Raw genomic sequence first — 72,089 nt, forward strand, 5'->3', positions numbered from 1 at the left:
AGCTCTTGATGAGTGTCGTCATCTTGGGATATGCTCCGCAGGTTGGTTGGAGCGATTAAGAGATGGACAAGTTCTGGTGTGCAATAGAGAAGCTGATGGAAAACGTGAAAGATGAGGAAGTTGTTGTGGTAGGAGGAGACCTAAATGGACATGTGGGAAGGAGTATGGACGATTTTGAGGGAGTTCATGGGGGTTACGGATACGGTGTGAGGAATGGAGAAGGTGATGGAGCTGGTTTGTTGATTTGTAATACTCAGTTCCAGAAAGAGGATAATAAGCTTGTTACATACACGTCAGGTGGGTAGACGACAACCGTTGACTACCTGCTGGTGCGTAGGCGAGATAGGGGGCACCTCCGGGACACAAAGGTGATCCCTGGGGAGGAGGCTTTTTCACAGCACCACTTGGTTGTCATCCACCTAGTGGATGTTCACCGCCATCTCAGATCATGCCACTTCTACAAGCATGATCTTTTCTACCCCCATTAACCGTCCCTAAGCTGACCTCTTTCCAGTTTTTTCTTCCTGAAAATTTGCGGCTGTCTTCATCTTGTTCAAACACCCCTAAAATCCCCACAGTGCAGCCACTTCCCCCTCATTCATCTTCACACCTCTTATTTCCCCAAGTCTCACTCTATATTGTCCCTAAACCCTGTTATTGGTGTGATCCCCCTTTCCACTGTTCATTTTGTTCTGTTATGTCCTGATCCGTTTTATGTTCTATCTCCTCCACGTTGTACATGCAAAGAAGAGTCTCATGTTGTCTTTAATTCGTTGCTCACCCCACACCTCATGGTGTCTCCCATTTCTACCTGTTGTTGTTGTTGGACTCTGTGCCTCCTGTAAATCTGCTCTTCTACCAGTCTTGATATAACTATTGGAAGAAAAATTGGTAAATTCACTGATGTTGCATGCATTCGTTTAATACAAGGATGTAAATTGAACAAAATTCGTAACAATCAGATCTTGTAATTCTGGGTTGAAATGAATCATGTCTTGTGTTTCACATTGGATGCATTTTTAGAAAGACCACAAACATACATGCTGTCAAGTTTATAAATGAAGTCAACTTCGCCATAACTATATCAAACGATGATCTTTATTGCTTTCACACATTATTTATGATGAGATCTTGTAAAAAATAAAAAAAAAGTATAAGTATGCATGCAAGTTGTGTTCAACAAACAAAATGATTCAGCTTTTGCATAGACACATCATCAGAAGGAACATCCGGACAAAGTGGAAGCTTTAAAAAACTTGCCTATTAAAATGAACTTAGAAAAAATTACCAACACCAAGCAGATTAAGAAAATTCTATATTGTAATTAGCAATTGTACTCTCCCCATGATTCGACAACTCTTCCGTTACATGCATGAGTGAGCGAAATATTGGAATACACATTACATTTGTTTTTTAAAAGTATTTTTTAAAACAGGATAGCGTTATCCTTCTTTGAAGTAGCTGCTTCTTCCATTTCATTTGCAACTTTCTTTGCGAAACCAGCTTCGCAGACCTGAAAAGTACAAATCACCTGTGATTGAGCAATACGCAACTTTCAAAATGACGTATGAGTGTTAAATGAGACCTTTTGCACATGTGCGTGTTCACTGACTCAGTTTGGTGTGATGGGCACTTTTAACCTGCCATTACTAGCGCGAAATCTGTGATTCAAATAGTCTTTTAACATAATTTTCAGAATTTAGATGAAAAAGTGTCAATTTCTTATAATTCTTCTGTACCTGAATGAAAATCAGGCTCGCGGAAATATGACAAATATCAGTGGACGAGAGGTGTCAGGTTCGTACCATTTCCTGCTCGTACAAGCTAGCAGTGGCACACATATACACATGCTTCACCTTTTACCAATACATGCAAAAATCTACTATAATTTCTCTTGTAGCCCCAGAACCAAACAATATATATATATAATGGCAAGCGCAGCCCTTAAAGCTCCCACTCCAACCCCTGCCGCTCACTTCTCCCCAACATGAGTGATAGTAAATATCATGTTATACTTACTGTGTGCATTCACAAGCCCCAGATATGACCTTCCCATTGGTCTTAAGAAGCAACTCAACCAGATACGGTGTCTCCCTCTAGGAAATCTAACTAAGTGTTAGTAATGATGGCATCGGTTTTCTGATTGAAGACGTCCATTAAATAAATCACCAAGCTCACCACGTTCACACGTGGTAATCCCGCAAGGTTCAAAGTCCACTCACTGGCACGGATGATAGGGAAGACCGGGTAGAACGCGCCTGTACACAGGCCTTGCACAGGCCCACATAGTCTGGAGTTTTTGCAGTACGGGTTGCAAGATATCAACTTTTTTTGGCAAGTTCAGAGAGAAGCCAAACAGTTCAATCTTGGTTTCATCAGACCACAGAATCTTGTTTCTCACAGTCTGAGAGTCCTTCAGGTGCTTTTTTGCAAACTCCAAGCGGGCTTTCATGTGTCTTTCACTGAGAAGAGGCTTCCGTCTGGCCACTCTGCCATAAAGCCCAGATCGGTGGAGTGTTGCAGTGATGGTTGTCCTTCTGGAAGTTTCTCCCATCTCCACACAGGATCTCTGGAGCTCAGCCAGAGTGACCATCGGGTTCTTGGTCACCTCTATTACCGAGGCCCTTCTCCCCCGATTGCTCAGTTTGGCCGGGCGGCCAGCTCGAAGAAGAGTCCTGGTTGTTCCAAACTTCTTCCATTTAAGAATTATGGAGGCCACTGTGCTCTTGGGAACCTTCAATGCAGCAGAATTTTTTTTTGTAGGCTTCCCCAGATCTGTGCCTCGACACAATCCTGTCTCTGAGCTCTGCAGGCAGTTCCTTCGACATCATGGCTTGTTTTTTTGCTCTGATATGCATTGTCAGCTGTGAGACCTTATATAGACAGGTGTGTGCCTCTCCAAATCATGTCCAATCAATTGAATTTACCACAGGTGGACACCAATCAAGATGTAGAAACATCTCAAAGATGATCAAGAGAAATAGGAGGCACCTGAGCTAAATTTCAAGTGTCATAGCAAAGGGTTTGAATACTTATGTCAATGTGATATTTCACTTTTTTCTTTTTAATAAATTTGCAAATCTTTCAAAAATCCTGTTTTCTCTTTGTCATTATGGGGTATTGGGGTATTGAGTGTAGATTGATGAGGGAAAAAATGAATTTAAACGATTTCAGCACAACGCTGCAACATAATAAAATGTGAAAAAAGTGAAGCGGTCTGAATACTTTCTGAATGCACTGTACTCAATGCTGTTACGTGCATGGGGGGATTGAAGCACCCAGTCATGTAAAGTATATTAGCCTGGTCTGTAAGGGGAAAAATTGTGCAGATTTGTCTACAAGCATGACATTTGGCACACTTGTAGTTTTTGACATGCTGAATTCAAACCTGCCGGGAGCCAAAGCCAATTCTCAATGGGAGCGCCATATTTGACACTTCAAAATGGCCGCCACTCAAAAACTGACTTTTCCGTTACTAGCCAACCAAAAGTCACATAATTACAATTAAAAGCACTTTTCTAGGGTTTTGGACCTCACTGATTCTAAATCTGATGTCTGTTTGACAGCAGCCTTGACAGGAAATGTTACATTTTTTTTTTTTTTGTTTGCCAATTTTTTTTAATTTTAATTTTTTTTTTTAAATTTAATTTTATTTATTTTATTTCAGGTGCCTGTCGTTCTGCTGTGGGATTAGAAGAATAGAATAGAATAGAAGAATAGAGAATAGAAGTCCTAGCTGTACTGGTGGTGGATGGCAAGGATGGATGCCATCAACTGGGAGCTTTGCTGTGTCTGCCAAGAAGAAAAGGATGAACGGTTGCAGACGCCAACGGAAGAGGGCCTTGCTTCAATTGAGAAAGATCTGAATGGTTTTAAAGCCATTGGTGTCATGCCTTCTTGTTTGAAAGTGTCATGGGCTCAGCTTGATGAGGGCCAGGGCATTGCTAAGACGCTTCAGACACACAATGCCAAATATCACAAAGTTTGCAGAACCTACTGCAGTAACTCTCGCCTGAGAAGGTTCACTGAAAAAGAGGATTCTAGTGACCAAAACTCACCTAAGAAACTACGGCCCAGTTTTGCAGTGTCTTCTGCTCCTCAGAAGTCTCCTTGTTGCATAATATGTGAGGGACAGGACCAAAAGAATCTACGTTAAGTTGAAACATTTAATGTAGACACAAACTTAAAGACCTGGGCTCAGAGCACCAACAATTTCAATCTTCTGGGCAAACTGATTGCCCACGCAGCTGATGCCCACGCTGGTGACACTTACTATCATGTACAGTGTTACTTGCACCTGAGAGACTCAGCTCGTGCTGAGGATCGTAGATCATCTGCAGGTCCTCCTGCCCCTCACTTCAATCCAGTTGCCATTGCGCAGATTGTTGCTTTAGTCGAGGACTCTGACTCAGTCTTCAAACTGTCTGCTTTGCGACAGTTATATAGAACACTTGTGGAGCAACAGGGAATTCCCTGTTCTGATACCAGGGAACCACATGCCACACGGTTCAAGGAGTATCTTCTGAAGCTGCTTCCTGAGTCGACAGAGTTCTCCCAGGGCAAGGAAGTCTATATCTCTAGCAACCAGAACGTTGGAGATCTAATAGCTGAAGCCCATAAGTCCCAGATAGGTCAGGATGATGCTTTGTTGTTGATGCGAGCAGCAGTAATACTTAGGAACTGCTGTCTCCAGAGGCAAGAACCATTTACTGGTTCTTTTGCCTCTGATTCCCTGACATCTCCCATCCCTGGACAGCTGAGAAGCTTCCTCAACATCCTGCTCCAGGGCCCCTCAATCTTGCGTGAACAGAGCAATGAGGAGTTGCAGGCGCAGGTACAAGGCAGGGCAAGAGTTGCAAGCGCCATTGCCCAGCAGATTATTTATAATACCTGCAGTGGTTCACATCATGCCACAAAGTCCAGCAACATCCGTCACAACAAAGAACATGAGACCCCTTTCCCTTTGTACCAGGGCCTCAAGCTGCATGGTGAGGGTAGGCGGAAGAAAGAGATCAATAATGCCAATGCCTTTGGGGTTTCTGTGTCTTACAGTCGTGTCTTGGAGATCAGGCGATCCATGACACAAGCACACGTCAAACAGTTTGTCCAGGATGGAGTTGTGCTGCCCACAAACATCCGTAGTGGGGTCTTCGTGACCTTTGATGTAGACAACTTGGATAGCAGCAACCAAGGTAACTTCTCCCATGATGAGTTCCATGGGACAGCAATCAGCGTGACAAACCACCTGTCTTGGGACAACCAAGGAGTACAGCGACCCTCTATCGAGCTGGATCCTACAGACACTACTGTACCACAACTTCCTGAATCCTACACAGTGGTTCAGCCAGCTGAATTCTCAAGCAATGATTTGCATGTACCATGTACTCCAGATCTCAATTCTCGGCCATCTCATAATCTGCTACATGGAGCCAAATTCAAGGATGAGTCCTGGATGGCACATGTGTCCACAGTGCTGAAACAGGACACATTGCCAGAAGGTGAAGTCATCACCTGGTCAGGCTACAACTCCCGACTCATGAGTGATGACTCTGTGAAGCCTAAGGCATTGATAGGGGTTCTACCTCTGTTCCCTGACAAAGCAGCCACACCTTCTATGATGAAACATGCAATGCATCTCACAATGCAAGGCACAGAGGCCCTCAACCCTGGTCAAACTCCTGTGCTTGGTGGTGACCAGCCTCTGTATGCCATCGCTAAGCAGCTGCAGTGGTCATTCCCTGACACAATGGGGGAAGATAAGCTGGTCCTGATGATGGGCGCTCTACACATAGAGGACAAAATGCACCAGATGATTGGTAAGTTGCTGCGGGACTCTGGGTGGAGCAACATTCTTACTCAGGCCCAGGTCCTCACATCTGGCCGTGCCCAGTCTGTGCTTCATGAGCATCATATAAAGCGCACTCGCTATGCTCACCAGGTCTCTGTCATGGGTCTGTATCTCCTCAGACAGAAGTCATACTCCAATTACTGCTCTGGTGTTCAGGGACCACCTGAGTCTCTAGAGATCTGGGCTCAAAGGTCCAGAACTCACAATCCCATGTTCATTAAATAAAATAAAATTTAAATAAAAAAATTAAAATTTAAAAAAATTGTCAAACATAAAAAAAAAAAAAATGTAAAATTTCCTGTCAAGGCTACTGTCAAACAGACATCATGTTTAGAATCAGTGAGGTCCAAAACCCTAGAAAAGTGCTTTTAATTGTAATTATGTGACTTTTGGTTGGCTATTAACGGAAAAGTCAGTTTTTGAGTGGCGGCCATTTTGAAGTGTCAAATATGGCGCTCCCATTGAGAATTGGCTTTGGCTCCCGGCAGATTTGAATTCAGCAGGTCACAAACTACAAGTGTGCCAAGTTTCATGCTTGTAGACAAATTTGCACAATCCCCCCTTAAAAGCCCCCTAACAGACCAGACTATATGTGGAATGAAAACTGTGCTGTTGGTCCCACCTTTGTGGGCAGTGTAACCTGTCGATCATTAAGCCACATGTCCCACCCCACAAGCTTGCGTGAACATGTCTTTCTACCCCCTCATTTTTATGATTATAACATCCCTTCTCTCTCCAAACCCACTGTGCAGCTTGGGTCGGTGTGCCAGCACGGAGTTGGAAAACTATTTTCATCGTGTGCAGGAATATGATGTCATGGGTCATGCAAAACTCAGCCCCACATGCAGATTAATAAAGCCGAAGGTTTGACCGAGACTAGCAAATAAACACTGCCCAGAATCGGTAAGACAACCTGGAGCAACATTTGGACAAGATGAAATTGACCCGTCCCATGTCTTTTGCCTCAAGCTATGGTTGTTGTCCCCGGTCGCACCGCGGAGTGAAAGGGGGACTATGGTTTTCCCCTCCGTCCGTGTGTCCGTCCGTCCGTGCGTGCGTGTGTACGTGCGTGCGTAAGCGAAGGACCGCATTCGAATTTGGTGTGTGGGTGCAACCCACGTCCAAATCCAAGATGGCCGCCGCCATGTATGTCTGAACCTTGTGAGTGGTATGTCTTGAAAAATAAGCGAAGTACCAACTTCTCATCTGGTGTGTGGGTGTATCTAGGCATAAGGAAGAACGCTATTGAAAATTGGGTCGCCACGTCAAAATCCAAGATGGCCGCCGCCATGTATGTCTGAACCTTGTGAGCGGAATATCTTGAAAAATAAGCGAAGTACCAACTTCTAATCTGGTGTGTGGGTCTATATAGGCATGAGGAAGAAACCTATTGAAAATTGGGTCGCCACATCAAAATCCAAGATGGCCACCGCCATGTATGTCTGAACCTTGTGAGTGGAATATCTTGAAAAATAAGCAAAGTACCAACTTCTAATCCGGTGTGTGGGTTTATCTTGGCATAAGGAAGAACGCTATTGAAAATTGGGTCGCCACATCAAAATCCAAGATGGCCGCCACCATATATATGTCTGAACCTTGTGAGCGAAATATCTTGAAAAATAAGCGAAGTACCAACTTCTAATCTGGTGTGTGGGTGTATATAGGCATAAGGATGAACCTTATTGAAAATTTGGTCGCCACGTCAAAATCCAAGATGGCCGCCACCATATATATGTCTGAACCTTGTGAGCGAAATATCTTGAAAAATAAGCGAAGTACCAACTCCTAATCTGGTGTGTGGGTGTGTCTAGGCATAAGGAAGAACGCTATTGAAAATTGGGTCGCCACGTCGAAATCCAACATGGCCGCCGCCATGTATGTCTGAACCTTGTGAGCGGAATATCTTGAAAAATAAGTGAAGTACCAACTTCTAATCTGGTGTGTGGGTGTATCTAGGCATAAGGATGAACCCTATTGAAAATTTGGTCGCCACGTCAAAATCCAAGATGGCCGCCACCATATATATGTCTGAACCTTGTGAGTGAAATATCTTGAAAAATAAACGAACTACTAACTTCTCATCTGGTGTGGGTGTATCTATGCATAAGGAAGAATGCTTTTGAAAATTGGGTCGCCACGTCAAAATACAAGATGGCCGCCGCCATGTATGTCTGAACCTTGTGAGCGGAATATCATATCATAGCATGTTTTCTGCGTCTTCCACTTTGTCAACTCACATTACTTCCCCAACGGGGGACCTAGGCGTAACGCTTGTTTTATCTCGAAGCCCAGAAAACGATACAGTTCATAGAACACCCTTACCCAAGGTTGTCTTGAGAAAAAGGACATGGGAAGGGTTTTTTTCATCTCTTGCTTTGCTTTTCCACAATCTATATTTCCGATGAGCTACAATTTTGTCTGAATCTCGATATTCCTCAATACCGAGAGTGTGAGTGGCAAATTTGATTGGTCGAGATGGCATAAAAGGTGTAATATTGGAGGTTTTTGAAACAGCCAACAAGAATATTTGTGTTCTATCCAGTGCCAAATGTATCACTAAATTTAACTAAAATTAAAGTTTTGAAGGGTGTAGAAAAAAAAGCCTTTTTTGGAAGTTTTCCACCGTTGATGTAGTTGATGTACCGTCTTTTACATTTCCTTATTTATCACGTTACACTACAGTTATTCGTGCCTGTTTTTTGTGTCCTTTATGATGTCTCTAAAAACGAAGTTTCTTGTTTGGATTGATTTTCAATTTTGTTTGACTGCCAGACAGGCAGACAGAATAAATTAATTACCCTACTCCTCTGTGTGCATTCTCACTTGGGGCAAGATTCCTTGCAATTTGCCAAATTCAGAGCCAAACTACTGCTAAACTGCAAGTTTGTGTTCCAATTAATGTTGCGATTAGTGTTCTTCAGTATTCAAAATATGAAATTCAATTGAAACTAAGTTGTTGCTCAATCAAAAACTAATGTCTGTAGACAGACAAACAATGAATGAATGATCGTTTTAAGGCCATTTTCCCCGCTAGAGCGTTAGCCTTGCGGGCCCCATGACAATCATGGTTCCCTGTTTGAGGCAATGTTTTTATGGCCGGATGCCCTTCCTGACGCCAACCATTAGTCGCCTCTTACGATGCGAAGGGATACGATGTACCTATTCTAAACCGGGGTACACACCAGGATCATTCATCCCAGCAAGCTGGTACTCAATTTGCCGACCTCGGAAGGATGACAGGCTGAGTCAACCCCCCTGGTGTTAATTCAGCGATCGACTGGGATTCGAACCCAGGATCCTAGGATCCCAAGCCGGCACCCTAACCGCTAAGCCAACACCAGGCTTAGGACCATAGGCATAAGGCATAAACCATAGGCTTAACCATAGGCATAAATCCATAGGCATAAACAAACAGATGAAAATCACTCATGGAGCCACACTTGGCAAAAGAGAACAAAATAGAATGGCACTCAGTAGAGCATCCTTTTGACGTCACAAATAATTAATTAGTGGTTGAATTCAGTGACCTGATATGCAAATTGTCTTCAAATTTTAAGTTAATCAGATGAAAATAGACAATTTTAGAAATTTTAAAAGGTTGTTGACCTTTTGGCCTATGCTGATCTCAAAAATGGTGGTTGAAATCAGTTCACCGATATGTAAATCCCATTCAAATTTCAAGTCAATCGGATGAAAATTGAGGATTTTAGAAATTTGAAAAGTTTGTTGACCTTTGGCCTATTGACCTTTTGGCCTATGCTGATCTCAAAAATAGTTGGTGGTTGAATTCAGTGAACTGATATGAAAATCCTATTCAGTTTTCAAGTCAATCGGACGAAAATTGAGGGTTTTAGAAATGTGAAGAAATGTCGTTGACCTTTGGCCTATGTTGACCTTTTGACCTCAAAAATATATAGGGTTTTGTCAGACAGGAATTCTGCCATTTGGTGAGGTTTCGTGAAGATCGGTTTAAAATTGTGACCTGTAGGCAAGTATAAGTGAGCGGACAGAAACAAACAAACAAACACAAACCGGAGTGATCAACATACTTATCCAAATTTTTTTTTTGTCAACTAACAAAGTGAACCAATTTGCATAACCCCACCTTTCGCTTGAGCATGGGGTAATTAGAAACCTCTTATCAGTGCGTAGTGTGTAGCAGTGCTCGTCTTCTTACCCCTTCAAATCTACACCTCTTTTTCATGTTATGTACCCAGGCATCACTATTTTTCCACTCCGGAGGCTGGTCCTTCCTCCTTGCTTTTGATTGGGTTGCTGTGGGCAATAGCGAATGCGCATTAAACTTGGATTCAATACTGTATTCAGCTCGTTAGTTGCATCACTTACTGAGGCGAGCACTTACTTACTGACCTTCTTCCTCTTCCTGAGGTAACGGTTACCTCACCCTCCTCCTCTCCCCTCTGATCCTCCCTCTCCTACCCACTACCCTCCTCCTCCTTACAATCTCCTCCCTCCCTCCCCCGCCCCTCCACCCCACTTCTTTCTCTTCCTCCACCATCCCTCCTATCCTTCCCCAACAAAAAGGTTAATCTGCCCCCTTTGTAGCATGTGGTATTTTCTGTACTAGTACACCCGTTCACTACGGGAGAGGCAAAAAGGGCCATTCCTCTTTGGGGTATGTAGATTACAGTCGATCTATGGTCGGAGACTCGGATCTCAAGAACTTTGGGTGTTTGTTCATTTAGCAAGTTTCTTGTGGATAGATCGCCAAGTGGTTTAAGCATTCGAGCAAGCACTCCATTCAAAACAGTTAAGGAACGGCTGGCTCGGCAAGCGCTAGCTAGATGCTTGGTAAAGGAGCACAACCTGAGCTTCTCCCTTCATGCTACTTTCGGCCGCTGCGCGTTCGTTATAAAGATCTTGGACATTAAGCGCAGCGACCACTCCTGTGACATATATTGTGTGCATGTCTAGATTGGTACGTAGAATCGCTTTGCTCAGCGCTTGCTTGTGATTGGATGTTATACCCATTATTGATTCAGATGCATGCTGAGTACTGATGTTATACTTGTTGATTTCTTGTCTAGGTAATGCTAGGGATTGATTTGGATTAAACTCATGATCTGAGACATTGTTGTATCTTTGATTTCTACAACACTTAATCGAAATTATCTCTCGTCTGATCGAGATCACCATGGCTCACAAGATGTTACAACTACCTACCTTCGGAGGAGACTCTCAGGCGACGGACTCATCTGGCCAGCTCAAACACTGGTTGCGTCTGCTGACAAGCTACCTGCAATCTCATGCGGACCTCACGGAAGAGATCAGGCTCGCTGTTCTACATTCTCACATGACCCACACCGTCTACGAGTATATTTCTCATTGTGATACCTATGACGCCGCCGTAGCCGAGCTACATCGAATCTACATTGACTCAGAGTGCGATCTGCACTCGATACCAGCTCGCTTCTCGGCGACAGGACCCGTCGGAATCCATCGACCACTTTGTTCAGGAACTTCGTCGCTTAGCCAAAGACTGTACTATTGCAGTTCGAGCACCCGAGCAAGTGCGCGACGATCTCATGCAAGATTATTTTGTCTCGGGGATCTACTCGCCCATAATATGCCAAAGATTGTTGGAGACGCCGGATCTCACGCTGCAGACGGCCCATGATTTGGCACTCCTACTTCACGAGGCACAGACGCAATCTGATGCGTACGGTCAGCCGTACGTCATGGCAGCCGTAACCATGGAGAGACGCCCGGAGAGTGATGCTACTGCGGAGTGCATGGTTGCCGATCCTCCGCTGACATCGGACATAGCGGAAGCTCCCGAAGCTTCAAGCATGAGCTTGACAGCCGCTGCTGCCATGGCCCCTTCTGCCGGGAGTAACGCAAAGTGCTTTTTCTGTGGCAATAGGAATCATTTGAGGTCAGTTTGCCCGGCGCGGCAAGCGACGTGTCATCTGTATGCTCGGAAAGGCCATTTTGCAAAAGTATGCCGTGTGTCACGAGGCCGGCGTACTCGCTCGACACTGTCCATGATTCTCTCATCGCCCGGGGCACAATCGGCTCCACGCGCGGTGTTGACTCGGATCATCTCACTGCGCGGGCCTCGAACGGCACCACGCGCGACGTTGACTGGGATCGCCTCACTGCGCGGGCCTCGATTGGCTCCATGTGCGACGCTGGCTGGCATTGGGCCCACGTGAGTGGCTCAATCGTCCTTACTAGATGTCTCGACATCCTCCGGGCCGCCCGGACTGTCCAGCGCTGTTGTTCCGGTGCTGATTGAAGGGCAGATGGCAAACGCCTTGATCGACACGGGCTCGACGGAGGGCTATGTCGACATGAGATTCGTCCAGCAGCACGGCTGGCCGATTCTCGGGACATCGCACCGTATTTTCATGGCTTCCCAAGCACTTTGGATGCATACTAAAGTCGAATGCCGGGTGAAGTTAGTGATTAACGGCCAAATGTATCCGGATGGTCGTTTAATGGTCTTACCAACACTATGTGCAGAAGTATTGCTGGGACACGATTTCCTCCATTGTCATGGTCGGTTAGAAATGTCATTTGGCGGGGATAATACTCTTTCTGTGTGTGCTCTGGCCGGGATGGAAATAGAACCACTGTCGTTGTTTCCCATTCTGACTCCTGACTGTACCAATTGTAAAGCCATTAAATCACGACGATACTCCCGGGCTGATACGCAATTTATTGCTGAGGAGACTAGTCACCTTCTAAAAGAGAGTATAATCGAACCTAATCGGTCGCCCTGGAGAGCTCACGTTTTGGTTGTCCAGACCGAAAATCATCGCAAACGCTTGGTAATTGACTACTCGCAGACGATTAATCGGTTTATGGAATTGGACGCCTACCCGCTCCCGGGATTGGATTCCCTGGTCCGACAGGTGGCACAGTACCAGGTGTACAGTACGTTAGATCTCCGTAGTGGGTATCATCAAATTCCGATTGCTGCCGCCGATCGCATTTACACTGGCTTTGAATCCGGTCAGCGGTTGTCCCAGTTCCCTGTTGCCTTTCGGAGTCACAAATGGGGTCGCATGTTTCCAGAGGGCCAGAGATGACATAATTGCTAAGGAACACTTAACAGATGTCTTTGTTTACTTGGACAACTTAACGGTTTGTGGGTACGATCAAGCTCATCATGATGCTAATCTGCAGCGCTTCCTCAAAATTGCATGTGAGTACCGTCTGACGCTGAACGAGGCTAAATGTTGCTATTCGGCGTGGACAATAGACCTACTGGGGTACACCGTGACCCAGGGCACCATCATCCCACACAAAGAGCGGCTGCGACGCTTGCTCGACATTGCCCCTCCACATGACCGTGCTTCTTTGAAGCGTGTCCTCGGGCTGTTGGCACATTATTCAAAGTGGGTCCAAAATTTCTCCAAAAAGCTTCGTCCTCTTGTGTATTGTAAAGTGTTCCCCATGTATCACGCCACCAAGGTCGCCTTTCATGGCCTGAAGTCGGACATAGCTGGCGCCGCTGTGTCATCTAGAGATGAAAACATTCCCTTTGTTTTGGAAAGCAACGCGTCGGACCACGCAATAGCTGCCACACTCTCTCAAGGAGGGCAACCTGTGGCCTTCTTTTCAAGGACTCTCTCCCCCGCGGAGAGACGTCACTCATCTGTCGAAAAAGAGGCGTACGCCATTGTTGAGTCTATTAGGCGTTGGAGACAGTACTTGCTTGGCAAGCATTTTGAGGTCATCACTGATTAGCAAAGTGTCGCTTTCATGTACGATACACGCCATGCCCAGCACATTAAGAATGAGAAAATCACTCGGTGGCATATAGAATTAGCAGATTATTGCTTTCGCATCAAGTATCGCCCGGGGCGGGATAATCTCGCAGCGGACGCACTATCACGGCCAGCGGTGTGCGCGAGTCTCACCTCCTTTGAGGATCTGCATGTCCTTCATGAAACATTGTGCCATCCTGGGGTGACTCGTCTAGCTCATTATGTGCTGTCGCAATTTGTCCTACTCAGTTGAGGACATCCGTCGTCTATGTCGCACTTGTCCCGTTTGCGCTGAATTAAAACCACGTTTCTATAAGCCGCAGATGGGTACACTGATCCAGGCTACTAGGCCGTGGGAGAAATTGTCTATGGACGTCAAAGGGCCCCTACCGGCTTCGAGTCTACCTGCTTCTGCTAGTCTACCGGCTTCGGGTAGCTCTCGCTACCTTCTCATGATAGTGGACAAATTCAGCAGATTCCCTTTTGCTTTTCCATGCCATGACATGACTGCCGGGACGGTCATCCGGTGTCTGCAGATCTTGTTTTCCATGTTTGGGAATCCGGGCTATGTACATACCGATCGAGGTGCTGTGTTTTTGTCTCAAGATGTGCGAACCTTTTTGCTTCAGCGAAATATCGCTTCTAGTTATACCACTCCGTACAGACCCCAGGCGAATGGTCAGGTGGAAAGATTTAATGACATTATATGGAAAGCCATTACTCTCGGCTTTAATACCCACGGACTAGGACGAGACCGATGGACTTGGATGGTACACGGGGCATTAAACTCGATTCAGACTTTATTGTGTACCGCTACAAATCAAACTCCTCACGATTGTCTGTTTCGTTACTCGCGCAGTGCAGGTGCCATTCGGCCTTTGCCTGGCTGGCTTGCCGAGCCCGGACCGGCTTTTCTCAAACGCACGGTTCGCCCGAGAAAATATGACCCGCTTGTTGACAAGGTTCATATTCTCCAAGCCAATCCCGACCACGCGCGAGTGCTGCTGCCAGACGGACGCGAGTCTACTGTTTCGGTGCGTCATCTTGCTCCGTGCGGGGATGCCGCTAGGCCGGAGCTCAGTCCGGGGAATCCGATGATGGGGAATTCGCCGTCAACCACGCCCCCTCATGCGCCCAATCCGATCGACATTGAGGTTCCTCCGCCATCACCTGAGATAGGCGGTTATCCCGGCGAGGGTGAATTCGGACACGCGGTTGAAGCCCCTGACGTGTTTCGAACGCGCACCGGGAGAGAAATCCGCCGTCCCGATCGCTTCGGCTGGGATTCACATGGCTCGCTGCTTTACGTAATCATCTGCTCTCTAAAGTATTTTCCACACTGCGCTATAGCTTGCTAGCTTGATTCTAACCTCTGGGAGAAGTGTAGTTTTACCGCTGGGGTGAATGTCGTGAAATTGTGTGAGTTCAAAGCCCAGGTGTCATGCTACTTTCGGCCGCTGCACGTTCGTTATAAAGATCTTGGACATTAAGCGCAGCGACCACTCCTGTGACATATATTGTGTGCATGTCTAGATTGGTACGTAGAATCGCTTTGCTCAGCGCTTGCTTGTGATTGGATGTTATACCCATTCTTGATTCAGATGCATGCTGAGTACTGATGTTATACTTGTTCATTCTTCCCTAGGTATTGCTAGGGATTGATTTCGATTAAACTCATGATCTGAGACATTGTTGTATCTTTGATTTCTACAACAATTAGTATGAATATTGTTTTGTAATAACATTAACAAAATGGAGAAAATGGGCAAAATGGAGAAGATTGTCATGGGGACCGCAAGGCTAACCCCCGCTCTTGCAGGGAAAATGGCCTTAAAATGCATGTTGTTGTTGTTGTTGTTGTTGTTGTTGTTGTTGTTGTAATATTAACAATATGCGATTATCATTAATTTTGTTATTAAAAGCGTCTTTGGAAAAACACCACGATAAAGCTAATTTAACATTTCTGTACACCTCAACGTGCAACCCCATTGACGGCCATGGTGGCAAACTCGCTCGGGGGGAGAAAACCCCCTTGGGGAGGGGAGCAAATGAATGCGCTACAACCTTCATTATGTAACCCTTGGTCATCCTGTCAAGTTTGGTTGAGATTGGTTAAGTAAGGACAGAATGTATTGGCGTCAAAAATTCATCAGACAGACGGACACGAAATGGCGTATTTTAGTATGATATTTGGGTTCCGGTCGTCATCTATAATCTATGAAAGTAGGATGTCTATGAAAGCAAATGGGTCAGTACAGCCTTCACCTGCACCTAAATTCCCTTTAGTCCCCGTATCACCAAAGGTTGCGATCGCTGTTCAGAAACCGCACAAACATCCCTCATCCATTGTGACTTACATTTAGAAATAAGTTCTCTCTTTGCGACCTCGTCACCATAGTTCGGGCCAACCACTTTACTTGGGTGTTCGACTTTAAATGTCCATCCTCGTTCATTCTTTGCTTCATTCCCATTTGGATTTTCACAGGTAAAAGTCATTCGGCCTTGGGATGGTCGTAGTAGTTTCCTCACCTCCTCCGGTACATTCCGCCAACGTTGTTCCCTGGTTGCTTCTGCACTACTCGGAAATTCACATCTAAAGTGCCAATCTCGTTCTTTTGAGTTTGGTTGTACATTGTCTATGTTTTCCTCAAGCCATTGGCTATGTCGGACTGTGTTTGGTTGTTGTCCCTCATTTGGTTCTCCATAGCTCATGGAGTATCTGTTTGGGTTTCGTTGTGGCGTTCCACGTTGCGGAATTACTTCGTCGTCGTTGTCATTCTTCTTATAATAAACATCTGGAAAATCATGGCCAGGTTTCTCTTTCAAATGACTAGTTTCTGGCAAATTATGCGAATCCCATACTTTATTTTTGGCCTTCAAATATCTTTCAATGTCTGCAATCAGAGCGTCATCTTCTGGATCACTTTCTCTCATGCTCTCGAACCTGCGTTTGTCTGGGGATTCTTCTTCTTCTGAAACAAAAGCAGAGCAAACAAAATTATAAAGTTGTAACTGATAAGAAGCTCTCGATTTATTATGTATAAAAACTTGGTGAAAATTCTCACCGCCCCCCTAGGTTCCCAATTCTAGGAGTAGCGACAAGGTACGTCCCCAAAATATCTGGTCACATAGGTTGTGGCCGCCATTTTGTTTCCATCGATAGCTTATTGAATGAGTACACAATAGCTTATCATTCTTTTTTTTTAAATGACAGGATGCTGCGACATGGATGCAACAATCGCTCAGAGAAAGGTTTCAAAATGTATAGATTCCCTGCAGATCCCGGAAGGGAAAATTTTGGGGTAATCAAAGTTAATCGGCTGAGATGAAAATGGATTTTGAGGTGAAAATTTTTCATTTCAAGTATATTGGTCGGTTCCGTTTTCGGTCTGTGCTAGGTAAGTGTAATCCAGTGTGTGTACACTGAAGTGTGGTGCTGTAATCATTATTTGCAAAATCAAAGATTTTTCAAGTATATTGGTCGGTTCCGTTTGTGGTTCTGTTTGTCTGTTTGTCTGTTTGTTTGTCACCGGCCAACAGGTCACAATTCTAAACCGATCGTCACGAAACTTCACCAAATGGTAGAGTTGGTCATAAGCAAGAAGCCTATTGTTTTTGTCGTCAAAAGGTCAAAAGGTCAACATAGGCCAAAGGTCACCAAATTTGCCAAATTTCTAAAATCCTCAATTTTTATCTGATTGACTTGAAATTTGAAGAGGGCTTGCATATCTTGTCACTGAATTCAACCACCAAGCATTTTTTAGGTCAACATAGGCCAAAAGTTCAACATAGGCCGAATTTCTAAAATCCTCTTTTCATCCAATTGACTTGAAATTTGAAGAGGATTTGCATATCTGGTCACTGAATTCAACCACCAAGTATTTTTTAGGTCAACATAGGCCAAAAGATCAACTTAGACCAAAATTCTAAAATCCTCAATTTTTATCTGATTGACTTGAAATTTGAAGAGGACTTGCATATCTGGTCACTGAATTCAACCACCAAGTATTTTTTAGGTCAACATAGGCCAAAAGATCAACTTAGACCAAAATTCTAAAATCCTCAATTTTCATCCAATTGACTTGAAATTTGAAGAGGACTTGCATATCTGGTCACTGAATTCAACCACCAAGTATATTTGAAGTCAACATAGGCTGAATTTCTAAAATCCTCAATTTTCATCCAATTGACTGGAAATTTGAAGAGCATTTGCATATCTGGTCACTGAATTCAACCACAAATTATATTTTCGGTGAACATAGGCCAAAATGTCAACATAGGCCAAATTTCTAAAATCCTCAATTTTCATCTGATTGACTGGAAATTTGAAGAGCATTTGCATATCTGGTCATTAAATTCAACCACCAAGTATTTTTTGAGGTCAACATTGGCCAAAAGGTCAACAACATAGGCCGAATTTCTAAAATCATCAATTTTCATCCGATTGACTTGAAATTCTAAGAGGATTTGCATATATGGTCACTGAATTCAACCACCAGCTATTTTTGAGGTCAAAGGTCAACTGAAGGTCAACCTCCCAAAATCATTTTTCAACTGAAAAAAAAATCGTCACTTTTCATTGACCCGAGCTTTGATCAAGATTGTCAATTTTAATCTTGATGAAATGGACAATTTGCTGTATCAATGGAATTTTTTTTCTTGGGGTTGGGGGGCGGATTTTGCAAGTATCATGCTCCGCATGACGTCTTCTTGTTTGTCTGTTTGTTTGTCACCGGCCTACAGGTCACAATTCTAAACCGATTGTCACGAAACTTCACCAAATGTTAGAGTTGGTCATAAGCAAGAAGTCTATTGTTTTTGGGGTCAAAAGGTCAAAAGGTCAACATAGGCCAAAGGTCACCAAATTAGCCAAATTTCTAAAATCCTCAATTTTTATCTGATTGACTTGAAATTTGAAGAGGATTTGCATATCTGGTCACTGAATTCAACCACCAAGTATTTTTGAGGTTAACATAGGCCAAAAGTTCAACATAGGCCGAATTTCTAAAATCCTCAATTTTCATCCAATTGACTTGAAATTTGAAGAGGACTTGCATATCTGGTCACTGAATTCAACCACCAAGTATTTTTGAGGTCAACATAGGCCATATTTCTAAAATCCTCAATTTTCATCCAAGACTTGAAATTTGAAGAGGACTTGCATATCTGGTCACTGAATTCAACCACCAAGTATTTTTGAGGTCAACATAGGCCAAATTTCTAAAATCCTCAATTTTCATCCAATTGACTGGAAATTTGAAGAGCATTTGCACATCTGGTCACTAAATTCAAACACCAAGTTTTTTTGAGGTCTACATTGGCGAAAAGGTCAACATAGGCCGAATTTCTAAAATCATCAATTTTCATCCGATTGACTTGAAATTCGAAGAGGATTTGTATATATGGTCACTGAATTCAACCACCAGCTATTTTTGAGGTCAACATAGGCCAAAAGGTCAACATAGGCCAATCTTCAAAAATCCTCAATTTTCATCCGATTAACTTGAAAGTTGAACAGCATTTGCACATTGAGACACTAAATAGGGAAACTAACTATTTTTGAGGTCAAAATGTCAAAGGTCAACTGAAGGTCAACCTTCCAAAATCATCATTTTTCATCTGAAAAATCGTCACTTTTCTTCCTATTGACCTGAGCTTTGATCAAGATTGTCAATTTTAATCTTGATGAAATGGACAATTTGCTGTATCAATGGAATTTTTTTCCTTGGTGGGAGGGGGGTGGGGGGTGGATTTTGCAAGTATCGTGCTCCGCATGACGTCTTCTTGTTTGTCACCGGCCTACAGGTCACAATTCTAAACCGATCGTTACGAAACTTCACCTAGTTGTATAGGTCTTCCCAATTGAGAAGTCTTTTCATTTTGAGGTCAAAGATCAAAGGTCATCTGGAGGTCAAATTTCTAAAATCGCCATTTTAAATCCGATTGACTTGAAAATTGAATAGCATTTGTATTTTGTCACTAAATTTGGGAAATGAACTATTTTTGAGGTCAAAGGTCAACTCAAGGTCAAACTTCCAAAATCATGAATTTTCATCTGAAAACCCATTAATTTTCGTCCAATTGATTTGAAAATTGAACAGCATTTGTATATTGCCTCACTGAATTGGGAAACCAACTATTTTTGAGGTCAAAAGGTCAAAGGTCAACTCAAAGTCAAACTTCTAGAATCATCACTTTATATCCTATTAACCCGAGTTTTGATCAAGATCGTCAATTTTAATCTTGATGAAATGGACAATTTGATGGATCAATGGCAACCTTTTTTTTGGGGGGGGGGGGGGGGGGAGGGAATTTTGCAAGTATCATGCTCTGCATGACGTCTTCTTGTTTTGTAGTTGGTCGTTGGGTATAACTCGTAAAAAGGCGTAAATCATCAAAACATCGAAATCGTCAAAGTACAGTCACGTGAAAAAGTAAGTACACCCCATGTAAAGTTTTGACTTTTTCAACATATTTCTACATACAGCTATTTGATCTTCATTTCAACAATATTGATAGATAAAGGTGATATAATATAACAAATATCATGAAACATTTACATTTTGTAGTCCATTGTATAATTTAAATAAACATAAATGCAAATTTCGCATGTGGAAAAAGTAAGTACACCCCTACATTTATTACTGCTTCAAATACCTAAAATTAGAATCAGGTGCACCAGCTCAGGTGCAACTGACTAGAACATCGTTAGAGAGGATCTTGGAGGAACCTGTCTTAGTTAAACCTCAGACATTTAGTTTGGTTTGCTCTTTGTTGTTGAAGTGTGTGGCGTCACCATGCCGAGATCAAAAGAGCTCTCTGAGGCTTTCAGAAAGAAGGTTGTAGATGCCTATGAGTCTGGGAAGGGATTTAAAAAGATCTCCAAACAATTTAAAATCAATCGTTCGACTGTCCGGAAGATCATCTACAAGTGGAGAAGATTCCAAACAACTGCCAACTTGTTCAGGCCAGGCCGCCCCAGCATGTTCAGCCCGAGAGCAGACCGCAAGATGCTGAAAGAAGTCTCGAAGAACCCCAGAAAGTCATCACGGGACATACAGGTAGCTCTTGTCACTGTTGATGTCAAAGTGCACGAGTCTACCATTAGAAAAAGGCTGCACAAATTTGATCTACATGGGAGGTGTGCCAGGAGGAAACTTTTGCTGTCCAGAACGAACATCAGGGCAAGACTAAAGTTTGCCAATGAACACCTCGGCAAAGACCAGCACTTCTGGAACAATGTGCTCTGGACAGATGAGTCAAAGGTAGAGCTATTTGGCCACAGTACCAGAAGACATGTTTCGTGAAAACCAAAGACAGCATTTGACCACAAGAACCTGATACCAACTGTAAAGCATGGTGGTGGAAATATTATGGTTTGGGGCAGCTTTGCTGCATCATGGCCTGGGCAGCTCACCATAGAATCCACTGAATTCTTCATTGTGCCAGAGGGTGCTTGAGGATAATGTGAGGCCATCTGTCGGAAAGTTGAAGCTCAACCAAAGGTAGACCTTGCAACATGACAATGACCCTAAACATACCAGAAAATCCACCAAGGAATGGCTGAAAAGAAAGAAATGGAGGGTTCTGGAATGGCCAAGTCAAAGCCCGGATCTAAATCCCATCGAGATGTTGTGGGGGGATTTGAAACGAGCTGTGCATGCAAGAAACCCCTCAAACATCGCACAGCTGAAAGAATTCTGCATGGAGGAGTGGGCAAAAATTTCTCCCAGTCGACGTCAGAGACTGGTAGACAGCTATAAGAAACGCCTACTTGAGGTTGTTTCTGCCAAAGGGGGCAATACCACCTATTGCAGCCAAGGGTGTACTTACTTTTTCCACTTGTGAAATTTGCATTTATGTTTATTTAAATTATACAATGGACTACAAAATGTAAATGTTTCATGATATTTGTTATGTTATATCACCTTTATCTTTCACTATTGTTGAAATGAAGATCAAATAGCTGTATGTTGAAATATGTTGAAAAAGCCAAAACTTTACATGGGGTATACTTACTTTTTCACGTGACTGTAAGTAAACACGTCGCTTGAGTGACGGTAAAGTAACATTGTTTATTTATTTTTTTGAATTATTAGTCTAAGTGTTGCAGTTAACATTGGTTAACAACATGTCATGGACTCATGGTCCATGAAATGGATAATCCTGTATACGAGAACCATGGTGTCTGTCCGTGCAATAATTTGTCTCCCGTTTATGGCAGCCGCTTCCCACGCTGCGTTTTAAAATCTGTCCATGCACTCAAACGTCAATATTCACTTTTTATTGTCCCTTCCAGTAATCTTTAAGATAAATATGAACATCTGGATTAACCTCGATTTAATACAGATCTTAATGGAGTAACACAATTTAAAATAGCTACACTGTATTTTGCATTCTTTTTAACCTCCGCCGCCCAATGTTTGCGCTGGCAATATAATTAGCTCAAATATTTGGCTCTCAGTGAAACCAAGAGTGCAACACAATTAACCTTTTTAAAAAATGCAACAATTTAAATTGATAAATTAACTTAAACTTTTCCCGTCATGGGGATGGGTACTTTTGCTAGTTCCAAAATAATTCAGGATCCATTGCCTTCGACCCCACCCTGTAGCAAAACCGTATACAGCACTGTGTATTGTAATAGTATGTATTGACGAACTGTGGGAAAAGGGAAACTATGGAAGATGAGATATTTAATGGGAATATAAAATAACGAAGGATTACATACACATGCATGTTTTCAGTGGTACAGTACCTATGTTAAAATAAATGGAAAGTTGGAAAATATACAGTGCCTTCAGAAAGTATTTACACCCATTGACCTTTTTCACATTTTGTTGTTACAGCCTGAATTAAAAATGGATTAAATTGAGATTTTTTGTCACTGTTCTACACAAAATACACCATAATGACAAAGTAGAATTTTTTTATTTTATTTTACAAAGTAATTAAAAATCAAAAGCTAAAAATGTCTCGAGTCAATAAGTATTCAACCCCTTTGCTATGATACTCCAACTTGAGCTCAGATGCATCCAGTTTCCTTCGATCATCCTTGAGATGTCTCTACAACTTGATTAGAGTCCACCTGTGGCCAATTCAATTGATTGGACATAATTCAGGAAGAAACACACCTTTCTCAATAAAGTCCCACAGTTGACAGTGCATGTTAGAGCAGAAACTCTACCATGATGTCCAAGGAACTGTCGGTAGAACTCTGAGATATAAATTTGAGGAGGAATGGATCTGGGGAAGGGTATAAACAATTTTTAGAGTGATGAAAGTTCCCAGGAGCACAGTGAACTCCATCATTAGGGATTGGAAATAATATGGAACTCCCCAGACTTTCCTCGAGCTGGCCGACCGACCAAGCTGAGCAACTGGGCAAGAAGGGCATTGGTCAGGGAGGTGACCAAGAATCCAATAACAGAGTTCCTTGACTGAGATGGGAGAACCTGCCGGAAGGACAACAGTCTCTGCAGCATTCCGCAAATCTAGGCTTTATGGGAGATTGGCCAGACTGAAGCCACTCCTGAGAAAAAGACCTGACGGCACGTCTGAAGTTTGCAAAAAGGCATGCGAAAGACTCTGAGAGCATGAGGCAAAATATTCTGTGGTCTAGCTGACGAGACGAAAATTGAACTCTTTGGCCTGAATGCAAGGTGCTACGTCTGGCAGAAACCGAGCACAGCTCATCACCCATCTAACACCTGATGGTGGTGTGTCATCTCTTTCGACTAATCTCTTCCCTTCGTTGGCGTGCTCACTACGCATTTGCGTTGTGTGATAACTGTATCGGTAAATGAGTATTTAATGTAAGGTAAATTACTCTCCCACTCTCTATCCCTATGAGCATCGTTGGCTGCAGGTGCAGCAAATGCAACGTGAAGTCTGATGCACATATGCGCAGGAGACTGGCAATGTCGTCGGTATGATGACGGTTGCCCTTGATATCCAAAGTGGACACAGCTGTCTGCAGATGCTGCGCAGTGATGCCTAAATTTGTGCCACCACCGACTATCATTGGCACATTTATCCATGATGTAGCGCTGCCCAGGTTGACCTATAGGTACAGTTTGATATCTGAGTGTCCTCATAGCCTTAGCCTAATGAGGCTTCCCCCACAAGGCAATGGGGATCCATTACCCTGGACAAGAGGCCCATAGATGGTACTGTCAGCTGGAGCCAGCTGAGCCTGGGACTCACTTAGGGCAGGGACGTCACTCCCTGAGGTAGCTGAAAAACCAATACCCTGCTACCTGTATTTGGCTATCTAACACCATTCCTACCATGAGGCACGGTGTACCATGCTTTTCAGCAGCAGGGATTGGGAGACTTGTAAGGATAGAGGGAACAATGAATGGAGCCAAATACAGGCAAATCCTTGACGATAATCGGCTTCAGAGTGTAAAAGACCTTAGACTGTGGCAAAGATTTCCATCCCAACAGGACAATAACCCCAAGCATCCAGCCAAAGCAACACTGGAATGGCTTCAGAACAAGAACATGAAAGTCCTTGAATGGCTCATCCAAATCCCAGACTTGAATCCCATTGAGAATCTGTGGAAAGACTTGAAGATTGATGTTTCCTGACGCTCCCCCATCCAACCTGATAGAGCTTGAGCAAATCTGCAAGGAAGAATGGAAGAAACTGTCCAAATCCAGATGTGCAAAGCTGATACAGCCCTCCCCGAGAAGAATCAAAGCTGTAATCACTGCCAAAGGCACTTCAACAAAGTATTGACTCAGGGGGGTTGAATACTTGTGTAAATTAGATATTTCTGTATTTCATTTTTTATTATTTTGTAAACATGTCTTAAAAAAAATTCCACTTTAACATTATGGGGTATTATGTGTAGATCAGTAACGAAAATCTCAATTTAACCCATTTTAAATTCAGGCTTTAAACACAAAAAAAAAATGTCAAAAAGTGAAGGGATGTGAATACTTTCTGTATATAATAAATAAAGCAGCACTGTATATAATAAAGCAGCACTGTCTGTCTGTCCATCATCAAATTACTCCCTCAGTTTTTGGGCTCGCCACGCCAAACTTTTTGTGGAATGCTTTTGGGTCCCACCGGGTGTTCTAAGGTGGGTGGGAGGTTTCATAAATTTGTTAACACAATTGTGATTTTGAGTTTCCACCCTTACAAAACTGCTCTATCTCTGTCTCTCTCTCTATCCCTCCATGTAAACTCATTCGCAGGATCGGCATTAGCAGTTTTGCTATTTACTGCATGTGGAAACATTCGCTGGCTCGGTAATATCTCAATACAATTGTAATTTTAGGGTCCCTGAATGTGTCCAAAAGTGGGGGGAGAATTTGATAGAATTTCTCAATTTTTTTTTTTGAGATATCAGGCTCCCACCAGTGCGTAGCATGGGTATCTTGCTAGTATATCTATATATACTAGTATATGTATATGTATATGCTAGTATATGTAATATACAGACTTGGCATTTAATATGGAATATATTTTTTTCTTGACTTGGGTTTACTTTCTTAACTCAGCATATCAATCTGGTGAGTTTCTTTTACACTTTGGTGATTTATTTGTTAAAAGAACCATGTCACTGTCTGTCGCAGCAAGACGTCAACAACAGGATTATATCACAGGTGGCGTGGCAAAATGTACGGACAGGTGCATTTGATGATTGGCTTCACAGTCGGGTATACAAGGGTTGTTGCGTTCTGTATTAGTGGAAAACAACTGCTGCACGTCTCCAAAAGTTATTGCCGCTTCCTCTGGAGATGGTCCGTCAACTCGACAATGCTGTTTGTCATGGAGTGGTGGCGTTACGAAATTACGGCATGTAACAGCGTGCTATTGCTCGGCAGTATGGCATCACTCAAGGTCAGGTGTCAAAGATCCTGAAACGAAATGCTCAGAGGGGTGTCCCTACTCCAATACCGAGGCCCGGACGTCCCCGCAGAACCACAAGGAGGGATGATCGCCAGCTGCACCGGTTAGTCTGCAATGGCCGTACCAAGTCAGCTAATCGGCTTAGGGCTGAGTGGCAGCAACTGACAAATGTGCCTGTATCCAGAAAGCTAGTCAACCAACGACTGGTTCAAGTAGGCTATCGTGCCAGGCGTCCCCTGAGAAAGCCACGCCTGACCAGACAACACCGCCAGCGCCGATTGCAGTGGGCCAGAGAGCACCGTCAATGGCAGCCAGGACACTGGAATCACGTGATCTTCAGTGACGAGTCTAGATTTCTGGTCTATCATCAAGATGGCCGCGTCCGAGTACGCAGACAAGTGCATGAAGCCTACAACAACGATTGTGTAGTGCCAAGAGTCCAAGCTGGAGGTGGTGGGGTGACCGTTTGGGCTGCTTTTCATGCAGGGGGCAAAACTGACCTGGTTGTTCTGAATGAAAACCTGAACCAGTTCAAGTACAGGGCCATTCTGGAAGAAACATTGCTTCCATTTGCTCGTGCATCCTTTCGAGGAAACTTTGTCTTCCAAGATGACAATGCACGGCCTCATCATGCTCGCACGATCCAACACTTTCTTGCTGACCGTGGTGTGGAGCATATGGAGTGGCCTGCCATGTCCCCGGATATGAATCCGATAGAGAACTTGTGGGCAGAATTAACGCGTCAAATCGACCACTTGGACCAGCAGCCGACCTCTGCGCGTGAATTGCAGCAGGCTATTGTCACTGCATGTCAAGCGATTCCTGTCCAAACCTTGGCAAATCTCATGAACAGCATGCCTCAGCGTGTACGTGCTCTCCTGAATGCTCGTGGGGGTTACAAGAAGTACTGAACTGTAATTTTACTGTCCGTAATCCCAGTCGTAATTTAACTTTTGTTTTTGTTAAAACATTTTTTGGCTAATGTGCAAAATAAAGAGATACTTCTGGAAAACGTACAGAAGTTTAACACTACTGTCCATGAATTGAGTTCGATATCAGTTTACATCACTTTCAAGGATCAATTTATTTGTTTTGAAATGTCAAATGTGGTTTTTGTTTCTTTTAAAGGTCACATTAACAAAATCTAGAATAATTTCAACATAATTCCAATGAACTTTTGGTTCTAAGACATCTTGAAAAGTAAGTTCACCCCCACAAAAAAAAAATTCCATATTAAATGCCAGTCTGTATATATATATATATATATATATATATATATATATATATATATATATATATATATATATATATATATATATATATATATATATATATATACATATATATATATATATATATATATATATATATATATATATATATATTAAACAATGTAAATGTGTAATTTGCATGTATGTAATATATAGATTTACCCTGGCAAGTCAAATCGATTTAAAAAAGGAGGCACAGGGTCGAATATTGTATAGGGTGGCCACAATGTCCTGTCACCCCCTTGTAGAAATTGTGACTACTTCATATCACAACATACCGAAGGCTGTTGCCTTGTTGCTTAGAAAGCAGTTGAACAGTAGAACCGTGCAAAGCACCAACGTCTTCATCTCCATTATTCTTCACTCTGGAAATATCAACAAATATCAACAACACCAGATATAGTTTTAGGGTTTATGCATCTCACGCAAATAATCATCTTGTTTTTGCCCCCATAGGTGAATGCAACGATTTTTTTTAGTTGTGTGTGTGTGTGTGTGTGTGTGTGTGTGTGTGTGTGTGTGTGTGTGTGTTTGTGTGTGTGTGTGTGCGTGTCCGTCCGTGCGTGGTAGATTTTAGTTACCATGATAACTCGTGAACAGCTGAATGGATTTTGACCATACTCGGCATAAGTATGGACTATGATAAAAAGAAGGAACAGATTTTATTTTGGGTTCAAAAGATCAAAGGTCCAGGGGCATGTGCCCTTGAATTGAAAATATAATTTTGTTACCGCAATAACTTGTGAAATACTGAAGGATTATAATCAAACTTAGCACAAGTATGAACTGTAATACAGAAATGAACATGAACGGATTCAATTTTGGGTGAAAACGGGTCAAATGTCATGTGCCCTATTAATTTTTTTTGTATACAGAGTCAAGGTTCGTGTAAGAGCGAGAACAAAGAACGCATCAGGACATAACGTAACAAAAGGAACAGCAGAAGGAGAAGGTGAGATGCTGGCAGCGGAACCGAAGGAGAAAATACATGGATGAAGATGGAGAAGGGCAAACAAAGGATGCAGGTAATGATGATGGGTATGGGAGAATGCAGGGGGTGGTCAAGATGGATACAGAAGTATCATAAATAAAAATGGGTGGGGAGGAGGGAGTTGTTGGGTGGTTTAACAGGAGTATAAACAATCATGGTTTTGGATGGTTCGATATGTTCGGCCTGAACGGCAAAGGAATCAAATGACGGTGTGTGGGGTCAGCCGTTGTACACCGTGATGACATCAGAGACGTAATCACATCACATCACCCCTGTCATTTGACCAGATCCTCAGCTCTGATTGGTGTACGTTTGTGAGGGACATATATGCATGCATACATACATACATACATACATACATACATACATACATACATACATACATACATACATACATACAGTCATGTGAAAAAGTAAGTGCACCCCACGCAAAGTTTTGACTTTTTCAACATATTTCAACATACAGCTATTTGATCTTCATTTCAACAATATTGATAGATAAAGGTGCTATAATATAACAAATATGAAACATTCACATTTTGTCGTCCATTGTATAATTTAAATAAACATAAATGCAAATTTCGCATGTGGAAAAAGTAAGTACACCCCTACATTTATCACTACTTCAAATACCTAAAATTCGAATCAGGTGCACCAGCTCAGGTGCAAATGATTAGAACATCGTTAGAGAGGATCTTGTAGGAACCTGTCTTATTTAAACCTCAAACATTTAGTTCAGTTTGCTCTTTGTTGTTGAAGTGTGCGGCGTCACCATGCCTAGATCAAAAGAGCTTTCTGAGGCCTTCAGAAAGAAGGTTATAGATGCCTACGAGTATGGAAAGGGATTTAAAAAGATCTCCAAACAATTTGAAATCAATCATTTGACTGTCCGGAAGATCATCTACAAGTGGAGAAGATTCCAAACAACTGCCAACTTGTTCAGGCCAGGCCGCCCCAGCAAGTTCAGCCCGAGAGCAGACCGCAAGATGCTGAAAGAAGTCTCGAAGAACTCCAGAATGTCATCACGGGACCTACAGGTAGCTCTTGCCACTGTTGATGTCAAAGTGCACGAGTCCACCATTAGAAAGAGGTTGCACAGATTTGATCGACATGGGAGGTGTGCCAGGAGGAAACCTTCGCTGTCCATAAAGAACATCAGGGCAAGACTAAAGTTTGCCAATGAACACCAAGGCAAAGACCAGCACTTCTGGAACAATGTGCTCTGGACAGATGAGTCAAAGGTAGAGCTATTTAGCCACAGTACCAGAAGACATGTTTGGCGAAAACCAAAGACAGCATTTGACCACAAGAACCTGATACCAACTCGAAAGCATGGTGGTGGAAATATTATGGTTTGGGGCAGCTTTGCTGCATCAGGGCCTGGGCAGCTCACCATCATATAATCCACTATGAATTCTTCATTGTACCAGAGGGTGCTTGAGGATAATGTGAGGCCATCTGTCGGAAAGTTGAAGCTCAACCGAAGGTGGACCTTGCAACATGACAATGACCCTAAACATACCAGTAAATCCACCATGGAATGGCTGAAAAGAAAGAAATGGAGGGTTCTGGAATGGCCAAGTCAAATCCCGGATCTAAATCCCATCGAGATGTTGTGGGGGGATTTGAAATGAGCTGGGCATGCAAGAAACCACACAAACATCGCACAGCTGAAAGAATTCTGCATGGAGGAGTGGGCAAATATTTCTCCCAGTCGATGTCAGAGAATGGTAGACAGTTATAAGAAACGCCTACTTGAGGTTGTTTCTGCCAAAGGGGGAAATACCACCTATTAGAGCCAAGGGTGTACTTATTTTTTGCACATGCAAAATTTGCATTTATGTTTATTTAATTTATACAATGGAATACAAAATGTAAATGTTTCATGATATTTGTTATATTATATCACCTTTATCTATCAATATTGTTGAAATGAAGATCAAATAGCTGCATGTTGAAATATGTTGAAAAAGTCAAAACTTTACATGGGGTGTACTTACTTTTTCACGTGATTGTACATACATACATACATACATACATACATACATACATACATACATATATACATATGGACAGGGGACAGACAAACACTGTTCTAGATGGCTTTGCCCTTGAGGCTGCGCCATAAAAATTGTCACCGATCTACAAAAGATACCCCATAATGACAAAGTGAAAACATGTTTTTGGAAATCTTTACAAATGTATTGAAAATAAAATACAGAAGTATCTAATTTACAAATGTATTCAGCCCCCTGAGGCAATACGTTGTAGAAGAGCCTATGGCAGCTTCGATTCTTCTTGAGTGTGTCCACAGTATCAGTTTTGCACATCTGGATTTGGGGAGTTTCTCCAATTCTTCCTTGCAGATTTAGTCAAGCTCTGTCAAGTTGGACCGGGAACGTCGCTGAACAGCAATCTTCAAGTCTTTCCACAGATTTTCAATGCGAATCAAGTCTGGGCTTTGGCTGGGCCACTCAAGGAATTTCACATTCTTGTTCTGAAGCCATTCCAGTGTTGCTTTCACTGTATGCTTGGGGTCATTGTCCTGTTGAATGTAAATCTTCATCACAGTCTAGGGTCTTTTACACTCTGAAGCAAGTTCTTCTCAAGGATTTGCCTGTATTTGGCTCCATTCATGGTTCCCTCTATCCTCACAAGTCTTCCAATCCCTGCTGCTCAAAATCATCCCCATAGCATGATGCTGCCACCACCATGCTTCACAGTAGAGATGGCTTTCGATGGGTGATAAGCTGTGCTCGGTAGCCACCAGACATAGCGCTTTGCATCGAGGCCAAAGAGTTCAATTTTTGTCTCATCAGACCACAAAATATTTTGCCTCATGCTTTTGGACTCTTTCATATGTCTTTTTGCATACTCCAGGCATGCTGTCATGTGCCTTTTGGCAAAGTCCAGGCATGCTATCTTTTTTCTAAGGAGTGGCTTCCGTCTGGCCACTCACCCATGAAGCCTAAATTTATGGAGTGCTGCAGAGACTGTTGTCCTTCCGGAAGGTTCTCCCATATCTGCCAAGGAACTCTAGTTCTGTAAGATTGGTCATTGGGTTCTTCATAACCTCCCTGACCAAGGTTCTTCTTGCCCGGTTGCTCAGTGTGGTCAGTCGGCCAGCTCTAGAAAGAGTCTGGGTGGTTCCATATTCTTTCCAATCTGTAATGATGGAGCTCACTGTGCTTCTGATAACTTTCATCACTCTAAAAACATCACTCTAAACTGTTTTATACCCTTCCCCAGATCCATTCCTCCTCACAATTCTATCTCAGATTTCTACGGACAGTTGCTTGGACTTCATGCTAGAGTTTCTGTTCTGACATGCACTGTCAACTGCAGTACCTTATATAGAAAGGTGTGTTTCTTCCTGAATCATGTCCAATCAATTGAATTGCCCACAGGTGGACTCCAATTAAGTTGTAGAGATATCTCAATGATGATCAAAGGAAATTGGATGTACCTGAGCTCAAGTTGGAGTGCCATAGCAAAGGGGTTGAATACTTATTTACTCAAGACATTTCAGTTTTTCATTTTTAATTAATTTGAAGAAAAATTTAAAAACAAAATTCCACTTTGACATTATGGTGTATTATGTGTAGATCAGTGACAAAAAAAAATCTCAATTTAACCCCTTTATATTCAGGCTGTAACACAAAAAAATGTGAAAAAGTCAAGGGGGCGTGAATGCTTTGTGAAGGCACTGTATCTCACTCACGTTGCAAAAAAACTTCCAAAAATTGATGCGATTAGAAGATGTCATGCACCAAACCGAAACAGCACCAAATAGAGCCCCAACAATTGCAAAAAAGACAAAAGAAAAATACAAGATGAAATACCGGCAGATATATAGTGACAACCGGGAGAAAGACAAAAGAGCAGGGAAATAGAAAAAAAAAGAGTTGGACAGATTAGGAATAGACAAAGAAGGATCACTGGAATGGCTAAAAAGATGTTAGCTCAACTGGGACGGTGTAAAAAAATCATTATTAATGACCAAGACCAAGGACTTCCACACGCATGGCTTTAAGAAGATGGCAGGACTGAGTCAATCAGACAAGTGTAGGTAGGTTCTGCAAGGTAGAAACGGAAAGCACGAATCACCCATCAGAATGTAAAAAAAACTCATGTCAGAGCAGCTGTACACCCAAAGGCACAACAAGGTAGGCACTATCGTGGTAGGCACTGTACACCCAAACCTTCAACACAAGTAGGGGGCCAAATCTTCCTCATTCTTTCCTGCTGCCCACATTTGTCAGGGCAGCATGGTCATGGTCAGAGTGCCGATCGGTCCCCATGGGCCAGCCCTTTGCCTTTTATCTTTGTCTCTTTTCTCTCTCTCCTTTCTTTCTTTCTTTCCTTCTTTCTTTCTTTCTTTCTTTCTCTCTCTCTCTCTCCCTCTCTCTCTCTCCCCCTCCCTCTCTCCCCCTCTCTCTCTCCCCTTCTCTCTCTCCCCCCCTCTCTTTCCCTTTCTCAATTTTTCACCTTATTTAATCAAACGCTTAATTTGCTCTTGATGTGTTCATAGCCCTTGTGTGAGCATTTCCTTTAAAATTGTTTGTGGTTTCTGTTTGTGTCCTCACCTTTGGTTGGTAAAATTTTTATACTTGCTGATTTCTTTTGAATATCCTTTGTTCTTTATTGGTGTGTTTATGATCCTTATACAATGTTTCTTTGAACTCGTTGCTTGGTTTAACACTGCTTTGTGGAATGGTTTTATACTTTTATAATAAAAAGATACAAAAGTCAAAAGTCTCTCTTTCTCTTTCTCTCTCTCTCTCTCTCTCTCTCTCTCTCTCTCTCTCTCTCTCTCTCTCTCTCTCACTCTCTCACTCTCTCACTCTCTCACTCTCTCACTCTCTCACTCTCTCACTCTCTCACTCTCTCACTCTCTCACTCTCTCTCACACTCTCTCACACTCTCTCTCTGGGACGACCAGACACCACTCTCTCTCTCTCTCTACTCTACTCTACTCTACTCTACTCTACTCTCCTCTACTCTCTCTACTCTCTCTACTCTCTCACTCTCTCACACTCTCTCTCACTCTCTTGTGGCCCTGACTTTGTCAAGGTGAAGGTACACCATGCTGGATGTGGGGGATCTCTGGGTCGCTCCTGCGAGATCGATCAGCTGTTTCCATGCCGTGAGCTTGTTCAAGAGAACTGACCGAGGCTAGACAACAACAACAACAACTAGAACGGCACTCAGTAGAGAGCATACCTCCACTGAGTTGGCCATATCACTCAATGGTGAAGAATCACTTAAAAAATTCGACTAGCTGGATCCGGATCCAGATCTTCACCAAACTGGATTAGATTTTTTTTTCTTTTTCTGTATACAAGATCGAGGCTCGTGAAAGAGCAAACATTATTCACACAAAAAGTCAAACCGACACATAAAACACAAAAAATAAGGGGAGCGGTAGACAAGTTGGGGAGAGAGGGGGAAGGACACAAACACAACATTTGAGAGCATGGACAATGGACATCGGGAGAAATGTGGGAGGGGGAGGGCTTGGGGGGAGGTGCGAGAGGTATAAAACACATGAACACTGCAAGGACTTCCAGGAAAGAAGTTGGAATTTCAAAAAAAAGTGTATCTGGGGTGAATTAGCGGGGGTAGAAAAGATCAAGGTTTTGGATGGGGGAAGATAAGAGATGGTGGTGAACAGCTGTTTTAAAAACCTGGAGGAGTGGGATTGAAGGGAGTGGGGGAGTTTGTTCCAGAGGCAGGAGAAAAGGGGAATGAAAGAGTGAAGGTGAGCAGAGAGCCTAGGTCTTGGCAGTTTAACCATAAGAGGGTTGCAGGCAGATCTTGTGCGACCTGAAGGAATATTGGGGGGACAGAGCACAAAGAGAGCTGGGGGAGCAAGGCCAAAGAGGAGTCGGTAAAAGACAGAAAGACCACCAACCTGCCTGCGGTGAGTGAGTGAAAGGCCCTCGGAGTTAGCTTCATCGCATGAGATTCCAATGATTCTGAAAGCTTTGGTTTCAACAGCGTGAAGCCGAGCTAGGTGTGAGGCAGGAGCACCGGCCCAGACGGGGGAACAGTATTCCATTGAGCTGCGGATGAAAGCCTTGTATGTGGTGAGGAGCTCAGGTGTGCCAAGGAAGGACTTCGCACGATGGAGGATGCCCAGTCGGCGACTGGCTTTGGAGGCCAGCTTGGAAATGTGGTTTTCCCAAGAAAGATCATGGCAGATAGTGAGACCCAAAAGCTTGAGCAACAGAACTTCTTGGAGAGGATTGTTGAGAAAGTAGATGGGAGGGTTTTCCAGTCGGTCTTTTCGGAGAGACATAGGAAGAGTGTGAGATTTGTCAGGATTGAAAGACATGTTCCACTTGTTTGACCAGTCTGTGATTTTGTCCAGGTCTGCAGAGAGTGAGGAGGCTGCAGACTGCCAATCTGAGGGATGAGGAATGGAGCGGCAGATAGTGGAGTCATCAGCAAAGAGATAGAGAGGATTTTCCAGAGAGTCGGAGAGATCATTTGATGAAGACCAGAAATAGCACAGGGCCCAGAACACTACCTTGGGGAACTCCAGCCAGAACAGGAAGGGGAGATGAGAGAAATCCATTCAGGGCCACACGTTGCCTGCGACCAGAGAGGAAGTCCGCAAGACATGAGTGGAGATTTCCATGGATACCATAGGATGAGAGTTTGGTGAGCAGAGCTGGGTGCCAGACCATATCGAAGGCACGTGATATGTCAAGTGAGACAGCTCTGATTTCCTGTTTGGCATTGAGGACCTCCATCCATTGTTGAGACAGCAGAAGCAACATGTCCAGAGTAGATTGACCTGGTCTGAATCCAAATTGATGATCAGAGATCGAGCCATTAGAGAAGAGGAAGGATTTGATATCTGAAGCAATGATGGATTCCATGACTTTGTTGATAATTGGAAGCAGGCTGATTGGTCTGTAGTTGCAAGGATCTGTTTTTGCACCTTCTTTGTGTAAAGTGGTAATGTTTGCTGATTTCCAAGATGCTGGCAGATGACCTTGAGCAAAAGAGAGGGTGAAAAGAACAAAGAGAGGGTGAGATAGAGCGGCAGATCAGGATTTTAGGACCCGTGAGCTGATGCCGTCTGGTCCAGTTGCAGAATCAGAGTCGAGGTTTGATAAAAACTTCTCCACCTTGTCAGGAGAGAAAGACACAGAGTCCAGGAGCAGTTGGGTTCGACTGGGAAAGGTGGGAACAGAGAGAGATGGGTTTGAGACACAAGATATTGAGGCAAACACAGAGTTGAGGCATTCGGCTTTGTCACGTGCGGTGTCAACTGTGTAGCCATTTGAGGCAAGGGAGGGGATGGAGGTGGAACAAACATCAGAAACGGATTTGACCAGACGCCACCAGGATTTGGAGGAAGGAGACAGGTTTGAGAGTTCAATCTTGAGTGTGGAGAGATAGTGCTTCCTGGCACTCCTGAGGGTGGACACACACTTGTTCCGAGCTTGGTGGAAGGAACTGAGATTGCCTTCAGTTGGATTTGCCTTCCAAGAGGAAAAGGCAAGTTGTTTCAGGGCAACTGCCTCACCACAAGATTCAGTGTACCATGGATGGGAGAAAGGGTAAGACAACTGAAGACGAGATGGGATACATCTGTGCATGAGAGAGAGAGAGAGCAGTTTGCTTTGGAAGAATTCCCAGGAAGAATTGATGTCAGAGGCAGTAGAGATGGGAGACCAGTCCAGATGATTGATGGCTGCTTGCAGACCGTGCCAGTCAGCCTGAGTGAAATGCCAGACTCGTCGGCGCTGAGGAGGCTCTCTGAGAATGGCCAGAGAGATGTCCACTTTAACAAGCACATGATCAGAAGAACCGATTGGAGCAGAAGAAGAGCAGCAGACATTTGCAGGGAAGTTTGTCATAACCAAGTCCAAAAGAGAAGATACTCCATTGACTGCGATCTGGGTCGGGAAATTGACAGATTGTGTCAGTCCCAATGAGTCGCAGAAGTCCTTTGCTGAGGTGCCATGGCTGGTGAGAGAGGATCCCACACCCAGCCAGCTCGCATGATGACAGTTGAAGTCGCCATATATGAGGAAGAGAGCGTTTGGATGAGTTTGTAGAAGTTGGTCCATGTTGTCCGACAGCGAAATGTAAATGGAGTCATCACTGTTTGGAGGACGGTACAGAACACATATGAACAAAAGGTGGGAGCGGAGAAGAAGCCGTAGCCAGAGGTACTCCTGGGGGTGGGGTGGAGAGAGGGCAGTGCAAGGAGAGTGAGGAAGATAATTTTTGATAAAAATGGCCACCCCACCACCAGGACGAGGCTCAGGTCTATCATACCGGAGGAGGGAGTAACCAGGAAGAGATATTAAGGAATCAGAGACATCTTGAAGGAGGAAAGTTTCTGTTAAGCAGATCAAGTCTGGATTGTCAGAAGCAACCTGAATGGAGAGATCAATCAGGTTGGAGCGAAGGCCCCGGATGTTTGAGGTCCATACCGTTAATGAGGTGAGAGGGGGAGCATCGGGTGCAGGACAGGGGAGGGGAAGGGTAGGGTCAAATGAAGGATGAGAGGGGGAGGTAGGGAGAGCAGTTGATCGTGTGTCAGAGATTACAGAAGAGTTAAAAGAAAGGGAAGGATGAGGAGGACGAAAGGTTTGATGGTGATGGGATGAGGCACAGTGAGGGGTTGTTTGAGGGGGGCAGAGGAAAGTAGAAGGTTGGGGGAGGTGGAGGTATGAGATAGAAGGGAGACGAAGTGGGGAGGAGGCAGCTTTGAGAAGGAGGTGGGAGGAGGGAGAATTTGGGAGGGATGGTTGGGGGGGAGATTTGAAGGGGAGGGTTTGGGGGGGAGTTTCGGAGGGGAGGGGCAAGGGGGGAGTTTCGGAGGGGAGGGGCAAGGGGGGAGTTTCGGAGGGGAGGGGCAAGGGGGGAGTTTCGGAGGGGAGGGGCAAGGGGGGAGTTTCGGAGGGGAGGGGCAAGGTGGGAGTTTCGGAGGGGAGGGGCAAGGGGGGAGATTTGGAGGGGAGGGGCAAGGGGGGAGTTTAGAAAGTGGATGATTAATGAAAGATGAACATTTATAACAAATTGGGTTTATTGTGATTTTCAAGTTAGCGATCCGTTTGAGAATGATGGAGGAGGGGTGGAATGAATGAGAATTTAGAGCATGTAGTGAGAAAGAATTATTAGAGATTGAATATTTTTTTGAAATGGAATGAGTTGAAGAGGAAATTGAAAGGAGCCTTTTAAATAGGAAGAAAAACAGCGTGTTGTAATAAACCACTGAATAAAACAATGCAGGGGAAAGTTTAAACATATTTAAACAGAACCGTAAAGAACAGTCTTATATTCACAAAGACACCAACGGGGAGAGGGCCTTGAGGGACAACCACGAGTCACGTGAACAGGGGAAAAGGTGGAAGGCAAGGGGATAATGGGGGCGGGGCGAACAGCACACGTGGACAGAGGTGCACAATGGGACAAAAGCACACGAGGAGAAAGGGAAATAAAAGTTTTTGGGGGGGGGGGGGGGGGGGTTCAACGTTAGACAAAGAGTAGATGTTCGGGGATGGTTGGGCGAGATGGTACCTACTACACCTACTACACCTACTACACCTACTGCACCTACTACACCTACCGACTACCAACTACCTAACCTACTGATGCCATAGTGATGGGTAAAATAGTGGCAAGAGGCTTTGGCTTCGCCGGCTCATTGCGGCTTTGCAGTCGGGTACTAGTAGCAAAATACTAGTACCGGACTGCAAAGCCGCAATGAGCTGGCGAAGCCAAAGCCTCTTGCCACTATTTTACCCATCACTATGGCATTAGTAGGTTAGGTAGTTGGTAGTAGGTAGGTGTAGTAGGTACCGTACCTCATTCAAAATGACACCATTTGCATTCTGGATGAGATTAAAATTTATAAACTTTCCTTCTTGATTAATTCGGTGAATTCCGTCTCAACTTCGGATATTTCCGGGCGTGAAAAACTATCCCCTATGGCCGCGAGATTTCTAAAAAACAATTCTTCGTCAATTTTAGAATATTTGACACCGTTTTCAGCTTCCGAAATGTGGTAAAAAGCTTTTTTGAAATATTTTTTCAAAAGCTCGAATCTCATTGGTTCCGGTAATTGGTGACGATTTTCGTTGAAGATAACCAGGGCCCATGCGGGGAGGGGGAACGAGGTTGGTCTTAAAGTATTTTAATTACAAATTAGAGGTGCATTAGATTGTGAATCAAACAAAGACGGGTGAAACAAACTCCTATTGAACTTTTTCACAATTTTTTATGCATACTTCCGCATCCAGAAGATGGTGGCCTCCATTGAGCGATTTGGTTTTTGAAATATTTTTTCAAATGCTCGAATCTCATTGGTTCCGGTGTTTGGTGACGATTTTTGTTGAAGATAACCAGGCCCGTGTGGGCCGAGGTTGGTCTTAAAGTATTTTAATTACAAATTAGAGGTGTATCAGATTGTGAATCAAAAAAAGAAGGGTGAAACAAACTATTATTCAACTTTTTTCAATTTGTGATGCATACTTCCGCATCCGCAAGATGGCGGCCTCCATTGAGCGATTTGGTGCGTCAAAGCTTCGAAATTCTCAAGGGATCCAGCAAAATCTGGCTTTTCAACATAATACGTACGCGTTCATTCACAACACCGGCTTCGCCGGCTACTAGTACCCGACTGCAAAGCCGCAATGAGCCGGCGAAGCCAAAGCCTCTTGCCACTATTTTACACATCACTATGGCATCCGTAGGTTAGGTAGTTGGTAGTAGGTAGGTGTAGTAGGTACCGTACCTGGTAAGACTTGGTAAAAGAGAAGAGCAGACAGTCCTCCCCAATACCGACATACAATAAATGTCACAAGAAGCTTAAGGAAGTAACTATACGATGTGCTAGCTTAGGGCCTATTTTAAGAAGTTTTAACTCGGCTTAATATACGTTTTCACAGTATAATAATAATAATAATAATTCATTTATTTTGTATAGCGCTTTTCAAGAAGCCCAAAGGCGCTTTGACAGAGTGGAAAACATAATGCATAACAATACATGAAAACAACAATTGCAAAAAGACAAGAATCAATAGGGAAATATTTAAAGCAAAAGGAGGGAGAAGGAGAAGAGATAGTCAGGGGTTAAATGCTGTGGGTTGAATGTTGAATGCAGTGTTGAACAGGTGGGTCTTTAGTGATGTTTTGAATGTGGTGAGTGAGGAGGAGTCTCTGATGGTGTGAGGTAGTGAGTTCCAGAGGGTGGGAGCAGCGATGGAGAAGGCCCTGTCCCCCCAGGATCTGAATTTGGTCTGGATGGACAACTTTGAAAACGTGGAGATCGTGTACAGCTTCGAAAATCCGTGACGTCGTCTCCAAGATCTCGCGAGGAGACCACCAATTCTACCTTGATTCTACCTTGTCACACACACAACCTGTCCAACAAGTTTCGTCCAAAACCATCCATAACTTTTTGAGATATCCTGCTATGTATCGTTTTTGGCCCCATCTCCCAATGGTGAAGAATCACTTGAAAAATTAAATAATTCTCATATCCGAATCCATATTCAGATCTTCACCAAAATCGAATCTATTTGTCCTTGTCAGAAACCCAACCGGTCCACTAAGTTTAGTCCAAGTCCGTCCACAACGTTTTGAGATATCCTGCTTTGTATCAGTTTTGGTCCTATTTTCCAATGGTGAAGAATCGCTTATAAAATTGTAGTATCCGAATCCGGATCTTCACCAAAATCGGATCACTTCGTCCTTGTGACACACGCTACATCTCTGCCAAATTTCGTCCGAATCCGTCCACAACTTTTTTAGATATTTTGTTCACAAACAAACGGACAAACAGACACCTTTGGTGGCGGAGGTAACAACAAGGTATGCAGAGTAATCCACTGGCACATGTGAACATTTGAACACGTGAACCAATTGAGTGACCCAATATTTAAATTCTTAAAATTTCAGGTTGATAGGATAAAAATTGACGATTTTATGTGACGCTGACCTTTGACGTTTGGCCATTTTATGTGACTTTGACGTTTCACCGAAGCGGGGGTGGATACTTCGAGTCCTGGGGGGACTCCGTTCCACCTTCGAAAACCCAAATTACGGATATAACAACCAACGACACACCGACACATACAGACACACAGAGACACACACACACACGCACGCACACACGCACGCACGCACGCACTATATGGTGTTACCAAAATATTTATGGAGAGGTAGATTAATGATAGCACAATGGTTCTGTTTGGATAAACTAACAGGTGTAACTCACCCGATAAGGTGTAACTCACCCGATATCGAATCCTGTCTTGCAGTAAAACGGCAAACCCCTCTCATTCCTCCTTATATGGCAAGGCTGGGGGTTCTTTCACCTTTTACTTACTTTCACCAAAACTTGCTCAGCGACTTTACATTCCAAAGACTCTTGTTCAGGATTTGTTCAAACATGAAAATTCCATGTAGGGAAAAACACTGCCCCAAAAATCACTGCAGGGAGCAATGTGCAAACAGGTGGAGACTGAACACAAACTCAGGAGCAAAGTTTCGTATTCGTTGATATTTTCCTGCTTTCAATGTCTGGTGGTCTCTGAAGGGGGTAGCGTATTTGTAATCCTAACTGTGGTACCGCCACATGGACCTGTGTTTCAGACTATTTTGTATAATGAAAAGAGTTTTTTTATTTTCCGACAGAATGGCGCAGAGGTAGAACACTTGCTTTTGACCTGGCTAGTCTGGGTTAGATCCTGAACCCGATTTTCATCTGTCGGTTTGAGGCTTCTCAGGCAAGATCACATTATAATGCAAGTTACCTTTCCTGATACTTACTGTACGGCCCTTTAAAATAATGAGTCCTAAATATATCATGCATGCACACAACTTCTACACAAATTAGATGACGAGGACTTGTTAAGAAGATCCATCAAGGTAGTTTAGCACTGTGCACCTGACTATCTGCGTGACCATTTCCACCAAGAAAATACAAAAACATGCTAGGAAGCATCCGAAAATGCAAAGCTTTGTATTTGCCGTCTTCTTCTTCAATATGCTAAAAATGACAAAAACAGTTAAAATATATAAAGTTAAAATTGATTATTTTATGTGGTCTTGACATTTGACCTTTTGATCTAAAAAAAACAATCGGCTTCTAGCTTTTGTTTGGTGAAACAATTCAGTGACCCAAATGCAAATTCTTAAAATTGCAGGTCAATTGGATGGAAATTGACCTTTTGGATTGAATTGGATGGATTGATTGGTGAACCAATTCAGTGACCCAAAATGCAAATTCTTAAAATTGCAGGTCAATTAGATGGAAATTGACGATTGTATGCAAACTTGACCTTTGACCTTTTGATCTAAAAAAAAAACAACAATCTGCTTCTAGCTTTTGATTGGTGAACCAATTGAGTGCCCCAATATGCAAATTCTTAAAATTTTAGGTTAATAGGATAAAAATTGACGATTTTATGTGACGCTGACCTTTGACCTTTAGACAAAATTATTAATTTGCCTTTTCCATATTATCATTATAAATCTTTGGTGAAAATGTGATGACAGCGCAAATGGTAAACATGTTATGGCCCGGACAGACACACACACACACAGCCACACAGGCAGACAGACACGCAGGAGTATTTGGAGTGATTTTTTAAATTTCTTATTGCTGGTGCAGCATTTTTCGTTAGCTAAAGCTTGTGTCATACCTTTACTGCAAAATGTAGTATTAATTGGGTTGCTGGCAAAAAAAAAGTGTTCGCCGAAGCATTCACTACAAGGTATGGCGTGTTGGCCAGGTCTTTTGAAGTACACGTGTGTGAGTCTGTCTTACTTGCCCAGCCCATTCAACCGCTCAAATGTTTGACCTTTTGGATTGAATTTACTTTTGGAAAAGACCTTGCAGTAACTTTTAAAAGCTTTTCACAATTGACTGTTGTACTTTAAGTGCTCAGGCCTCAGGGCAATGCATCATTTTGGCATGATTACATTTGAACTGTTTAACGCCCATCAGACGGTGACAGACAGCATGTTATTGTTTATATAGATTTCACAAAAGATTCTGTCGGATAAGTCCACCCACACACATGCTTGGCTCCACCTATTGTCACACGCAAGGCATTGATGAATAGCGACGACGTTTGGAGTCACTATCTGTAGATTTGAGTAGTCACGTGACCCGTGGGAAGGTATACTTTACGTTTGGAAAACTAGTGAGATACCCGTGCTAGGTGCTACGCACGGGTGGGAGGCCAGAAGCAAACGGGCAATGCAGATACGGCGAATGCTAAAGCATGAAACCAATAAATTCCACATTTCTGTTGCACCTTCAGTCGCCCATCAGACGTGGACAGAAAGTTCGTGAAGGACTTCCATGAAAAACGTACCTGTTCGCAAACAAACGGTTACGTTCACGCACGTATAGACTTTAGGCATATGACGTCACACACACTCAGAAATGGAAGTGCGCCCCCTCTCAGAGGGCAAGCAATACTGCTACTGCAGCAATACTGCCAGAACTACACAATGCAAATCCTGAGCAGTGCCCCATTCATGAGCAGATTCCACCTGTTGGAGGGACTGAAACCCAAACGGTACTGTCTTTCAGAGACATTCGTGCACTGGAAAAAAAACGTGGAGGAACTACAGAAGGACAATATTGCCCTCAGAACTCAAGTGTGTGACCTGGAAGAAAAGGTAAGAGCAACAGGTCTGCACGAAGAACACTTTCAGAACAACGATGCAAAAGTCCGATTTTACACGGGACTTCCTTCTTGGGTAATTTTTTTGCCATTCTTCACGTTTACATCATGTGCTCTCCCAACGTGTAAAAAACTCACAAAGTTTGGTCAAGTGCTAATGTTCCTCATGAAGTTGCGATTGAACATTTTTGACGAGGACCGAGCTTACAGATTCGGAGTCAGCCAGTCACCTGTTTCACGAAACTTCCACCGCGTTATTGATGTAATGTTTGTAAAGACTCAGTCGCTGATACACTGGCCCAGTCATGATGCTCTACGTCTCAGTATGCCGTCCGTCATCGTTCAGGAAATTTTTCAGGAAATGTGCAGTTATTATTTACTGCACTGAAGTGTTTATAGAGCAGCCGTCCGATTTACTGGCAAGGGCACAAGTGTGGAGCAACTCCAAGCACCATTCAACTGTAAAGTTTCTAATTGGTATAACACCACAGGACTCAATATGCTTCCTAAGCAAGTGTTGGGGAGGAAGGGCAACAGACACTGAGATAACGGAAAACAGTGACCTCATGAATAAACTGATGCCAGGGGATCTTGTGCTTGCCGATCGTGGTTTTTTTGTTGATGAATACTGTGGAATTGGCCATGGCCGAGGTGAAGGTGCCCCCATTCACCAAGGGAAAGAAGCAACTTGAAAAAGTAGAAGTTGACTGGAGCAGAGAACTTTCTTGTGTTCGGATCCATGTTGAACGGGTAATTGGAATGGTGAAATAAAAATATACTGTACTCCAAAATCGCATTCCCATCACACTGATAAATGATGGGACACAACCAGAAGCAACTGTGAACAAAATCGTACAAATTGCGTGTGCTCTCGTAAATCTTTGTCCAGGAGTAGATCCTATGCACGGAGGTATATAGAGATAACTATTTATAACTCCGTGTTCCTATGGACTGATTATCATGGAAGTGTTATTTTATGGATCAACAGTATTGCCTTATTAGTGATACACATTGTTAAATACGCACATGAAACAAAACAAAATGACAAGTAATATAAAGTTGCAGCAGTTTTATTGTCACAGTTGTGTCAGCTTCAAAACATATGTACACATATCATGAGCAGCTTCATTTATTGTTCACAGAAAATATGTAGTGTATAAATTTCTACAGAAACATTTCAAACATTACTATATCCATTGTTACTTCACCAAAAAATAATTTTTATGATTCATTCACCATGTGGAATTAGTTGACGCAGTTAGTTGCGATCGCAGTTGACTCACACATGAACGTGTCGTCAGTGCCTTTGTTTGCCCTCTAAGATGGCGTCGCGTTTGGTTGTTAGGTGCTTTGTGACGTCAATGCATAAGGTCCATAGAAACATCGATCGTGGGTCCGTGGGGAATCTGCATATGGAGATCCGCGAAGTTCACGTTTAGAAAGTAGAAACCATCACGGCATGTCGTCATTCACTTGAACTCGATATCCCGTTTTTCATTCCAATCACAAAATAAACTTTTAACAACATTGTTAATGTTTCCTTCATTGTAGAAACTAACAAGTCAACAGTTAAAAGGATTTTGAGCCGATAGGTGTTATGGCCTTGGCAAGACCGATGAAGACAGCGATCTGTTAGCTTATACACCACCCAAATAGCTATGTGGAATTCTCTCATGCAGAGATTAAACCCATGTCGTTTGAACTTTGGCCGGGGTCATTATTTACTTTTAATGATGTTTATATACAAATCAAAAAGAAGATAATTGGTTTTGGGTCGTCCTTTCCATATATCTCGTGGGATTGTGAGTTGGAGAGACGACCGTGATGGCGGGGAGGGTGTTGGCATTCTCTCAAGCCGGGATTCAACCCATGTCCTTATAAAAGGTCTTTGTCCGAGGTCACCGAGTCCGATCGGTGCAGCCGGTTGTGTGGCACCCGGGAAAATAACGTTAAGCGGGAGTCCGCCCCCTGAAAATGCTGGAGGCCAAAGCTGAAATTGGGGAAACTAAATAGCCTATTTTACTCTAGGGCCGTAGTTCTTAACCTGGGTTCGACCGAATCCCAGGGGTTCAGTGAGCCCGTCTCAGGGGTTCGGCAGAGGTCCTCCGAAACGCATTGCAATTTAAAAAAAAAAAGTTTTGTATCAATTTTGAATCTATGTGTAATTACGCTTATTATTAATATTATTATTATTTTGCGATGTATGTTACGAACAAATGGAAATGTTATTTGTAATTGTATTCCCAACCCATTCATGGTTTCTCTGGTCTGTGTTTAAGATAAGTTGTTTCACACTGACTGTAGTAAGTTGAAGCAATGAGCAACTTGCTAATTATTCTGTTGATGGTGCTTACTTGCTTACTTACTTACTTGATTTTGGACTTTGCAGGTGTTCGGAAATTCCAGTGAATAGCCTCGATTAGCTTGCCGTGTGCCATGCGTCATTGGTCACGCCTTACTTTGGAGTTAATGATTAATTGAAAAGTAAGTTGGAAATGTTTGTGGATATGCAGGGTGGGTTCAGAGTTATATTAAAGTCAAAAGTGGATGGTGATTATAAAATATGATTGAATTACTCAGAAAATTAGGTGGAGATGATATAACTCCTTTGGTCGCAATTCAAAACTAACAATTCACAGTTTTCGATGTAATATTATAATGGGATTTGAGGTGACATAGAGTTGAGTAGATAATAAATCCCGTCATTGTAACTATAAGTTATGTTTTCTTCGTTAAAATTTCTCAGTTTTCAGAGGGGTACTGATTATATTTAAGCATGTTCCTTTTTAAAAATTTTGTCATATAATTATTTGCCCGAACTCAATTAAGATCAGTTTGTTACTTTTTTTTGTTGTTGTTGCAGTATGTCGAGCAAAAAAAGGAAGTGGTCAGAGGATTACGTGCGGTACGGGTTCACGTGTTTGACGGAACGGGACAGAAGTCAGCGTCCTCAATGCATGCTTTGCAATGTCAAGTTGAGCAACTCCAGCCTAGCACCAACAAAACTCCGGGAACACTTCAAAAAACTGCACGGCGAGGGGCAGTACAAAGACGCAACGCTGGATGAATTCAAATTGAAGAGAGTCCGATTCGACGCAAGTGCTACCTTGCCCACTCTCGGCTTCATTCCAATTGACAAACTGATCCTATGAAGTTGCGTACCTGATCGCAAAACAGGGCAAACTGCACACCGTTGGTGAGAAACTCATCAAACCGGCCGCATTGAAGATGGCCAACATCATGCTGGGAAAAGCTGCTGAAAACAAGTTGTCTCTCGTTCCACTCTCAAATGACACCATCAGATGCAGAATCGACGACATGAGCGACGACATCCTCGCCCAGGTAGTTGCAGATTTAGTCGCGATCCCGACGAAATTGAGCCTTCAACTCAACGAGACCACCGACGTTTCGAATTTGAGCCAGCTCATCTTATTTGTGCGTTATGTCAAAGGAGACGAGATCAAGGAAGACTTTCTGTTCGGCAAACCTCTCACAACAACGACAAAGGCAGCTGACGTGAAGAAGCTTGTGGACGACTTCTTCAGAAGCAACGGCCTCTCCTGGAACATGGTGTCTGCAGTTTGCTCGGACGGAGCTCCAGCCATGCTGGGATGCAACTCAGGTTTTGGAGCGCTGGTGAAGACCGATGCACCACACATCATCATCACGCACTGCGTCCTGCAGAGATACGCGCTGGCATCAAAAACCCTGCCTTCAAAACTGGCCAATGTTCTGAAAATCGTCGTTGAAACTGTGAATTACATGCGAAGCCGTGCTCTGAATCAACGCATCTTCAAAGAGCTGTGCAATGAAATCGGCTTTGAATTCGAAGTCCTTCTCTACCACTCTAACGTTCGATGGTTATCACGAGGGAAGGTAGTGAGGCGTGTTTTTGCCTTGCGTGTAGAATTAGCCCTGTTTTTGCGAGAACACCAGCATTGCCATGCAACCCACTTCCAAGAGTCAAACGCACGTCCAAGAGTCCATGCAACGCACTTCCAAGGGTCCAATCTTCCAGATTCCAATGCACTTCCAACGCACTTCCAAGAGTTCATCCTCGCCTTGGCGTACTTGGCTGACAACTTCGACGCACTCAATCATCTCAATTGCCAGATGCAGGGCGGTGGAGTGAATGTCATCGAATCTGAAGAAAAGGTGAGCGCTTTCCAAAAGAAGTTACCGTTGTGGAGGCGGCGAACAGAGAATGACAATTTCGCGAACTTTTCGCTACTGGACGAGTGCGTGAGCGGGATCGAAGATGAGTCTGAAGTTGGAGGCACTGCTGTACCGGGGGAGCTGAAGCAAGCGATTGCCACGCACTTGAATGAGCTGGGAAAGTCATTCGACGGCTACTTCCCCGACCAAGAGCAATACCCAGCATGGGTGCGGCAGCCGTATACTTTCGATGTTGCAATGGCAGATGTCAACGACCAATACGTCGAGGACCTCATCGAACTTCAGCAGAGCCAGACTCAACAACAACTCTTCGGCACAACAACGCTCTCAACGTTTTGGTGCCGCCAAATGGAAGGGTATCCTCACATCGCTAAAATTGCCCCTGAGATCCTCACGCCGTTTGTTACAACGTATCTCTGCGAGCATGCGTTTTCGAAACTGGTGGACATTAAAACAAAGAAAAGGAGCAGGCTTGCAAGCGAAAATGATTTGAGGGTGGCCCTTGCCAAAACAAAACCACGCATTTCCCAGATCGCCTCCCGAAAAGAAGAACAGAAAACGCATTAAGATGCAATTCTTCTTAATTTTTTGGTCAAATTTGAGGGGTTCCGTGAGTGTTCGGTGGGTTTCGTTCAGGTTCGGCGCATTAAAAAAAGGTTAAGAACCACTGCTCTAGGGGATCCCAGGATTACCCACCCAAAATATCGTTGCGATCGGTTCAGCCGTTTCTGCGGTACCTTCGAACGGACTGAGAGACGGATGGACAGACAGACAGACGGACGGACATTTGGTGAATTATTGTAAGATGAGGCCTGAACAGTCCTTTGAATGAAGATCACTCGGTGTTTGAAACTTCTGGGCAGCTTGGTGGTGCCTTAGGTTTTTCATTATGGATCTTCCCAACTCCAACCACTTTTTAGTGAACGTGACAAAATGATCGCATCAACAACCTCAACTTTCTCACACAATTAATAGTTATTGCTGTGTTTACTTTACGATGCAAAATTTATATACATGTGACTGCCCTTTCATATACTTCAATGGCAGATCGAGGGAGGATGGGCCTGTATGCTCCTGCACCCCCCCAAAAAATGGAAAAGGTGCAGAAGAAAAGAAGACAAAAGGAAAGTTAAAAAAAATTGGGCTGTCTTAATATCCCATGGTGTCCTTTGCGAAAACTACACCACTTTGGACAGATTATAGGCTTGGACAGACAAACTGATTTCCTCCACCATGATGCAACTGGACGGTCTTGTCATAGAAAATAGTTTGGTGTGAATGGGCAGTCGTGTTACATCACGTCGCCTCGCCCACCATTGGAATTTTGATCTTGGTTGGTCGTAGTTGTTATTCGTACGTTCGTGTGTACTCCCTCACGACGCGACTGGACAAAGTTTTATCACCTCAAATATACACAGGTATACCTTGGGTGCAACCACCAGTTTTCAACTCATTCCATCCAGTGGTTCAGGAGTGCACAGACGTTAAACAAACAAACAATCACAAACAGGCGACTTCTGGAATCATATATCGATAATAATAAATGCTCGTGTGTGTGTGTGTGTGTGTGTGTGTATCTTCTCTATAACTCCAAAACCATAAAACCTAACGGCTCTAAACTTTGTATACATACTCGGGGCGCTCCAAGGGAAGGTGTGAATGAGCACTGGGTGTTTGGGTAAATCCAAATACCTCTTTGGATGATAATTAATGGGATGCTCAACAAGAAAAACCAAAACCTGCAGAGGAGAGTGAGGCCGGGGTTGAGATGAGTGCGGGGTGGAGATGAGTGCGGGGTGGAGATGATTGAGGGGTGGAGATGAGTGAGGGGTGGAGATGAGTGGGGGGTGGAGATGAGTGCGGGGTGGAGATGAGTGCGGGGTGGAGATGAGTGCGGGGTGGAGCTGATTGAGGGGTGGAGATGAGTGCGGGGTGGAGATGAGTGCGGTGTGGAGATGAGTGAGGGGTGGAGATGAGTGGGGGGTGGAGATGAGTGTGGGGTGGAGATGAGTGCGGTGTGGAGAAGATTGAGGGGTGGAGATGAGTGCGGGGTGGAGATGAGTGCGGTGTAGAGATGGGTGAGGGGTGGAGATGAGTGGGAGTTGGAGATGAGTGTGGGGTGGAGATGAGTGCGGGGTGGAGATGAGTGCGGGGTGGAGATGATTGAGGGGTGGAGCTGAGTGCAGGGTGGAGATGAGTGCGGGGTGGAGATGAGTGCGGGGTGGAGATGAGTGCGGGGTGGAGATGAGTGCGGGGTGGAAATGAGTGCGGGGTGGAGATGAGTGAGGGGTGGAGATGAGTGCGGGGTGGAGATGAGTGCGGGGTGGAGATGAGTGCGGGGTGGAGATGAGTGCGGGGTGGAGATGAGTGCGGGGTCGAGATGAGTGAGGGGTGGAGATGAGTGAGGGGTGGAGATGAGTGAGGGGTGGAGATGAGTGCGGGGTGGAGATGAGTGCGGGGTGGTGATGAGTGCGGGGTGGAGAGGAGAGGAATAAGTGGGTGGAGAGGAGGGGGGAGGGGAGATGAGTGAGTGGGAGAGGAGTGAGTGGTGGAGAGGAGAGGAATAAGTGGGTGGAGAGGAGGGGAGGTGGAGAGGAGGGGAGAGGAGATGAGTGACGGAGTGAGGAGGTGGAGAGGAGTGGAGAGTAGGGGAGGAGATGGATGGTTGGATTCCCTTCAAGGGAATTAATTATTTATTGTACTTAGTAAAAGTATATGAGTGACTGAAAACTGAGGTTGGGAATCAAACCGAAGTCTAATTATATATTTTTCCTTTTCCCAGGGTATATATAAAGTCTTTATTTAAGGCGAGTTAACTCTTTTCCAACTTTGTCCTTAAACAATACTTCGGAAAAAAATTAGTAACAAGTCAGGACCCCCCCATAAATCGAGGCTCTGCATCTGCCCTTGTGCTTTGTTGGAGAAGAAGTTTCTCACGTTTTTCAACAAGCTGTGACTTGAGTGATAATACCATGTGCGAGGATATCGAACACTTTATGTCTGTATCACATTCTTAGGAAGTTTGGAGCAAAGCTACATACTAAATATAAAAACTACACTGCACGCATAGAGGATGTAGAAATGAATGAATGAATGATGACGACCCCATGATGGTAATAATTGGTTCATGAGTTATCAAGTGACCACTCTATTCGTCATGTGTGTGCGTCTGTTTGTGTGTGTGTCTGTCTGTCCGCAGCATAACTACCCGATGATATCATCCGATCTTGATGAAACTTGGGTGGGAGGTTGATATCATGATCTAGTTGTGTCCTGCGTAGAGTGGGCGTATTGCACCCATTGTGGGCGGAGCCACGCCCGAAAAAGATGTCCTTTTAGGGGGTAATCGATTTCAAGCTACATCTTCTCCGAGGGAGTTGGTGGAATCTGACAGGGGTTTCGATATTTGGTTAGGCCAATGTCATGTGTTTAGCCCCACGGAGCTCGATTTATCATTTTTTTTTCATTTTTTTTTTCATTTCATTTTTCACCGAATTTTAGGTATTGTGTAGCTAACTAACCTCATAACTGATTATACGTTATTTTCTATCTAATTTCAAGGTCAGTAAGCTTCGTTTTGACATTTCAGGGCCTGGCCTGTCCGGGCCTGTCTCGGTTATAGTCCGTCCTTTGTCATTGAATACCGCTCGCTCGTAAACCATCGTCGTCTCCTGACTTGTCTCCCTTTAGATTCATTGTAAACTACTTGGAATCCTGTCGTAAATAATCCACGATAGATTGAATGAAAATAAATGGAAGCCTTTTATTCTTGCGCGTGTTGAAAGAGCTAAATTGGTGCATCATTATCATTTTCTTGTAGGTTTGAATTTATTTGAAGCAACCATGACTTAATATAATAATAATTGTTAATTTCCATAGGTGTGGATTAATTTGAAGTATTAACTTTTACATAAATTAGGAGTACCCGACTGCAAAGCCGCAATGAGCCGGCGAAGCCAAAGCCTCTTGCCACTATTTTACCCATCACTATGCATAAGTAGGTTGGGTAGTTGGTAGTAGGTAGGTGTAGTAGGTACTGTAGGGAAAAGGGAGGCATTAAGCTCCAGGGGGCATTAGGCTCCACTACATTGTAAATCTTGAAGGTAAATATAATGCATTTACAATGTTGTGGAGCCTAATGCCCCCTGGAGCTTAATTCCCCCCTTTGCCCTACCTGGTAAGACTTTGTAAAAGAGAAGAGCAGACAGTCCTCCCCAATACCTACATACAATAAATGTCATAAGAAGCTTAAGGAAGTAACTATACGATGTGCTAGCTTCGGGCCTATTTTAAGAAATTTTAACTGGGCTTAACATACGTTTTCACAGTATGTGTGTAGTCTTCTAACTTCAGTCGCTGTCAGGGCTGGTTCTCTCCGGGCACTGCGGCTTCCTCCACCAGAATAAGTTAGCTTGCAGTAAGATCAGTGCCGACAGATCAGACAATAGCGCCGTTTCAACGGCAATGTGTGATGTCGTTAATCAAACCGAGCTTTCTTTCTTCATGTAAACCGCTTATACCGGTAGGTGCAGGACAACATCATAAATCAGACAAACCTGCTGAGCATGCGAGCATGGGATTGAAGCCTAATTCGACTTTTTAGGTCCACCACTAAAGAAGAGAAAAATTTCGAAAATGCCCGAGTGATAATGCGGGGTGGAGATGAGTGCGGGGTGTTGGTCGGGTCGCGAAGGGTGCACGAACCGGAAGTTACGTCGTTCCGTAGCGCCTGTTGAACTGGCGCCTGTTGAACTTTTTCGCAATTTTTTATGCATACTTCCACATCCGCAAGATGGCGGCCTCCATGGAGCGATTTGGTGCGTCAAAGCTTCGAAATTCTCAAAGGATCCAGCAAAATCTGGCTTTTCAACATTAGATTGTGAATCAAAAAAGACGAGTGAAACAAACGGCTATTGAACTTTTTCGCAAATTTTTATGCATACTTCCGCATCCGCAAGATGGCGGCCTCCATGGAGCGATTTGATGCGTCAAAGCTTCGAAATTCTCAAAGGATCCAGCAAAATCTGGCTTTTCAACATAAGATTGTGAATCAAAAAAGACGGGTGAAACAAACTCCTATTGAACTTTTCGCAATTGTTCATGCATACTTCCGCATCCGCAAGATGGCGGCCTCCATGGCACGATTTGGTGCGTCAAAGCTTCGAAATTCTCAAAGGATCCTGCAAAATCTGGCCTTTTCAACATAAGATTGTGAATCAAAAAAAGACGGGTGAAACAAACTCCTATTGAACTTTTTCGCAATTGTTTATGCATATTTCTGCATCCGCAAGATGGCGGCCTCCATGGAGCGATTTGATGCGTCAAAGCTTCGAAATTCTCAGGATCCAGCAAAATCTGGCTTTTCAACACAAGATTGTGAATCAAAAAAAGACGGGTGAAACAAACTCCTATTGAACTTTTTCGCAATTGTTTATGCATACTTCCGCATCCGCAAGATGGCGGCCTCCATGGTGTGATTTGGTGCGTCAAAGCTTCGAAATTCTCAAAGGATCCTGCAAAATCTGGCTTTTCAACATAAGATTGTGAATCAAAAAAAGACGGGTGAAACAAACTGCTTTTGAACTTTTTCGCAATTGTTTATGCATACTTCCGCATCCGCAAGACGGCGGCCTCCATGGTGTGATTTGGTGTGTTAAAGCTTCGAAATTCTCAAAGGATCCTGCAAAATCTGGCTTTTCAACATAATACGTATGCGTTCATTCACAACACCTGCTTCGCGAATGGCTTCGCGAATGGTAGCCAGTGGTTTTTGAAAATTTCATGACCTGCGCTATCATCATGCCAAATTTCAAAAAGGTGTCACAAAGTGCACGATTCTTGTGTTTTATGACGTGTTCCTCCCCCGCAAGAGGGGAAGAGGTGGGGACATAGTCCTGCCTGCCCCCATTAGTACAGAGTTGAACGAAATTAAATATATCAAAACAGCATGTTCAAACAGGATACAGCAATACCACCTGTCACTTTCAAACAACACGTACCATTTTAAAAGAGATTATAACATTGGATTCTCTCGAGGGATGTGACTCGAACTGCGGCTGCCTCCCTGGGTTCCAGCTTTAGAACTGGACCTCTCTGTGGCAAGGGTTGCATTTAAAATATTTGTCAGATTTAACTAAGACAGCATAACACACGTTTATATACAGTCACGTGAAAAAGTAAGTACACCCCATGTAAGGTTTTGACTTTTTCAACATATTTCAACATAGAGCTATTTGATCTTCATTTCAACAATATTGATAGATAAAGGTGATATAATATAATAAATATCATGAAACATTTACATTTTGTAGACCATTGTATAATTTAAATAAACATAAATGCAAATTTCGCATGTGGAAAAAGTAAGTACACCCCATATATCAGGCATTTTAAGGCCATTTTCCCTGCAAGAGCGGGGGTCCCTGTGACAACCTTCTCCATTTTGCCCCATTTTGTGCATCTCTCCTTGCATACTTTGTCCGCATTTCTTCTTCGACCATCTTTAGCCAAGTCTTTCTCGGTCTTCCCTGTCCTCTACTTCCTTCTACATTCATTTCCATCACTCTTCTCAACCAGTCACTTTAATCCTTCCTCAACACATGACCAAACCATCTCACTGTTTCTCGTCACAGCATCCATCACAGGCTCTATTCCCATCATCTTTCGCAATTCATCATTTGTCTTCCTCTCTCTCAACGATACTCCACACATCCATCGAACCATTCGCATGTGTTGCCCTATAACAATATCCCGGTGTGATGGTGCAGGGTGATGAGGTAGATGGATCAGAGCAGAGTCGCCATTCCAATTCCAAATTCTTTTACTGGAATAATAATCAAAGATGCACAACATGAGATGCCGGCCTGGCGCATTCAAACACAATATTAGCGGCAACCGGATGTGCTGTAAGAACAGTCGTGTTGTTCACCGTTCAATTAATCATGCACAGATTGCTTGCATTAATCCTAATATCCCAACAAATAACATCGCTAACCAAACAATGTAATCAATCACGGTATCACTGTACCATCATTGTCCCCAGAACACATTTGGTATGATGGATTGACAGAGATGATTTGACTAAATGCTTCCATTGTTCCCCGAGTTTGTAGGCCTTAAATAATAACAACCCAATAATGCACTATGCGAATTTACTTGCAACATTGATAATAAACTCAACAACATCGTGCCTCAATATTCACTATTTTGAGAGAAATCGATTCATACCTGGAATAATAATCAAAGATGCACAAAATGAGATGCCGGCCTGGTGCATTCAAACACAATATTCGCAGCAACCGGATGTGTTGTAAGAACAGTGGTGTTGTTCACAGCAGATGGTCCGAGGCTGCATCTCCACTCATTATTATTATTCGGACTGGTTTCTGAGTTTTAATATTAATCTCGTCATTATTCTGAATTGTATAATAATCGCAGATATAAAACAGGAGATGCAGGTTTGGTGCCTTCCGATACGCCGTTCGCGGCAACTGAGGTGCTGTAAGAGCAACTGTGTTGTTAACACCCGGTGGTCAGCGGTTGCATCTCCACTCTTTGTTATCATTCAGGCTGCCTTCTGCATTTTAATATTAATCTCATCATTATTTTGAGGTTTTTTATGGGGTGGTAGTAATGAAAATGGGGGTAGTAGTTTTTCTCGTAACACTCTCCCCCTCAAAAGAAATGTCGTCCCGACATTCACTTCACCCAAACAACTGTTCGTTCTTCCATCACTCGTACGTACTCCCTTTTACCACGAGTATACAGAGATACTGGTGTCAGTTCCTTGGAAGACCTCCTCCAAAATCTTCAGCACCATTTTCCAATTCAAGTCCTTCAACCCACATCCATTCTTTGGCATGCAGACCTTGGTTATTCCATGAGCAATGCAGTGGTTTCTCATTGCCTCCAAGCTTTCCTTCAAGCTGGTGCACATTGATCTCTGGTCAGCACTCTCCTTTGTGATGAGGTAGTACACCAATCTTTACCCTTTTTTTAGCACCACACAATCTCCGGTCTTCCTTGTGTGACTGAACAGCTCTTATATACCGGAGCACTTCTCTTCAAAGAGTGTAAGCATTCCTGCTCCCATGGAGCAATCTCTGCTAATGCAGTATGCAAGAGTCTCTGTTGGGGGGCAGTTAAAGATGTCTCCATCAAACAACTGAATCCTGGATTCCTGGGTGCTTACTATCCTTCTCACCAAAGATGGTTTTCCCAGTGACTCATAGGTCAATGTTTGTGGAGGTTTAATCCGTCTCGTTGGATGGGAATAGTTGCCATTGGAGGTGTCTTCTTGTACAACTTCTTCCTCCGATTCCAGGAGCTCTTGTGGTCCTTCACTGGTATGTCCCCCTGCCTCTTCACTGAGGCCCCAGTCTTCCAGTAGTTCTTTCTGCATGACCACCGGAGATGGAGATGGATTTTGCTGTCATTGTCCCCTTTCTCTGTGGTTGAAATGCTATGGCGTCAGGGTTGAGATCCGAGATATCCAATCCCTCCACTGTGCCCCATTGGGCTTGGTCCTCAAAGATTTCGTCTTCTGACTCACAAACTGGCTCAACCCCTTCCACAATGGAACCTTGATGGCGTGTCCACCTTCTTCTCAGTCCTCGCTCACTCTGTGCTGTTTCCTCTCTGTGCGGTCTCTGCTGAGGTTCTGCCACAGGGAGGGAGTCACATGGCAACAGAAGATTGCGGCGGAGGGTCCTGGCTCTGCCTCTCTCATTTTCAGGTCTCACCTCATACACTGGGTTCTCTGGCGTCTTTCTTCCGACAATAACGTAAACCTGGTCCTCCCAGTAGGATCGAATCTTCCCAGGACCTCCCTCTCACCAACATTCCTCACCAAAACCTGACCACCTGTTTGTAGCTCTACACCATAGACTCTTTTGTCATGTGACAGTTTTCCCCGAGTGGCCTGCTTGGCTGCAGTTTTGCTTGCGATTTCATATGCATCTCTCATCCTGTTCCTCCACTTCTCAACATAGTCAGCATAAGCGCCCTCTTTCCCCTCAATGTCAAATCCAAATAGTAGATCTATCGGAAGTCTGGGAGACCTCCCATAGAGCAGGAAGTACAGTGAGAACCCTGTTGCTTCATTGCGGGTGCAGTTATAGGCATTGTAGTGAAAATGTATCAAAGTTGAACCCAGGTGTGATGCTCACTTAAGCCACTGAGAGGCGTCTATAAGACCTCGGACGTCCGCGGCTCCGGGCCACTCCTGCGACATTTACCCTATGACATATAGACTCGGATGGTACGTACATGCAAATACTCTAGGCTTGCTTGCATTGACTAATATTATCGATCCTTCCTATATGATGCCTGGTGTTGGGCCCTGGTGTTGGGCTCGCGGCTAGGGTGCCGGCTTAGGATCCAAGGATCCTGGGTTCAAATCCCGGTCGATCGCTGAATTAACGCCAGGGGGGTTGACTCAGCCTGTCATCCTTCCGAGGTCGGCTAATTGAGTACCAGTTCACTGGTAATTCCCTGTTTGTCGTTAAAGGCGGCAAAAAGGGTTGGCGTCAGGAAGGGCATCCGGCCGTAAAACATTGCTTCAAATAGGGGACCGAAAAACAACAACAACCACGGTTCCCGAAAAAGGCCAACCCCCGCTTTGCGGGGAAAAATGGCCTCTAAAGGTGTTTTTTTTTTTCTTCTTCCTATATGATGCCATGATCCTGATATATATTGCATGATTGTATTCTACAGGATGTTGCCAGAGATCTGATTGTTATTAAACCTACCTATGGGACAAAGCTTGTGGACTTGATTGATTTCTACAACAATTAATAACAATCAGTCTCGCCGTCCACTCGAGAACAAGAGGCGAACGACATGGCGAGACACCGGATGATCCAGGTGCCGCAATTTGCAGCCGACCCACAAGCAGCGGATTCTGGCTCAGAGCTGACGCATTGGCTAAAGTCCCTGGACAATCAGTTCAAAGCCTAGGATGCTGCTGTCACTGATGAAACGAAATTAGAAGTACTTCAGACTAAAGCTTAGCTCTTTCACGAGCCTCGATCTTGTATACAAAAAAACAAAAAAAGAAAAAAAAAAGAAAAAAAGTACACCATAGCGTCTACAGGGGAATCGAACAGTGTACAACATTAAATGCAGCTGTGACAGAGCTGAAACGAATTTACATTAAGAAACGGAGTGTGGTTTATTCCCGGCATCTGCTCGCAAAGCGGAGTCAACAGCCCACTGAGACGCTGGACCATTTCGCCCAAGAGCTGCGATGTCTGCTTGCTGATAGTGCTCCGGAGGTACGCACACACGAGCAAGTACAAGATGATCTTGTACGCGATTCTTTTGTCTCAGGAATCAGCTCTTCAACCATTAGACAAAGTTCACGGAAGCTTTACGGCTAGCTCACGTCTACACTCAGGCTTGGGAGCAAGCTGACACGTATGACCACACGCGTGTCACCGCGGGGACTTCTCGTCAAGCCCGACCGGAGAGAGCTACCGCCGAGGACGCGGGAGCCGACTCGGCATCACTGCCGGAACCCCTGGCCTCTGCCGAGGAGGACCCAGATTCTGGCTTGGCGGCAGCCGCAGCTGCGGGACCAAAGCCTGGACGAAACGCTACGTGCTATTTCTGCGGGAATCGACAACATCTCAGGTCGGCGTGCCCGGCTCGAGAAGCGATATGTCATTTGTGTTCGACAAAAGGGCACTTTGCAAAAGTTTGCCGAAAAGCTGCGTGGGGCAAACGAACTCGCGCGACAATGAATGTGCTTATCGCCGGGCCGAAGGGCCGAGCACAGAGTGGGGTGCCTCACCCGACTTTGATGAGCGGCGCACCTCCTCGTGGGCCCCTGGCTGCGTGCTCGACCTTGGTGAGATTCATCGGGGCGCCAAAACAAATGGCGCAAACACGACCTAACGCGGAGCGACCGTCCTTGGCCGGTATCCGAACGTCTCATGATGGCTTTGAGACTCCGCGCGTGACTCTAGCGCCATCCGAAGGCTGCTCGTATGAACTACAAGCTCCTACTTCGGCAGGGGAAACTGCAGTTGGCTTCGAATCTCCTTGCGTGACACGAGCGCCATCCGGAGGCTGCTCGTACGAACTACAAGCTCCTGCTTCGGCACGGAAAACTGCAGTTGGCTTTGAAACTAAGCGCTTGACACGAGCGCCATCCGGTGGCTGCTCAAACAAATGGAGAACTGTAGCTGGCATTGGATCTACACGCGAGGCGCGAACGTCTCGCTCGGATGGCTCGATACCTGCCGGTCCACCTGGCCTGGCTCAGGCCATCATCCCACTTATGATCGAGGGAATTTTTGCTCGGGCTTTAATCGATATGGGGTCCACAGATAGTTATGTCGATCATCGACTGGTGCAAAAACATGGATGGCCGATCCTTGGGACAAGACGTCGGATCTTTATGGCTTCTCAAGGGCTTAGGCTCAGCACAAAAGGGGAATGTCGATTGAAGCTTGTGACAAAGGGACGAATATTTCCAGATGTACATCTCATGGTCTTACCTGCATTATGTGCTGATATTTTGTTAGGACATGATTTCCTTAAGCGACATGGACGTTTGGAAATGGAATTTGGTGGTACTGATACGCTTGCTGTGTGTGCACTTGCAGGGATGGAAATTGAGCCTCTGTCGCTGTTCCCCAATATGACCACGGACTGCACACCTGTAGCGGTAAAATCGCGGCGCTACTCACGAGCTGATGCACAATTCATTGCGGAAGAAACGGCCCAGCTCTTGAAGGAAGGTATCATAGAACCTAGCCGGTCGCCGTGGCGGGCCCAGGTCTTAGTGGTACGAAGTGAAGCGCATCGCAAACGCATGGTAATCGACTACTCGCAGACGATTAATCGATTTACACAGCTGGACGCCTACCCCCTTCCGGGGATGGACGCCCTGGTTCGACAGGTGGCCCAGTACTCGGTCTATAGCACTCTCGATCTGTGTAGTGTGTATCATCAGATCCCCATCTCCGAGGCCGACCGCATCTATACCGCCTTCGAATCGGGTCAAAGGTTATACCAGTTCACCCGACTACCTTTTGGGGTCACGAATGGGGTCGCATGTTTTCAGAGGGCTATGGACGACCTCATCGCTAAGGAGAACTTGACCGACGTCTTTGTATATCTGGACAATCTTACGGTTTGCGGGCATGACCAGGGGCATCATGATGCAAATCTGAAGCGCTTCCTCGAGGTCGCGCAGAGGTATCGCCTAACCATGAATGAGGCTAAGTGTCGTTACTCCATGCGCACGATAGATCTTCTGGGGTACACCGTGACCCATGGCTCTGTTTCTCCAGATAAGGAGCGTCTGCGACCCTTGCTCGATATGACCCCGCCCTGCGATCGAGCTTCACTGAAGCGTGCTCTCGGGCTGTTCGCCCATTATTCCAAGTGGGTGCAAAATTTTTCCGTGAAACTCTGCCCACTTGTGGCCTGTGAAACGTTCCCCATGAGCCCTGCCGCCATGGCTGCTTTTCGGGGACTTAAGTCCGACATCGCTGGCACCGCTGTGGCAGCGATCGACGAGCACAAATCTTTCGTCTTGGAAAGTGATGCCTCGGATCATGCGATAGCGGCGACTCTCTCCCAGGGGGGGCGCCCTGTGGCTTTCTTTTCACGGACTCTCACCTCCGCTGAGCGGAGGCATTCATCTGTCGAAAAGGAAGCATACGCGATCGTCGAGTCGATTCGGCGTTGGCGTCCGTACTTGCCCGGACGATGCTTCCAAATCATCACGGACCAACAGAGCGTTGCGTTTATGTACGACACCTTACATGCTCAACGCATTAAGAATGAGAAAATCACTCGCTGGCGTATCAAACTCGCCGACTTCTGCTACACCATAAAATATCGCCCGGGGAGGGATAACCTGGTTGCCGACGCCTTATCAAGGCCGGCTACGTGTGTGGGTCTCATATCTTTGGAGGGTCTGCGCGCTTTGCACGACACTATGTGTCATCCTGGGGTGGCGCGTTTCGCTCATTTTGTGCGTAGTCGTAATCTGCCATACTCGGTTGAGGATGTTCGCCAGGTCTATCGTGACTGCGCTGTATGTGCGGAACTCAAACCGCGTTTTTACAACCCTCCCATGGGGACGCTGGTCAGGGCTACTAGGCCGTGGGAGCGATTGGCAATGGATTTCAAAGGGCCACTGCCAGTGTCGAGTAACTCTCGTTAACTGCTCACTATCGTTGATGAGTACTCACGATTCCCTTTTGCTTTCACGTGCGCAGATATGACAGCCGCCACAGTCATATGGTGCCTGCAGAACTTGTTTTCTATGTTTGGGTATCCGGCCTACGTGCATACAGATCGGGGTGCGGTGTTCCTGTCCCAGGAAGTGAGGAGCTTCTTGCTCCAGAATAATGTCGCTTCTAGCTATACCACCCCGTACAGATGACAGGCGAATGGGCAGGTCGAACGCTTCAATGGGATTATATGGAGGGCCGTCACGCTAAGCCTCAGGACCCTCTTCTTTTTTTTTAGACTTCCTGTGCTGTGGAGCTGGAAGTCCACTTCAACCCACCCCAGAAAGGGGATTTCTGACCTATTAGCAGCAACACCCACAACAGTGCCAGGTCCTAACAATTCCTCCACTGGTCTCACCGGTATCTGTGACAGGAATATTCTCCTCCAGTCTTCATTCAACAAGCTGGTTTGGGCGCCTGTGTCCCAAAGAGCTGTAGTGTTCACATTATCCAGAGTGCAGTGAACAAGGCATCTCCTTTCAATGAGGCTCACTAACTTGGCATTTGGCTTGGCGTTGAGACCCGCAGCTTCTCGTTCTCCTCTATCTTTCAGCCGGGCTGTTTTTTTGAATGATGCATCCAGTCCTATCTGATTTATCGGCACAGGTTGTCTTACTCTGTCTCTTTGGCCACCATTGACTTCTCCCCTTGTACTACCAAGCTTTCCACTCTTCTTCTGTGGTGGGGGCCTTGCCTCTTGGGTCACTGTTCGCCCCTTTACAGTGGCCCCTGCCCTTTTCCCGGGATCTGGCGGGGAGCCAGACACCCCCGGGACAGATGCCCGCCTTGACCACACCTGAAACAGTGGTCACAGATCTCTCCCCTTCCTGCTTCCCGACAGACTTGGCACCCTCGCTCAGAAGGCCATCGTCTTCCCGGCTGGCTGTTCATTCCCATTGAGGCTATCAGCGTCTCCCTTATCTCCTTCATTTCCACTTTAAACTCCTGTACTATTGCCTGCATTTTTTCTGGTCCGAATTCTGTTTCCCTCTTCTCAGATTTTTCCTTGTTGTGTGTTGCACCTTGAGGCTTTTCCATCTGATGTGCTGACTTGGGGATAGTCTTTGCACCGTGGAGGTCTTCATCTGTCTTGTCATCCACCTTGGTCTGGATTTCTGTCAGCTTTACTGCTTTGAGTTTGGTGTGATTTCTCAGTTTCTGTTGTCTCTCCTGTTCCCAGCTAGCTGCTTCACCCATCTTTTAAATTAGTAGTTCATCTGTCGAGTTCAGGTCGTCTAGGTGTGGCTTTATCTGGAATGTCAAATTGTCGTTCAGTATCCCTGTGCTTAGGGATCTGAGAAATTTATTTTGAATCAATTCAGGCTTAAACTGTTCTTCAGCTTCGTTCTCTTTCGATGCCAGCAACAACTTCCCCTTGAGCTCAATGGCCCGAAACAAGAAATTATGTGCAGACTCTCTGGCCCCCTGTGATATGTTCACCATCCGCTGATAAAGATCAGTTGTGCTTTCCTCTTTGAAGTACCCCTTCAGAATGATCTTCAGTTTCCCTAGTGTCAAGTCATTCTTGATCTCCAACATATTTTGCAAACTCAGTCCTGGGCTGACTGCTTTTATTACTGCATCAACAATATCTGATTCCCCATGTCTCTTGCAGAGGCCTGCCTCAATCTGGTGCATGAGGTTTGTGTAAGACAGCCTATCCTTTTGACCCCCTTCCCCAATTTGTCCATGAATTTTGAATTCTCGTCGAATTGTCACTTCTGGGAGTTTACCTTGTGTCGGTGTGAGGACTTCTGTTGGGTAACTGCCCCGTCTTTCCAGTTTTAGGCTGAGGGATCTAAGACCTTCCTACAATGCCTCTCTGGATTCTTCTTGGGACTTCTGCAACCGGTAACATTGTGCTTTCAGGAGCTCAAACTGATGGCGTGCTGACACTGCGTCTCCAGGTTCCTGGTGTGTTTCTCCGAGTGTCTCCACAAAGGCCAGGAAGTTCTGCACAAACTGTTGTGCCTCAACCCATTCCTGTTGTTCTTCAACAATGTCTAACTCACGTTCTGCTGCTCTGATCAAAGTGCACCTGTTCTTTTGTCTCCAAGCCTCATCTTCCCCTGAAAAACATTTCAAATAACTACAGGCCTCAATAAGCTGGTCCTGGTCTAACTCATTTAACACAGTGCTGGCACTCTCCTGCAGCTGTTCGAGATTCATCTTGGACAACAGGTTTTGCTCTGTAGCCTTTTTTTTTTAAAGGTTCGATTCACTAGAGGAGTTATTTCAGGCTCTTGTGCTTGATGAAAAACTCCTCCTGCCTGGCTCGCCAAAATGTTGCACTATAACAGTATTCCAGTGTGATGGTGCAGGGTGATGAGGTAGATGGATCAGAGCAGAGTCGCCATTCCAATTCCAAATTCTTTTACTGGAACAATAATCAAAGATGCACAACATGAGATGCCGGCCTGGCACATTCAAACACAATATTCGCGGCAACCGGATGTGCTGTGAGAACAGTCGTGTTGTTCACCGTTCAATTAATCATGCACAGAATGCTTGCATTAATTCCTAATATCCCAACAAATAACATCGCAAAACAAACAACGTAATCAATCACGGTATCACTGTACCATCATTGTCCCCAGAACACATTTGGTATGATGGATTGACAGAGATGGTTTGACTAAATGCTTCCATTGTTCCCCGAGTTTCTAGGCCTTAACTAATAACAACCCAATAATGCACTATGCGAATTTACTTGCAACATTGATAATAAACTCAACAACATCGTGCCTCAATATTCACTATTTTGAGAGAAATCGATCCATACCTGGAATAATAATCAAAGTTGCACAACATGAGATGCCGGCCTGGCGCATTCAAACACAATATTCGCGGCAACCGGATGTGCTGTGAGAACAGTGGTGTTGTTCACAGCAGATGGTCCGAGGCTGCATCTCCACTCATTATTATTATTTGGACTGGTTTCTGAGTTTTAATATTAATCTCGTCATTATTCTGAATTGTATAATAATCGCAGATATAAAACAGGAGATGCAGGCTTGGTGACTTCCGATACGCCGTTCGCGGCAACTGAGGTGCTGTAAGAGCAACTGTGTTGTTAACACCCGGTGGTCAGCGGTTGCATCTCCACTCTTTGTTATCATTCAGGCTGCCTTCTGCGTTTTAATATTAATCAGCGCCTGCTCAGCGTAGACGAGTCTGGCATTTCACTCAGGCCAACTGGCACGGTCTTCAAGCAGCCATCAATCATCTGGACTGGTCTCCCATCTCTACCACCTCTGACATCAACTCATCCTGGGAATTCTTCCAAAGTAAATTGCTCTCTCTCATGCACAGATTTATCCCATCTCGTCTTCAGTTGTCATACCCTTCCTCCCGTCCATGGTACACGGAATCTTGTGGTGAGGCTGTTGCCCAGAAACAACTTGCCTTCGTCTCCTGGAAAGCAAATCCAACGGAAGGAAATCTCATTTCCTTTCACAAAGCCCGAAACAAGTGTGTGTCCACCCTCAGGAGAGCCAGGAAACAATATCTCTCCGTTCTCAAGACCGAACTCTCTTATCTGTCTCCCTCTTCCAAATCCTGGTGGCGTCTGGTCAAATCCGTTTCTGGTGTTTGTTCCCCCTCCATCCCCTCCCTTACCTCAAACGGCTACACAGCTGACTCCGCACGTGAAAAAGCTGAATGCCTCAACTCTGTGTTTGCCTCTAAATCTTGTGTCCCAAACCCATCCCTCTCTGTACCCACCATACCCAGTCGTACCCTGCTGCTCCTGGACTCCGTGTCCTTTCCTCCTGACAAGGTGGAAAAGTTTCTGTCAACCCTCGACTCTGATTCTGCAACTGGACCCGACGGCATCAGCCCACGGGTCCTAAAATCCTGCTCTGCTGCTCTATCTCACCCTCTCTCTGTTCTCTTCACCCTCTCTTTTGCTCAAGGTCAACTGCCATCTGCTTGGAAATCAGCCAACATCACCGCTTTGCACAAAAAAGGTGCAAAAACAGATCCTAGCAACTACAGACCAATCAGCCTTCTCCCAATTATCAGCAAAGTCATGGAATCCATCATTGCTTCTGATATGAAATCTTTCCTCTTCTCCAATGGCTTGATCTCTGATCATCAATTTGGTTTCAGACCAGGTCACTCTACTCTGGACATGCTGCTTCTGCTGTCTCAACAATGGATGGAGGTCCTCAATGCCAAACAGGAAATTAGAGCTGTCTCCCTCGACATATCACGTGCCTTCGACACGGTCTGGCACCCCGCTCTGCTCACCAAACTCTCCTCCTTTGGTATCCATGGAAATCTCCACGCATGGCTGGCGGACTTCCTCTCTAGTCGTCGTCAACGTGTGGCCCTGAATGGGTTTCTCTCATCTCCTCTTCCTGTTCAGGCTGGAGTTCCCCAAGGCAGTGTTCTGGGCCCCGTGCTTTTTCTGGTCTTCATCAATGATCTCTCTGACTCTCTCGAAAATCCTCTCTATCTCTTTGCTGATGACTCCACTCTCTGCCGCTCCATTCCTCTTCCCTCAGATCGGCAGTCTGCTGCCTCCTCACTCTCTGAAGACCTTGACAAAATCACAGACTGGTCAAACAAGTGGAACATGTCTTTCAATCCTGACAAATCTCACACTCTTACTATGTCTCTCCGAAAAGATCGACTGGACAACCCTCCCATCTACTTTCTCAAAAATCCTCTCCAAGAAGTTCTGTCGCTCAAGATTTTGGGTCTCACTATCTGCCATGATCTTTCTTGGGAAAACCACATTTCCAAGCTGGCCTCCAAAGCCAGTCGCCGACTGGGCATCCTCCGTCGTGCGAAGTCCTTCCTCGGCACACCTGAGCTCCTCACCACATACAAGGCTTTCATCCGCAGCTCAATGGAATACTGTTCTCCCCTATGGGCCGGTGCTCCTGCCTCACACCTAGCTCGGCTTCACGCTGTTGAAACCAAAGCTTTCAGAATTATTGGAATCTCCCGCGATGAAGCTATCTCTGAGGGCCTTTCACTCACTCACCGCAGGCAGGTAGGTGGTCTTTCTGTCTTCTACCGACTCCTCTCCGGCCTTGCACCCCCAGCTCTCTCTGTGCTCTGTCCCCCAAATATTCCTACAGGTCGCACAAGATCTGCCAGCAACCCTCTGATGGTTAAACTGCCGAAATCTCGGCTCTCCGCTCACCTTCACTCTTTCATTCCTCTTTTCTCCCGCCTCTGGAACAAACTCCCTCACTCCCTTCAATCCCACTCCTCCCTCCAGGTCTTTAAAACAGCTGTTCACCACCATCTCTTATCTTCCCCCATCCAAAACCTTGATCTTTTCTACCCCCGCTAATTCACCCCAGATCCACCTTGTTTGAAATTCCAACTTCTTTCCTGGAAGTCCTGGCAGTGTCCATATGTTTTATACCTCTCCCACTGCCCCCTTCCCACGCCCCCCCCCCCCCAAAGCCCTCGCCCTCTCTCAGATCTCTCGATGTCTCCATGTCTCTCGGTCCCTGCTCTCAAATGTTGTGTTTGTGTCCTTCCCCCTCTCTCCCCATCTTGTCTACCGCTCCCTATGTTATATGTTTTATGTGTCGGTTTGTCTTTCTGTGTGTTCATGTGATTAATGTTCGCTCTTTCACGAGCCTCGATATTGTATACAAAAAAAAAAAAAAAAAAAAAAAAAAAAAAAAAAAAAAAAAAAAAAAAAAAAAAAAAAAAAAAAAAAAAAAAAAAAAAAAAAAAAAAAAAAAAAAAATCTCATCATTATTTTGAGGTTTTTTATGGGGTGGTAGTAATGAAAATGAGGGTAGTAGTTTTTCTCGTAACACATGTCCACCCTTTCCAGCCTTCGTTGCTGCTCTACGTTCATTACCCATGTCTCGCTCCCATAAATCATAACACTTCTCACATGTGCAGCAAACACCTTTCCCTTCAGATTCAACGACACTCCCCTCCTAGTCAGCACGCCACTCAGTTCCCGAAACTTCTTCCATGCACATCTCACTCCAGCAACCGTTGCCGAGTCTGATCCACATTCTCCATTCAACATGTCTCCGAGGTAGCAAAATGTTTTTACACCTTCCAGCTTCACGCCGTCTCCAAGATCCAACTCAACATTTCCTCCATCTGCAGCTCCCTCGGTGCACACCTTACATTTGAATGGAGCTGCCACACTGGTTAATGACCCTCTCAAACCACTACATTTTTGATGAACCCACTCAGTGCACATTGTACATTGAATGGAATTCACACCGACACCCTTCCTGCACACAGCACACGGCCACTTCCCAGTTCTTTCCACCTCACCACATGCTTTACCACTTGCCATCACCTTCGTTTTTCCGATATTCACCATCAGAACTTTTGTCTCCATACATTCCTTCCACTTGTTCATCTTCTCCTTCAGTCCATCCATACTTTCTGTAATCAACACCAGACCATCTGCATATAACAACTCCCACGGTAAACCCTCCTTTACGTTCCGAGCCAGCACCTCCATCACAGCGACAAATAGTAGTGGACTTAGTACCGGCCCCTGATGCACTCCCACTTTCACCTCAAACTCACCACTGTTCCCGTCCTTCGTCCTTACAGTTGTGCATGCTCTTTTGTACATTGCCATCACTACTCTGATCAACCATTCCTCCACTCCTAACTTCCTCAATGCCCATGTCACAACATTATGTGGAACCCTATCGAATGCTTTCTCCAGATCAACAAACCCAAGAAACAAATTCTTCCTCTTCTCCATGTACTTCTCCTGCAACTGCCTCACAATGAAAAGCGTGTCTGTCGTTCCTCTTCCTGTCATAAATCCAAACTGCATTTTGTCGATCTTCACTTTCTTCCATATCCTCCTCTCCAACACCCTTTCCAATACCTCCATTCCATGCTCCAATAACTTTATCACTCGATACGAGCCACAGTCCAGAGGGTCACCTTTCCCCTTGTATAGAGGGACGAGGGTATTCAGTTCCCAATCCACTGGAATGCGGCCTTCTTTCACCACCAAATTACAGATCTCTGTCATTCTCTTCACACCCCAATTCCCCGATGCCTTCAACATATCTCCCACAACTCCCGTCGGCCCTCCCGCTTTTCTACTCTTCATTGCTTTTATTGTTTCCTCAACTTCCTTCTCGGTTATCTTCTCTGCCGGTCCTAAAACTGGGTTACTCTCTATGTTTCCATCCCATTCATTCTCTGCATTCAACAGTATTTCCATATATCTCTTCCATCTTCCTTTAATTCCATCTGGGTCCACAACGATTTGTCCCACTTCATCCTTCAAGCAACTCACCCCCATCACATCACACCTCTCTTTCGCTATCTGCTTTGCAATCCTGAATACCGCTCTCTGACCCTCTTCCAAATCCAAGCGTTCTCCAAACATTTTCCTGCATGCCTCCTGCACCTTTGCTACCTTTTTCTTTGCAGCCTTCTTGGCTGCCTTATAACTTTCATGCTCTGCCTTTTCTGCCACCTTACCCTTCGCCTTCTGCCACTCCTTGAACTTCTTCCTCTTCTCATCAATCTTCTTTCCAACTTCATCATCCCACCACCATGTTTCTGAGTGCCTCGGTGGTCCTTTTGTCCATCCACATTCCTCACCAACGGCTCCCAACAGACTATCTTTCATTGATATCCAACCACTTTCAAGCTCAACCACATCATCTTCTACCATACTCAGCCTCTCTTTTAATGCCTCCCTCACTGTCACCTCTTTCAACCTCCACACCTTCATTCTCGGTTGGTAGTTCACCCGCCGAGCTCTCCTCGCAACTTTCACCCTTATGTCACAGACTCCCAAGTGGTGCTGTGAAACAGCCTCCTCCCCCGGGATCACCTTTGTGTCCCGGAGGTGCGCCCTATCTTGCCTACGCACCAGCAGGTAGTCAACGGTTGTTGTCGACCCACCTGACGTGTAAGTGACAAGCTTTTTATCCTCTTTCTGTAACTGAGTATTACAAATCAACAAATCAGCTCCATCAGCAAACGCCAAAATCCTTTCACCTTCTCCATTTCTCACACCGTATCCATAACCCCCATGAACTCCCTCAAAACCGTCCATACTCCTTCGCACATGTCCATTTAGGTCTCCTCCGACCACAACAACTTCCCCATCTTTCACCTTTTCCATCAGCTTCTCTATTGCACACCAGCACTTGTCCTCTTCATCGCTCCGACCAACCTGTGGCACATATCCTAAGACGACATTCACCAAGAGCTTTCCAATCATCATTTTCACCATCATCACCCTTTCACTCACTCTAGTCACACTCACCACACTGTCTACAAACTCCTCAGAAAACAGGACACCAGCACCATTCACGCCTTCTGGGCACCCTCGCCACACAAACTTGAATTTCTGTCCCTGCCTACCCTTCACCATTCTCACACCACTTCCCTTGCATCTCGTCTCCTGCACACAAACATACGTCCACTCTTCTTCTGACCAATACTTCCACCACTTCTCCTGATCTCCCTGTCATTGTCCTTACATTCCATTTCCCAAACCTCAGAAACCGATCTCCACGTCGGGCATCAGACGTTTCGTCGTCCTAAATGGAGTGATTTCCATCCTTGTTTCGATCGCGTTCCCCACCTTGAGTTTTGACGCGAGGGAGTGGAGTCCCCCACGGGGTACTTCGGGCTGTACCCTGCCCATATGTCGTTGTAATTGTCATGGTTCTCTTTTTGAGGCAATGTTTTTATGGCCGGATGCCCTCCCTGACGCCAACCCTTTTATTCGCCTCTTACAACACGCAGGGATACGGTGTACCTATTCTAAACCGGGGTACACACCATGTAATGTTTTTTTATATAATTTTTTTTAACATATGTGGACATATCAATATTTGATCTTTATTTAAACAGTATCTATAGATAAAGGTGATTTAATTGAACAAAAAACAATGAAGAATTGACTTTGCAATAATTTATTCAACAAAAAATTAACAGAGATGCCATTTCCTTCTGTGGAAAAAGTAATTACAACCTTGGCTCTAATTGGTGGTATTGCCCCCTTTGGCAGAAACAACCTCAAGTAGACGTTTCTTATAACTAACTGTCTACCAGTCTCTGACATCGACTGGGAGAAATTTTTGCCCACTCCTCCATGCAGAATTCTTTCAGCTGTGCGATGTTTGAGAGGTTTCTTGCATGCACAGCTCGTTTCAAATCGCCCCACAACATCTCGATGGGATTTAGATCCGGGGTTTGACTTGGCCATTCCAGAACCCTCCATTTCTTTCTTTTCAGCCATTCCTTGGTGGATTTACTGGTATGTTTTGGGTCATTGTCATGTTTCAAGGTCCACCTTCGGTTGAGCTTCAACTTTCCGACAGATGGCCTCACATTATCCCCAAGCACCCTCTGGTACAATGAAGAATTCATAGTGGATTCTATGAGGGTGAGATACCCAGGCCCTGATGCAGCAAAGCGGCTCCAAACCATAATATTTCCACCAACATGCTTTACAGTTGGTATCAGGTTCTTGTGGTCAAATGCTGTCTTTGGTTTTCGCCAAACATGTGGCCAAATAGCTCTACCATTGACTCATCTGTCCAGAGCACATTGTTCCAGAAGTGCTGGTCTTTGCCTAGGTGTTCATTGGCAAACTTTAGTCTTGCCCTGATGTTCTTTCTGGACAGCAAAGGTTTCCTCCTGGCACACCTCCCATGTAGATAAAATTAGTGCAGCCTCTTTCTAATGGTAGACTCGTGCACTTTGACATCAATAGTGGCAAAAGCTACCTGTGGGTCCCGTGATGACATTCTGGGGTTCTTAGAGACTTCTTTCAGCATCTTGTGGTCTGCTCTTGGGCTGAACTTGCTGGGGCGGCCTGGTCTGAACAGGTTGGCAGTTGTTTGGAATATTCTCCACATGTAGATGATCTTCCGGACAGTCGAATGTTTGATTTCAAATTGTTTGGAGAACTTTTTAGATCTCTTCCCAGACTCGTAGGCATCTATAACCTTCTTTCTGAAGGCCTCAGACAGCTCTTTTGATCTTGGCATGGTGATGCCGCACACTTCAACAACAAAGAGCAAACCAAACTAAATGTCTGAGGTTTATATAAGACAGGTTCCTCCAAGATCCTCTCTAACGATGTTCTAATCATTTTCACCCTAGCTGGTGCACCTGATTCTAATTTTAGGTATTTGAAGTAGTGCTAAATGTAGGGGTGTACTTACTTTTTCCACATGCGAAATTTGCATTTATGTTTATTTAAATTATACAATGGACTACAAAATGTAAATGTTTCATGATATTTGTTATATTATATCACCTTTATCTATCAATATTGTTGAAATGAAGATCAAATAGCTGTATGTTGAAATATGTTGAAAAAGTCAAAACTTTACATGGGGTGTACTTACTTTTTCACGTGACTGTATGTGCATTGGTGAAAAAAGTTTGTGAACCCTCAAGAAAATTATTTATTTCTGCATAAATTTGACCTAAAATGTGATTAGATCTTCATTTAAGTCCTAATAATAGATAAAGAGAACCTGATTAAACAAACAGCACACCAAAAAAATCTACTCTTTCATTTATTTATTCAGCAAAAGGGTCCAATATTCAGTTCCTTTTTTGGAAAAAGTGTGTGAACCTTTAAGGTAATAAGCTCAAATAAGGGGGCAATTTAAGTTCGGTGTTTCAATCAATGGGATGCCAATTAAGAGCGAGTTTGGGTGGCCATGTCCTTTATGAAAAGCACAAACTTTGTTTGCCACCATCAGAATCTGGTCTTCACCACATGGGTTTGCGGAAGAGTGTCATGCCCCGATCAAAAGAGATTTTTGATGACCTCAGAATGACCACAGGTTGGCCTTTGTTGTGATTTGGTGTGATTTCTCAGTTTCTGTTGTCTCTCCTGTTCCCAGCTAGCTGCTTCACCCATCTTTTAAATTAGTAGTTCATCTGTCGAGTTCAGGTCGTCTAGGTGTGGCTTTATCTGGAATGTCAAATTGTCGTTCAGTATCCCTGTGCTTAGGGATCTGAGAAATTTATTTTGAATCAATTCAGGCTTAAACTGTTCTTCAGCTTCGTTCTCTTTCGATGCCAGCAACAACTTCCCCTTGAGCTCAATGGCCCGAAACAAGAAATTATGTGCAGACTCTCTGGCCCCCTGTGATATGTTCACCATCCGCTGATAAAGATCAGTTGTGCTTTCCTCTTTGAAGTACCCCTTCAGAATGATCTTCAGTTTCCCTAGTGTCAAGTCATTCTTGATCTCCAACATATTTTGCAAACTCAGTCCTGGGCTGACTGCTTTTATTACTGCATCAACAATATCTGATTCCCCATGTCTCTTGCAGAGGCCTGCCTCAATCTGGTGCATGAGGTTTGTGTAAGACAGCCTATCCTTTTGACCCCCTTCCCCAATTTGTCCATGAATTTTGAATTCTCGTCGAATTGTCACTTCTGGGAGTTTACCTTGTGTCGGTGTGAGGACTTCTGTTGGGTAACTGCCCCGTCTTTCCAGTTTTAGGCTGAGGGATCTAAGACCTTCCTACAATGCCTCTCTGGATTCTTCTTGGGACTTCTGCAACCGGTAACATTGTGCTTTCAGGAGCTCAAACTGATGGCGTGCTGACACTGCGTCTCCAGGTTCCTGGTGTGTTTCTCCGAGTGTCTCCACAAAGGCCAGGAAGTTCTGCACAAACTGTTGTGCCTCAACCCATTCCTGTTGTTCTTCAACAATGTCTAACTCACGTTCTGCTGCTCTGATCAAAGTGCACCTGTTCTTTTGTCTCCAAGCCTCATCTTCCCCTGAAAAACATTTCAAATAACTACAGGCCTCAATAAGCTGGTCCTGGTCTAACTCATTTAACACAGTGCTGGCACTCTCCTGCAGCTGTTCGAGATTCATCTTGGACAACAGGTTTTGCTCTGTAGCCTTTTTTTTTTAAAGGTTCGATTCACTAGAGGAGTTATTTCAGGCTCTTGTGCTTGATGAAAAACTCCTCCTGCCTGGCTCGCCAAAATGTTGCACTATAACAGTATTCCAGTGTGATGGTGCAGGGTGATGAGGTAGATGGATCAGAGCAGAGTCGCCATTCCAATTCCAAATTCTTTTACTGGAACAATAATCAAAGATGCACAACATGATATGCCGGCCTGGCACATTCAAACACAATATTCGCGGCAACCGGATGTGCTGTGAGAACAGTCGTGTTGTTCACCGTTCAATTAATCATGCACAGAATGCTTGCATTAATTCCTAATATCCCAACAAATAACATCGCAAAACAAACAACGTAATCAATCACGGTATCACTGTACCATCATTGTCCCCAGAACACATTTGGTATG

General features: G+C 44.5%; 1 protein-coding gene across 2 annotated transcripts; it reads right to left on the reverse strand.

Annotated features, from left to right (window-relative positions):
* Positions 1-901: 901 nt before the first annotated feature.
* LOC137423564 (uncharacterized) lies at positions 902-40,113 on the reverse strand. 2 transcript variants are annotated; one of them, XM_068110856.2, is made up of 4 exons: positions 39,979-40,113; positions 27,000-27,086; positions 15,942-16,553; positions 902-1,513 (listed from the first exon to the last, which is right to left on the reverse strand). In XM_068110856.2, exons 2-4 carry the CDS (start codon positions 27,073-27,075, stop codon positions 1,476-1,478), a joined length of 726 nt encoding a protein of 241 aa, XP_067966957.2. In that variant the 5' UTR covers positions 27,076-27,086; positions 39,979-40,113; the 3' UTR covers positions 902-1,475. The 2 variants fall into 2 exon arrangements, with proteins under 2 accessions (XP_067966957.2, XP_067966956.2); XM_068110855.2 differs by having other exon boundaries at positions 15,942-16,556.
* Positions 40,114-72,089: the final 31,976 nt, after the last annotated feature.

This window comes from Myxine glutinosa, chromosome 3 (assembly GCF_964187855.1).
Source record: "Myxine glutinosa chromosome 3, kmMyxGlut1.1, whole genome shotgun sequence".
Classification (NCBI taxonomy): domain Eukaryota; kingdom Metazoa; phylum Chordata; class Myxini; order Myxiniformes; family Myxinidae; genus Myxine; species Myxine glutinosa.

What these genes read in the sequence shown, in the direction of transcription:
- LOC137423564 (XM_068110855.2), bottom strand. Translation starts at nt 27,075, where the DNA reads ATGGAGATGAAGACGTTGGTGCTTTGCACGGTTCTACTGTTCAACTGC. An exon ending in CAACAAGGCAACAGCCTTCG is followed by an intron (nt 16,557 to 26,999) that starts GTATGTTGTGAT and finishes CTTTTGTTTCAG; the next exon opens with AAGAAGAAGAATCCCCAGAC. An exon ending in GAGAGAACTTATTTCTAAAT is followed by an intron (nt 1,514 to 15,941) that starts GTAAGTCACAAT and finishes TGTACTTTTCAG; the next exon opens with GTCTGCGAAGCTGGTTTCGC.